Source organism: Lycium barbarum, chromosome 9, assembly GCF_019175385.1.
Source record: "Lycium barbarum isolate Lr01 chromosome 9, ASM1917538v2, whole genome shotgun sequence".
NCBI lineage: Eukaryota > Viridiplantae > Streptophyta > Magnoliopsida > Solanales > Solanaceae > Lycium > Lycium barbarum.
Window position 1 is genome coordinate 32,430,305 of NC_083345.1, and position 72,089 is coordinate 32,502,393.

Genomic DNA, 72,089 nt, shown 5'->3' on the forward strand with positions numbered 1-72,089 from the left:
AAAATTTTCCAACCAGATCTAAAGAAATTACAACAAGTTAGCTAAACATAAGTTATAAGATATAGGATCTGGGTCTCCATCCCTTTTTCCTTTCATTTTTATGATAATTAGATAGCTAAACAATGTTACACCAGATTGGTGCATCTTTTTCCCTCTCTTCATCTTCTTCACGTTCTTCCATTTCGTCATCAACGGAATCAAAAACCCCGACAAATCTTAAGAAACCTAGTCAAATCTAATCAGTTCTAACTACTTTTAGTCAGCCATTACCATTTTCTGTTGGGCACAGTAGCGAATTGGGGGGGAAGAGGGTGAGAACAGAGGTGGGAGATGAGAGAAAGGGGCAATGGCTGGTCAAAAGATGGAGTTCACCGGAGCTCGGACATGGTAGCTCGTCGGTAGTGACAACGAAGAAGGGAGAAGCTGGAGATTTTAGAGAAAGCCAAATGAGATAGAAAATGTAAAAATTTTATAAAAACCTGATCTTGCCCTCTTTGTGTAATGAAAAATCAAGTGGCTTGCGGCTGAAATGACATTGTGGTGGCAGGAGGTGGTGCTCTGTCAAGAATAGAGTAGAAAAAAAGATGTGTTATGAAGAAGGAAACATGAGAAAGAGAAAGGAAAGAAAAAGAATTAAAAAAAAATAGATTAATAAATCATAAAAAGGGAAGGAATAAGAAAAAAATTGAAAAAAAAAGTTTTAATTGAAATTTACACATGTCAAACTCATGTGCTTCACCAGCCAACACATATGTGGGTGTGACTTTTTAAGAGTGTATGTATTCCACTTTAAAATAGTTCAGGGGGTACTAGGAGCCCCGTGTAGAATAGGTGTAGTGGGTAATCTGGGTATATGTTGGGGAGCTTTTAGCCATTTTCCCTATAAAGAATCAATGTTTCTAAGTTGTGGAGCTTTTGAACCTTAGAAAAAGAAAAATAGATACTTGCAAAAGATGAATACATACCTTTTAGTAATACGTATTATCTTTCCAAAAGAAAAGAGGTTGTTTGGCGATTCAAAAAGTCAGGAAGCATATTCTCGTCATCTTAATTCTTTCTTTGAGAGAATTCATTCGGGTGCACTTTGCTTTATTTTGCAGTTTAAAAAGGTAAGAAGTGTGGGTTATGTTAATGGTTGTCGTTACTTTATTTTGTCATTTTTAATTCTTTTGATAAATATATGATCTGAAGTGGATCTTGTTATCCCTGTATTCAAAATAATACTAACGCATATTTTGTTTCAGTATATCATTTGAATACAAGGATTTTTGGGCTTTAAAGACCTTGAATTGTTGGGCTTTAAAGATCGGGTATAGTGTGAATTAGAAAATGGTGGGAAATAAAATGAGGAAAATGAAATTTGATAAAAGTTCCTTTTTTTAAAGGACGGTTACCGGCCGGAAGAAGATCAGTTGTGTCGACGATCATGAATCTTTTCGTCCAACCATTGTCGTGGTCATCGTCGAGGCTGGTGAAGATAGCCTTGCTACTCCTTTTGGCCAGATTAATCACACATCCCTGGAAGAGCTTCGGGAGTAGATCCGGATTAAATAGTCGATGGTAAAACTCACATCGGCCAAAGTGGTTAAATAGCGGAGGCAATCCACCGCCCTCCATACCGATAGGCCAAATAGAACTTATAATGTCGGCAGCCGTCAAGAATGACCAGATCCACGATCTCACCAATTTTCATCGAAATGGTGTATGTATGAACATACGAGTACCCTAGCCGGTAGGAAGTGATCCTTCCGTCCTCCCTGGGAGCGATCACTTCTACTTGTTCCCATCTGCAGTTATCTTTTACAGTGGGTAGGAGATCGGCCCGAATTTTAGACCGGTAGTCGCCAGCGGGAGAATCCTGACCACCAGTTTGGCCAATAGTGATAGATTGTTTCCTGAAGGTCGTTATAAAAATTCCAATTCCTTGGCATTATGGATTATGCCGGCCGGTTTTGCTTGGTTGTAACTTCGTCGCCCCGATTATGCTCATCACCGGTAACCAGCGGCGCTATGTTGGAAGAAGCACCGGCGGCACCAGAAGCAGAAAAAGTTGTGGCTTCAATAGAAGGAGTTTGTAAAGTAGACATGGTGTAACTTGAAAGGAAGGTTTCGTAAAGGTTTTTAAAACGGTGATGCACTCGGAAAAAACTTTTTCGGTGATCAGGATATAAAAGGAGAAGAAAGTATTGTTGTAGAAAACTTGTGGAGAAGTTTGAGGAGTGAGCAAAGTAACAATATGAAGGTGGTGAATCATTTATATAAAGGGAAAAAGACACCGAGGTCATCATTACCTCAGTAACCGATGAGAAGGCATACGAATCATTTGACAGTCATGAAGTGACACGCATCCCGAGCATTCAAAGCAAAAAGACGTGCGTCTTATCAAGTGTCAGAGATCGTTCGTCTGATTTCCCGCCAAAAATTGTGAAATCTTTTCCACTTCCCGACCACATCTGAACGAGTCCCCGAAAAGTGAGGGGACTGTCTATATTGAACAAAATCCATAGACACCAAGTGGGCGTATTGAGTGACGACATATGGAAAAAGTGACATGTCTTCGAGTCAGCAAGTAAGAGGCTCCGGGGACTCTTGCGCGGCCCCGAAGAAGTAACATGATATCTTACCCGGATACAGAGATAGTAGAGGATCCGAGGAATCATTCTAATAGCCACACAAAATGAAAGTTCAATGTACAACTGTTACAAGAAGACTCTGAGTATTCATCGGGTCTTGAATGGGCATTATTGCTGTCACACCCCCAACGAGGAGTATGACCGGCTCCGACCCGTAGGCTGAAAGTCACCTGACTTAACAGTTACTTGGACATCACATACCATAACTCAAAGAACATCTAAACGCAGAAAAGGCCCAACATAGAAATATTCGATAATTCAACACATATGTACATATGCGGACCGACAAGGTCGCCACAAAATAAAGTATATCATAAAGCCGACAAGGCTATCAGAAAAATATCAAGAACCCAAAACAAGGCCGACAAGGCCATACATAATATTTACATATCCCACTAAGTCCATGAGCCTCTAAGAGTATACATATGAACATATATTATACTTAACAGAAAAGTACCAAAAGATAGCAAGCTCGGAGTAGTGGTACTTGCTAACACCGCTGAAGCTGGAAAATCCTACTGCGGTTGCTCCTCGATAACTCTGTCACAGCCTGCAGCATGAAATACAGTGTCCCGTGCAATGGGACGTCAGTACGGATAAAAGTACTGAGTATGTAAGGCAGGAGGGTAACAACATAATTAAGATAAAATGTAGCATTAATAAAGGCAAAAGAAAACCGAACATCTGGAAGTAGCACAAAATACAATGCATGATAAAATCATTGGAATGCTTATATATATATATATATATATATATATATATATATATATATATATATATATATACACGTAACAGATAGTATCCATGCCCCGCCGTAAGGCTCGGTTTTATATGTGTAAAATCATGCCCGGCCATTAAGGCTCGGTGTTATCATCATTAGCCCGCGTCCGGGCCTCCCGCGTCCGGGGCAATATCATAACATGCCCACTGCAGTGGTGTGCGCATTTACGCGCCATGCCCAGCCGACTATAGCGCGGCACGGTGTAGTAAAATAGTGCAATACATTTATTTATATGTATATACCATGTATGAGAAGTCAATGATCGAACCTTGGCCTTTCGGAGTGACATAAGGTCGGTAGCCTCCGAATAGCTTATGGAATTCGTATCAAGTCCAAAGGAGTAATCGATGATGAGAAGTAAAATAATATTTTAAGAATCAATAAAATAACAAGACATTAAGATTTGAAATACAAAGAATGGGAATAGAGTGGATTTGTTATGGAACGCTTATGTTTATATTCTAGTTGGATTCGTGCCAAAGAAAGAGGGAAACGAACACCTTACATACCTTATCCGTCAAGCCACCACTTAAAGAATTCCTTACACCGATGCTTGCCCTTCACCCGAGCCTATATATCGAGAAATATATCTTTAATCATACTTTCATCATATTTTCATCAACTTATAAGCACTAATTATGGAAGACTAATTTGGGTTACGAAAATTTGGGCAGCATGTCCCCTATATCATCGACTTCCTCCAAATACCAAAATAATACCAACAACAACATCCTCAATATTCTACAAGATAAATATGTATATTTTCATCCAAAACTCTCTTCAAACCTCAATCCATAAGCCAACAACATCAACACAACAAACTATAACTTTTATTCCCGTAAATATTCCTAAATCAACGTTAATAAAGAGAGAGAGATTCAATGATTCATACCTTATCTTCACTAGAGTAGCAAGATCTTCAATAATTACTTTTTTTCCAAGCCAACTCCAACACAGAATGAAATTATAATCGAGACTACATGTTGTCCGGACCTCGATTAATATTCCGTAGCTTGAAATTTACTCAAAATCCTCACTTTTATGTGATATAAGAGCTCTCTTGCCTTGCTGAATTTTCTGGTAACTTTTGGAAGTTTATGATGGAGAAAAATAGGGTTTTTAACCCTTTTATAGTGGCTAAAAGTCGGCAGTACTGTAGCAGTACTGTAGTAGATCTGTTTCTGCTTTGTCAGCTGAATTTGTAACGTCCACAATTCTCTACTCTGATGTCCTATCGATAAGCGGTTTGTTGCATTGGAAACTAGACTAGACGAACTTCATTTTAGGATTTTGAAACACCTTAAAACTCCTAATATACATGGATATATACCCCTCCAAAGTTGACTCAAAATTCTATTTCAAATTTTCGGCAAACTTATTTTCCTTGATTTGCTTGGTCCCAAAGTCTTCCATATCTTATTATATGAACTTAAACCCTCGTAACCATGAGATATATGCATACAATCTCCCATATCCTAGGAAATGCTCCACGTCTACACTTAATTAACTAATGCCTAATAGATTTCACGTACAAGACTACGAGGTGTAACATTCTCCCTTTTATTGCTCTTCATTATCTTAGCATTAATATTTGTAATAAAAGGGGGCAAGATTCATGAAATGTATACCTAAAGCTCAAGTATAAATAGGACTTTTTATTCCATTGTAGATGCATCTAAAATTTAATAGAAAACAAGCACTCTTAAGCAACTTTCTTTATACTTGTTCTTGATTTGTCTTAACGAATCTTTGGCAATCAGTCCATTCGGAGACTCTAGCTCACTGATTCGCTGGTGCTAAGGTTATTTACTTTGAATATCACTAGGTTTCTTTAAAGTTATCTTACTTATTTTTGTCGATTATTTCATTATTTTGGTCATATTGATCCGCGTGCCATAATCGTGTATAGAGAGTCAACTGTACCATTTTACGGATAAACAATGTCGGCGAAGGTTTCTTTTTGTTGAATCCGAGATGAAGAAGAAGGTTTCTTTTTGTGGAATCCGAGATGAAGATGATTATAATTATGATTACGTCATGAGAAAGCATGCTAGCTTTGATGAAAATTTAAAGAAGTGAATCTTGAAGAAGTGGACGCTTATAAAATACTATCTATTGTCGTAGAACCAAAAAGGTTTTTATAGTAAATATGGCAATTGAGAAAATGATGAATAAGAACTACTCTTGCTGTTCAGAAATCTTCAAAAGTGGAGAGCAATGGTGAAGAGGAAAATTATGATGAAACTGATGATATGAGTTCTGAGCACAATTAGTAAAAAAGGCAACCTCAATCTCAAGAAGGAAACATCCTCTAAGAAGACGAGGATCTTCTAAAGAAGAGATGAAAATCATCCGAACTCTCAAGAAGAATGTTAATGCGTAATCTTGGAGAGTTGAGAAAGAAAGATTTGAGAAAATGAAGAATACTTTGTGTATTCCAACCACAAGGTTCAAGGGGGAGTGTTGAAATGTGAACCTTGCCTTGAAAGAAAACGACTATTTTGATTTGTATGATACATGAATTTCTAAGTTCATGTATTTTTCTAAATATTAGCATGCATTGTTTTATTCATGAACTAGGAATAGGAAAAGTTTAGAATTCAATTATGATACATGTACAAGAATAGGTACATGTTAGAAGAGTTTCTACAAATACCTTGGACTACAATATTTTATGTACTAGTGTCATTTGGCCCGGGCTTAACTACATTAAAATTTATATTTACAACTTTTTTATGTGTGTTTTTTTGTTACTCTTGCTTCTTGTTTTGTTTTTGTATCGATATATTAGTTGTCAAGGTAGTTTGAAAATTTCTCGATGTATCTAAAATATTAAATAATATAAAAAATTGTAAGTTGGAAAATAACATTTTTCTTAGAGTATATTTAGAATTCCTTTTTTATCTTCAAACAAATGCATGCATCAAAGTTCTTCTCCTTAATACTGAAATTTTTGGGATTGAAGTCTTTAATGATTCAAATTGAGTTTTACCTTGTTGGAATAACTTAATAATTTTTTTCTCAATTAAACTTGTATAGCTAATCCATTTATGGGGGAAAATAAATTATTAACGGTATTCAAGTAATATAAAAGATATTTGATGCTACATATTATTGTATCATGACGTCATACAAAAGGAATTGAAAAGTTAATGATATTATTTATTTTTCTTACTTTAATCTTTCCTTTTCCTTAAAAAAGCATTTATGGAATGATGTATTTTTTATTTTTTAAAGAAATTTATATTGAATTTCTTAAACTTGTGTGTAGTTTTAGTATTTCATGTTTAACTAAACATTTCCCCTAAGTTATATAAAGCGTTGATTATCTCCTCTTTTGTAAAATATTCCAATATACGAAAAATCACTCTGGTTTGCAATTATTTAGTATTATTATTAGTTTGGAGAGCAAAATTTTTTAATTACTTTTTTCAAATATTTTTACTATATATAGAAAAATAATTTTTAATTTTATACTAAGCATGTATTAAGGTAGAAAGAGAATGTCACAATATTTTTATACTTGTTCAAATAAAGTTCATAGGAAAAAAATTTGAAACAAGTCTAATAATCATTTTCAAATAAAGGAAGACAACAAACTTTTGGATCAATATTAAATTTGATTGAATAACCAGATTTTTTTTTAATGTCACTATCACCTTTTGCACATCATCACTCCTTATAGCATTTAAAAAGCTCATATAGTTACTGAAATTTACCAAATTTACCAAAATATGTGAGAACTTGAAAGTAATTAAAGCTTCAATTGAAAAAAAAAAAAAAAATCATGTGAGGACTACAAAGTTGGGTATTCTCCCTTACGGGAGCGGATCCAGTAAGTTTCGGTCCAGTATTCTCCAATGCAGTACTTGACGTGTATTAGAAAAAATGAAGGGATCGGATTCATCTTTTAAAGGTTTCCTTCAATTTTTTTAAATTTAATCTGCAAATTAAAAAGAAAGAAAAACGTAAAAGTCACTAATAAGGATAACAAAGAAAATCGCGGTGGAGGCCACCGCAAAATAGTGGGCGCAGATTGATTCAGATTAGGATAGTTACTAAACTTCCCAAAAGCTTTGATTTTGTGAGCTGGGTTTCTTACCAAATTGCCATTGGTAAAGGTAAGAAGAGTTCCTTTTGGAAAATCATTTTTAATAGAGTTTTTGGATCACTGGTGGTGAAGGAACTATTTTTTCCCATAATAATTATGTCGGGTTGATGGCTTGTGCTTCTTTACCAAGTAAAATCAAGATGGTTAACTCTCTTAAACTTAAGCCCTTTGTGAAATTGTAACTGCTAGAAGAAGAAAGAAGACAGACTTTGGAGAGAGTAAAATAAGAATGAAGAAAAACCAGAGAATGAACAGGTATCGTTGGGTCTATTTTTTTAATTATAAACTTAAATAAAAATAGGGAAAAGTGTCAAATATACCCCTGAACTTTGCAAAAATGTCTAAATATACCCCTCGTTAAAACTTTGGCTCACCTATACCCTTACCGTCCCAGTTTTGACACAAATATACCCTCATGGACATTAAATGTGTGACTGGATTTTATAAAATTATTTTCTTTTTTTTTTCTTAATTGCCACATGGCAATTAAAACCCGACCTCTCCCTACCCGACCCATCTGGTAAACCCAACCCACTCCTTCCCCTTTTAACCCATTGACTAAGCCCTAATGGTATAACTCCACCATTCCAAAAAACAATTATCTTTCCAGTGCCAAGCTTCTCTTCTTTCTCCACCAAACTAAAATTACCCCCGTTGATTTCCTTTTCAAGTGCTTGTCAGGGACCACAATTCAGTTTTCAAAAAAAATGAGCCAAAATTCGAGTGCGTCTAATGGATCGAGGATGAATTGTAACTGTGATATTGCAGCGAGGATTTTCACGGCTTTCACTCATGTGAATGCTGGGAGACACTTTTACAAGTGTGCTAGACCTAATGTATGTTACATTACACAATTCCATCAATTTCTAATTTTTTGCCATTGCTGATTTCATGTTGATTTTTTATGCAGGGTTTTAAATGTGGTTTTTGGAAATGGATTGATGAGCTGCTCCACCCTAGAGTTGGTGATCTTATCCACAATTTGAAGAAGGAAAATGATAGTCTTAAACGTGAAAAGAAAGCTTTGGAGATTGATCTAGAAAAGTTTTTGGCATCTGATATTGAAGAAAAATGTGGTGAAGAAGATGAAATTAGTGTCTCCAATGGTGAGGAGTTCGGTGTCAATAATGAAGAGATTGTTGTCGACAATGAAGTTGTTAATAAGCCTTTGGCGGATGTTCATGATGGGAAGAAAAAATCAACGGAAAAAAGTACTGAAATTGTGGATTGTGATAGCTATGTCGTGGTGCTGTTTTGCTGGGTTCATCACATCTTGGGTGATGAAATAGATATCGTTTTCCTTTTCAATTTCAATGTGGCAGTTGTAATATCGTTAAGGATATGTTTGTGTTAGTAGTAGTTTTGAATGCAATTGTAAAAACTATGTCAAATTGTAGTTGTTTGTGTTAGTAGTTGTGTCAATTTGAATGCAGTTGTAACTCTAGTTGTTCAATTTGCTTCCATCATTTCATTTCGATATACAAACTAGAAACAAAGTAGTTTGTGTCAAAGTGCAGTTGTAAGACCAGTTCCGGTTAAAAGAAAACTACTTACAAATCGACTTGAGTTGTCATTTCTTAAAGTTTTAGCACTACCAAAGGCTTCTACAATCAGATGGGATTGTTTTCAGAATCTCATCCTCTATTCCACTACCACCTCCAAGTGCAGCCAAGTATTGCATTGCTATTTTTGTTGTTTCAGTCAAGATATACACACACATACACAGAAAAAGACTCCATTTTTTCAACTAATGATCAACTACGCAAACTGTGTACATTCAAGAAAACACAAAAGAACATACACTGTTGATACAAGTAACACTTTAGTCCAACACAACAAGATGGAAATTTGACAAACACCCAGAAAAGAGTTAACCAAGAATTCACTGCCATTTTAAAGGGCCTAAAGTTAACATCAACATACACTATTATTTAGGTGGATTTCACTAGAATTCCAAAAAATACAAAAACCCATTAAGTATAACAAATAACCCATTTAAGTGTAACAAACATTCAACACAATACATAACCATTTCAGCTCAAAATTTTGTCAAAACACAAGAGACCATTCAGTTGTTCCTGTAACACAAAAGCTTAGACATTACAACTGAATGGATTCTAATAGACCATTAAAAAAGCAATCTTTTCAACTAAAACAGCATTGTCATTCAACAGTAGCACAACCATAATACATCTTAACATAAACACGACCAAAAGAAGGTGTCATTAATGCCATTAAACCAAGGCATATGAAAGTTTCACCATACTTAATCATCTGGTGCTTAACCAACCAAAAAAAGGTTAAAACCATATTGTTTGTCAACCAAATGTAATTAACCACCAGAGGATTAAGATAAAAACTAACATAGAAAATACTGAACAATCACAGAAAGTCATCATCAGGTGCAGGGGTTCCTCTGCCCTTAACTCCCATCATTTTGAGCCTTTTTTTTGTTTTTTGCAACCATCTGCAATTGTCCAGAAGAGCATGTTTCTTTTCCATTCCAAGTTGTCTTGACTGGAGAGTAAGGAAGATTAGTATGAACTGAAACACCAGTGTGATCTCCTGTAAACTTGATTTGTCTTGTACCAGATGGAACACTTCTCATCTTCAACTTCTCACTCTTTAACTGTGATTCATAAATAACTATTGGCCTTAGGGCTGGGTCTTCTTCAATGCCAACATCAGGACTATATGGTTCAAACTCTTGTGTTGCGGCTTGGACGACAGACTGTTGTGTAGCAGTTTCATTCTCATCTGCATCCCTAACTGATGTTGACTGTGAATTGTTGCCATTCATTGGCCTTTTTCCTTTCCTTGAGTTTGACCCCTTCCCAGTAGACTTGTCCTACAAAAAAAATGTTGTCAATAATTATAGTAATAAACAAACTGAAAACTAAAATTGAAAGTAAAGAATTTAGTGTTTACCCTGTAATAACCCCTTGCATTATGGTTTGGTTCACCACAGTTACCATATGTCATTTGAGTGCCCTTTCTAGATTAGGACCACTCACCTTTCCTCTTTCTTGCCTCATCTAGTTCCCTATTCCTCCTCTTTAAGTCTACCAACTTGTTTCACCAAATCAGGAGGCAACATTGCATGTGAAGCTTCAACTTTCCAGAAGCTTTGACCTCTTACAGGTTGCATCTTGTGTTTGTAAGTTAGCATGTAAGACTCCTTACTATACCACCAATGGATTTCAGTCACAGGATCCAACTTCTTGTGCATCAATGCTTTGATAGTGAGGGCAAGGAATACCTGATAAATCCCAAAGTTTGCAGGTGCATTTTTTTTGCTCCAGATTGACAGTGTGTCTATCTTCACCTTCAGACACTTCATACCCCCAATCTCCATTGAATTCCACCCTACAACTAGGGGTGTACAAAGTAAACCGACAAACCGCACCAAACCGATAAACCGAGTCAAACCGAAAAAAAAAACCCGACTAGTGGTTTGGTTTGACTTGGTTTGGTGTTGGAAAAAAAAACCCGACCATAATTGATTTGGTTTGGTTTTAACTAAAAGAAGTCAAACCGAACCAAACCAACCCGACATTACATGTATTCAATTTTTAAAATATTTTATACATAAAAATATTTATTTGTAAAGTAATTTATAAATATTTCTTAAATTTTTTCGTAATTTTTTATCTATTATCATATCATTCAAGCTTGAACTTAGAATTTTGAATGTCAATAAGTTTTATATCCTATGGATGTTAGTAACTCAAATAAAGTCCAAACCAAAACCAACTCAGCACTAATCCTAACAAAAGAAATTCAATTTATCACTAGAAATGATAATAATGTTGGATATCTATTCTTTAGTTTTGCATAATTGATTTATAGAGTAAAAATAAATAACTTAAGTTTTTTTTCTTTGTCATATAATTAATACTTATTTTAGCATGACTTAGTATTTTTAGATTATGGTCATTTTCTTTTATGACTTGTTAATTATCAATATTTATTTTAACCGATTATATTAGCTTTTGTTGAATATTTTAATACAATGTCATCACTCTTCTCATATTTTGTGTTATTTTCTTAAGAAACACCTTAATTATATAATTGTATCTTACTAGGACTAAAGAAATCTTTAAAGTAAAAGTTATATGTTTTGTATCAAGACTATTCCGAAAAACAAAACCGAAAAATCCGAGAAAATTGAACAACCCGAGAAAACCCGAGGTTGAAAAACCCGAATTTTATTGGTTTGGTTTGGTGTATAAATTTTAAAACCCGACGCAATTGGTTTGGTTTGGTGTTTAAAAAATCCGAACCAACCCGGTCCATGTACACCCCTACCTACAACTATATGATATAGCCCTGAAGTCACTGTATAGCTTCATGCAAGCTGGACTAACATCAGTAGTCCAAGTCCTTAAGTTGTTTCCCTTAACCCATAGCATCTCCATCACTTTAACTCTTAAGTCCTCTAACATCTTGATTATTGGCTTTTGTCTAGCCTCAAGGATCCAGGAATTGAATGACTCAGTGAAGTTGTTATCAACCATCATGTTCTTACATTGAGTGTCCAAATAAGCCCTGCACTATGCCCTTGGTGGATATTTCACCAAGTCCCTTGTAGCCTTTTCTAATAAATTTCCCAACTTCTTCAACTGGTCCTTGAACTCTTCATCATATGTACTCCATGCACACCACCACATAAGTTTCCTCATTTGACCATTCCTCCATTTTTTGCACCAATTACTCTCAATATGCCTTACACAGAACCTGTGATTAGCTTCAGGGAGAATCTTGTCAACAGCATCTACCAATCCCTGTAACAGTGAAAGAACAAACAAAATCACAATTTGAAAATAAAATCAAAATCTGAAAATAAAATCAGAATAAGAACTGTGAATAAAATCAAAAACTACTGAAAAAAAATCAGAATTTGAATCTGAAAATAAAATCAGAATCTAAACTGTGAATAAAATAAAATAAAAAACTACTGAAAAAAATCAGAATTTGAATCTGAAAATAAAATCAGAATCTGAACTGCTAATCAAAATCTAAATCTAAAAATAATATTAGAATCTGAAAATAAAATCTGAATCTGAAAATAAAATCTGAATTTGAAAATAAAATCAGAATCTAAAAATAAAATCTGAATCTGAATCTAAAAATAAAATCTAAATCTGAACTACTGATCAAAATCTGAAAATAAAATCAGAATCTGAAAATAAAACTAGAATTTGAAATTCAAAAACAAAGAAGCATACCTTTTGCATAGCTGAAATGAATGTGATCCCAATACCTTCTTTAAGGTCCAAAGACCTCTTCAGTAGCTCACAAAACCAGCTCCATGTCCTGCTGGTTTCTTTGTCCACTATTGCCCAAGCTAATGGAAAGAAACGATTCATAGAATCTTGTCCAAGTGCAACCAACAAGATGCCCTTAACTCTACCTTTCAAGAATGTACCATCAAGGCCAATTAGTGGCCTCAATCCAGATTTCCAGCGTTTCTTCAAAGCATTAAAGCACAAGTACATCCTTAAGAATTTCCTTTTTTCTTCTTCTAGAGCATCTTTGGAGATATTTATCACTACATCACTTTCGGGATTAGACTGTCTAAGCTCTTGCCCATAGGCCTCAAGCTTGTTGTAGTCATCTATAAAACTACCCTCCAACTTCTCAAGAATCATATACTTAGCCCTTTTCAATTTGGATTAGGACACATTCAATTTTAAACCAGTTTCAAGCTCTCCTCTCATGTCTTTGACCTTGTACTTGGGGTTATTTTGACCCTTACCCTTTCCTTGTTAATAGCCTCTAGTGCCTCAAAATCATACTCCTCATCCTCAGAGAGATCCCATTCATCAACAGAACCAAGACTATGTTCACAGTCTGTACCAACCCCCACATCTACAAGGTAAGTTTTAGTATGGTGGGTGACATGTTGAGCAAAGACTGTCTCTTCACCCTCTAACACAGCAAAGAAGTTGATGACTTTATATTCCTCACACACTAGGCTGAGGATGGACCTAATACCATCATCCCCATCAACTATATAATACTTTCCAGAGGGCCCAATCACTAGCAATTGTTTAACTTAAGAAACACCCTAGCCTGGAAGTAAACTCATCACATACATCCTTATGACTCAGCAAATCAGGGTCAAAAGAAAGCCACAAGTGCACCAGTTTTTTAATGTATACCAACTCAAATGAAAAGACCCAACTACCCCCATAATTGAACACAATATCAACATCATCAATCATCCTTCAAATTAACATAAAGGAAAAAGTAAATACACAAAAAATAGAGGGACCACATCAGAACAAACGCATTGAAAGCTACACAAATGGAATAAACAACACCCTAAAATGCTAACATCATATCAGGACCACCCAAAAACAAGGGAAAGAACAGACCCTACAAAGGTATAAAGAGCATAATCTTTAACATTAAATAATGGACTTCATTCATTTATGGCAGACACAACCAAACCCTGAAAGACTACCAACATCACGGGACCACACATATACAACCCATAAAAACCATACAAAGGCATAAAAAAGCTAAATATTTAACATTAAACAACATATTTCATTCGATTTTGGCATACATAACAAAATCCCCACATAATCCTAACGTATCTAAAAAGCGTAAATAAATGAAGATATAGACTTACCTTGACTGATAAATCGGTATGTAGCATAGAAAATGATAAAACTTGTACTTGAAATTGAAGATCTCCACCGACGAAACCCTAGCGGCGCTAGAAAGTTAATTTTTTGGAATGGTGGAGTTATACGATTAGGGCTTAGTTGATGGGTTAAAAGGGGAAGGGGTGGGTCAGGTAGGGAGGGGTCTGGTACAATGAGTAGATGTGGAGATTTTAAAAAAATGATTTTATAAAATCCAGTCACACACTTAACGTTCATGAGGGTATATTTGTGTCAAAACTTGGACGGTAGCAGTATAGGTGAGCCAAACTTTTAATGAGGGGTATATCTAGATATTTTTGCAAAGTTCAAGGGTGTATTTGTCCCTTTTCCCTTAATAATAATCATTACAAACTGAATCGTAACCATTAAAACTTTTCTGTACCTGTGTCCCACATCAAGTACTGCATTGGAGAATACTGGACCAGATCCACCTCCCTCCCTTATATATAGTAGTAATTAATTTCACGTGCTAAGCCCAGATTCAAAATATAAAAATAGATATTTTAATTAAAGAAATATAATTTATGTTACACTTTTTTACTGTATAATAATTAAATTTCAAACAATGATATTCTCAATATATAAAGCAAAATTTTCATTTCACCCTTTATATCTTAACTTTCATTTTGATGAAATTATTTACTTCGAATCAGATGCGGAGTCAGAATTTTAAGTTTATGAGTTCTGAATCCTAATTTTTTTTAACCTAAATTAATAATATATGCATACTCAATGAACATTTAAGACAAATACCGAATTTGAATCAAAGCGCTACCGAATCCGACCAAACACGTAACTGACACGCTAACTCCGTCATTCTTCAAACTCATTTTGTGTTCATCTTAAATTCACTTAAAAAATTTAATAATGTATTCTATTTTCAACTGTATAAGACAAGCTCATGTTTTCATCTTCTAGAATCATCTAAGGTAGCAAATTTTATAACTCCAAATTTTATAGTACAATAGTTTTAACCTTAGTTTCGAGTTTTTACACAAATAAACCTAATGATCTTACAAGAATATTAATAAATAATAATTAAAATACATTGATAAAGTAAAAGATTTTAAAACTATACATGAAACTAATTTTAGCGCAGATATTTACAAGCACATTTGAGCTCACTAAAGAAGTAAAATATTGGAGGTTTAATAAACAATATAGTAAGACCTAATAAATGCTCTGGTTATAAAACAAAACTTGGCTCCTAAGTTGTATAAATTTTACGAGAACGTATACGGAAATAATAGACACCATCCGTGCTAAAATATTTGTCACGTTTCATTTTCTCGAAAGACAATTTAATTAGTCTTCGGAGCTAAATTGAATTAGATTAATTTAATATTTTAATATTTATATATTTAAAAATTAGATAAAAAAATATTTTTGAGATGGAGTATAAAATTATTTAATAAGGAGAAAAAAAGACCAATTACAAATGCCACGTATGCAAAAGGAAGAATTTGCTAAAGTAAAAATCTGCAAAGGAATAAAGCAAGGCAACAGCCACGTATGCAACTTATTACCGCTATGGGTCCTGTGGAATGTGGGGACGACAAAATTTTCGTATAAGCGCTTATATATACAGTAGTAAAGTTAAGTTGGTGGGAGTTTATTTTCCCACTTATGTTCAAAGAGAATGATTAATTGAGTAAGCCAAGTTTAGTAAAATAAAAAAGAAACATTGCCTTGCTTGTCTTCAAGAGAGAATTTGAGTGATTGAGAGCATCATCTCTTCCCCGAATTTCCAACACTAATAACAGTGATAGAATACTATTGAGAACTCGAACTCGTTCATAATACAATTCACAACTATTCTTTTGATCGTTTGAATCGCCTTCACAATTCTTGAAACCCAAATAAATTAATCAAGAATTTATATGGGATAACTTCTTTAAGGACCGGTACTGAGCCTTTAACCCTATTAAGAAAAATTGCTAGAATTTCTACTCTACTTTGTCCTGGTTTTCCCTTCTTCTTCTCATTTTTTCTCCTTTCATTGCTTATTTGTTATTGAATTTGAGTGTTTAATGTTTTATTAAGCCTATGTTGTATATCATTAATAGTTTGGATTGGTTTGATCGGAGAAAATTGAGAACGTTACTTTTAGAAGAACACAAAGCGGGTCATAATTTTTAAGGTTTTGGTTGAAACTAATAACTATTGAAAATTGTTGATATAGCTATTTGAAATTTGTATATCAAATCTGAAGTCATTTGGAGCTAGTTTGGATCAATTCTGAAACAAAAACATGTTGATGAATTTTTGCACACTATGTTATGGTGCTCCCGAGATTTTGGACACAAATCTTGACAAAGATTTCAGCCACAAATGCAGAAAAACTATAGCAGTCCGCTAGGATTTGACCAAAAATCCTGATGAATCATTATAATTTATTGTTAAGGCAAGTCCGGGCTAATATCAACAAAAAAATATTCTGGCAACCGCCAGAATTTTAAAAATCACCATAGTCATCTTGATAATCGTTGAGTGTGCTTTCAATTTTTGGTATGGAGACCATTCTTCTAACTAAATATTTAACAGGATAAAATTTTAAACTATATCACTAAAAAGTATTATTTATGCAAATCTCCCCATAATCAAGGGAAAAGGACACAAATGGCCATCCGAGTGAAACTATTGACACCCGATGGCCCAAGAATCCTTTTCAAAATAATTCCATTTTCAAGCCATTTTTCAACTAATTCCAGCATTGTTCAAAAACTGTATCATTGTTGTATATGTATCACTATTGTATATGTACAGAAAATGTATCATATGTATAGAAACTATATCATTATTGTATAAAATATGTATCACTACTTATATGTATTGAAAAAAATATCATACGTATATAAACTGTAATAGAAAATATATCATTGTTGTATAATTTGTGTATAATAAATGTATAATCAACATATAATTAGAAAATGTATCATTGGTGTATAATTTCTGTTTAATAAATATATAATTAATCTATATTTACTAATTATACACATATTATACATATTTTGGGATATTTCTTAAAGACTCAATTAACGTATACTTATTAATTATACACATATTATACATGTTTTGCGATATTTATTTCAAGAACAATATGAATTTTTTTCGTCGATCTTTAGTGGCGACTTTCCAATCTTTTGTGGTGACTAATAGTCCTGTTCTTTTTGTAGTGAACCTTTTAGTGATGACTTTTCGATAAAAGTCGCCACAAAAAGTCTGATTATTTTGTAGTGAATGGGTTGCTGGGCTAGCGCCTGGCAATACTTTGGACCGAATAGCCAACTCGAGATTTTAAGCCCAAACGTGAGCCAAACAAATTTTTGATGGTCACTGTGAGTCCTTTTCCCAATAGAGAAGGGTCATCTGCACGATTACCCTCCAAAGGCACTGGTCTTTAATTTCTGTCCCTCAAATTGGCGGTCTTTAAATTTTTGTCCTTCACCTAATACCATGAGGTTTGGGATTCGAACCCTGGCTCAATCAAAAAAAAATCGCAAGGCAGAATTTCGTAGCAACGTTAGGACTATTCGGGCCAAAGTTAGGCCTCAAGCAGAGTTTTGCAACTCTGCAAAGCGAATCAAAGCCTCGAAATTCCTTCTTTTTTATTTTTTCCTGAGCTGGAATACGAACTCAGAATCTCGGGGTATTATCAAAGGCCAAAAATTAAAGACCATCAATTTGAGCAACAAATATTAAATACCAATGCCTTTGAAGGTCAATCCGCACAAAAAAAAAATGAATCCAAATATTACAGTGGGCTTCCAGCCATCGGCCCAAAAAACATACTAACAAGCCTTACACCTTCTTAAGTCATGAAATTTCACCAATATCCGGCATTGATGATAAAATCAAATCTTACAATTAATTAAATCAAGAAATTTCACCAATATCCGGCATTGATGATAAAATCAAATCTTACAATTAATTAAATCAAGAAATTTCACCAATATCCTTTTTAAAGGTTGGCGTTTAAATTTTTTTCATTAAAATAATTGCAGAAAATATAAATATTCGTCAGAATTTGTGTTCCTCCTCCTGCTTCTTCCTCCTTTTCAAACTTTTTTATATATGTTGTAGACAAATGAAGACCTATTATTTATTTGTGATTAATTAGGATTGATTTGGTTGAAGCTACTTAAAAAAAAACTATTGCCTATTTTGATTGAACTTAATTGATTATTTTTCTTAAAAAAAGGTACATCTATTATTTATGAAGGTTTGAACTGAATCTAGCCATTAAAAGTTGTTGGGAGATTGATATTTGAATATTTGATATCATAACTGGAGTTAATTTTGACAAAAATATGAATCAATTACGAAGCAAAAGCATTTTGGTAAAAAATCTCAAAATGTTTTGGTGATTCGCCAAAATTTGTGAATAATTTATTTTAAAATTACAATATAATTTTCACTACAATCTTGACCATCCATTCTTATTGGTCCGCCCAAATTTATGAATAATTTATTTTAATATTATATATACTAAAATTCTGGTGATTTGCTTGGAGCCTAGAATTAATGGTAAGCTCATCCATTAGAATTTCTGGTGATTCACCAAAATTTTCATATTAGATGTTGATGATCCGCCGTGATTATGGCGAGGAAAGACTTTTAGTAATCCACCAGGAATTGAACTTCATTTTATACCATGAAAAAGTGTTTCCGCATAACTTTTATAGATATGATCAAAAAGGTAATAGCGGCGCAAAATGATTGTATTGAAGCATGAATTTGAGTTGTTTAAGTTTTAAAGACCTAAATACCTAGGTAGCCCCTTCAATTTGACATGTTAGGTAAGATAGACACTCAAACTTAGTTAGTAACCAGATAGACACTTAAACTTGACAAAAGCGTCTTTTCAACACCTTATATATAAGATCAAGTGTGTGAAACATGCTTGCTACGTATAATAGACTAATTATAAAATGACACGCTTAATTTAATTTTTCTATTAGTATAACTAAAAAATAAAATAGGTACAATAAGAAAAAAGAATTACAACCCCACCCCCACCTACCTCAAGATCATCCCCTCCATTTTCCCATCCCCTAGACCATTAATCCATTTCTCAAATTAAGAAGCCTTCTTCACTTCATAATTATGGTGTCTTTTTCTTGTCTTAATTTTTAGCTCTATTCTTGATTAATTTTACTTTTCTAAATTTGAATTTTTGCATTAAACAAGTCATTCACCTGCGAAGTAACTTTTCCGATGCAAACCCAATTGCAAAAAATCGGATAAAAATTTGGTCTTCACCTTTGCGAGAAAATTGATCCATGAAAAAGAGAACCATTATTGTGTTGGATTGTCTCTGTATTGGGAGAGAAAAAGGAATCAAGAAGAAGCTATGTGTATCTTACAAAATATGCCTAAGTAAGCATTTGGACATGCGATTTGGAGTTTTAAATCATGATTTCAAAAAAAAATTAAATATAAAATTTGACTCATAAATTTATATTTTGTAAAAAGAAACTCATAAGTTGATAGATATTTTTAACAATTACTCTCACCAATCATTTACCAACCTCATTAGCTTTCGCTAATCTTTATTTATGTCTAACAATTTTTATTTATGCCTACCAACCTCATTAATATTCATGTTAAATTTTCGTTTTTATTGAATTAAAATTTAACCAATTGATGTTGTATTTTTTTTTTTAAATCTTCTAGTAACGTATTAATTTTGTTATGAACTATGACTTGCTCGTTTAGTAAGATTGTATAAGAATTGAAAATATTTTGATAGTTTTCACAACTTGTGAAGTTTTTATCTACAAGAGAAGATACAACTTAAGATATCCAAATTACATGTCCAAATATGATTTCAAACCATGTCCAAACGGCTCGTAAGTTTAAAGGGCTACCTAGATATTACTAGCAATACATGCCCGGGCGATGCACGGGCTAAACATGTCTATTTACTTTAATTATCCAGTCTTTAAGATTTGTATTTTGAAAATAACTTTTAAAAACATTCTAATTGTTATATAGCAACATATACAAAATGTATTTTATGTACCATCACTTTAGTTATAATTAAAAAATGGAGTTGATGCAATTAAGTCTTTGAGATGGAAAGAGTCGGACTTTTTTTCTCATTATCATGACAATAAAAGTTGTTCATCGATGTAAAAGAAAATTAGTAAAAATATGAGGAAAAAATAATATTTTGATTCTAAATTTTTTCTTTTAAATTCTTTAATATTTTATATGTATACCGACAAGTTGATATCCATTTCAATTAAGTAACTATTCAAATCCAAACATAAGAACCATTGTTGTATATATTGAATTTTTTAAAAGCAAAACTAATAAAATATTTTTATTAAATTAATTAAAAAAATATATTATAATTTTTTATATTAACAATTATAGATAAAACAAATTGTTACAAAGAAATCAAAATTAGGAAGATATATGTTATATCATTAATCACCAAATTTTAATTATGAAATGAAAATATAAAGTAATACATTTTATAAATGTAAAGAAACAACAATGAGAGACTGCAAATGAGAGTAAACAAGTAAAGTATTGACAATGAAGGAAAACAGATATAAAAGTCACTCTCTCCCTTCACTTTTAATTGTCGACGTTAACATATCAAGAAAAAAAATCTTGTTCTTATTTTACCCTTCACATTAATTATTCATTTTCAAATCATTTTCTGAGGCTATCAAGACTATACACCAATAAATATGGATATTATGATAAAATATATACTTTATTTATTAATTTTCAAAGAACATGAAAAGTCAAAAGTGAACAAGTTATGTGTAGAAGAATTAAAATAACTTTTGGTACAAATTTTCATTGCTATTGTTCGTCCTCTCTTCACATTTGAACTATTGACAAAGAAGAAAAACGAGGATAAAAATCACTCCCGTTGTTTACTTTTACTTATCCACGTTAACAGATCAAGAGAAAGAAACTAATGGTAATTATTAATTAGTATGAAACTTCAATTATATTGATTGTGTATAAAGATAACGACTACGCATATATTATAGGCGTACATATTTATATACATATTATCTTTTTTCTTGTATTCCTTTATTTATCATGGGGATCATTAAGCTAAGCAGCACAAGAAGAGCGCGGAGAATCATGCAGAAGGGACTGGCCATTAATTTCCATGGAATTAATGAGTGAATATTTGTGTGTTGAGTGAATATTTGTGTGTTCTTATTATTAATTTTACCCTTTAATTACTCATTTTTAAATTATTTTCGAAGGCTATTGAGAGTTACACAAATAAATATGAATATTACAGTAAAATATATACTTTCTCTGTCTCATATTACTTGTCACTTTCCCTTTTGCACGCTCCTTAAGAAATCAGAAGTAAAAGATATATTTTACTATCTTACCCCTTTCTCTCTCCAATAAATACATTCTAATCAAAATTGACTATTTTCAAGAACATTTATTACTAAGGGTAAGATGGGAAAGGTTTAATTAATTTTATTTTGATTTTGTAAATGAACAAGTAATTTGGACATATATTTTTAGTAATGTGGCCTAGTAATATGGGACGGAGAGGATAAGAAATGAAATATTTAATTAATTTTATCTTGGTTCTGTAAATGAACAAATAATTTGGACATATATTTTTAGTAATGTTGAGTACTTCATTTATGAACAAGTAAAAGTGCACGGACGAAATAAATATGTGTCGAACAATTAAAATTGAAGTGCATACTTGTATACATGAGCAGATAATAACTATTCAGTAAAAAAGTAGTTTAGTAATGTGACCAAGTAATATGGAATGGAGGGAGTACTACATTTATTAATTCTTAAAAGTCAAAAGTCAACAAGTATAAGTGCACGAAAAAAATAAATGTGTCGGAGAATTAAATTTGAAGTGCATACATGTATACATGAGAAGAGATAAATATTCAGTATTATGACATATGACCACGCGGAATAAAAAAGTAGTTGGTTAAAATGTACAATTTATACAGCTTGTGGTATAAATTTATGTTGTTGTGTTAGTCCTCTCTTCACACTTAGATAAATTACAAATAGAAAAGAAGAAAAATATAGAATTGAAAAATAGACATATATTTTTAGTAATGTGGTCAAATAATATAGACGAATGGAGTACTTCATTTTATTAATTCTTAAGAAACGTGAAAAGTCAAGTATAATAATGTGGCCAAATAATATGGGACGAAAAGAATACTTCATTTATTAATTCTTAAAGAATGTGAAAAATAAAGTAATATGACCAAAAAAATATGGAACGAAAAGAGTACTTCATTTATTAATTCTTAAATAACGTGAAAAGTCAAAAGTGAACAAGTAAAAGTGCACGAAAAAAATAAATATGTGTCGGATAATTAAAATTAAAGTGCATACATATATACATGAGAAAAAAATAAATATTCAGCAAAAACGTGAAAAGTCAAAAGTGAACAAGTAAAAGTGCACGGAAGAAATAAATGTGTCGGAGAATTAAAATTGAAGTGCACAAGTGTATACATGAGACGAGAATAAATATTCAGTACTATGGCATATATTCACATGGAATTTATTAATTCTTAAAGAATGTGAAAAGTCAAAAGTGAACAAATTAAAGTGCACGAAGAAAATAAATGTGTAGGAGAATAAAAATTGAACTGCATATGTCTATACATGAGAAGAGAATAAATATTCAGCTAGAACACGAAAAGTCAAAAGTAAACAAGTAAAAGTACACGGAGGAAATTAATATGCCGGAGAACTAAATTTGAAGTGCATGAGTCTATACATGAGAAAGGAATAAATATTAAGTACTATGACATATATGTCTACGTGAGATATACAAAAATTTATTAATACTTTTTAAAACAGAAGACTTGTTTAAAAGGAAAATATTTTTCTCTCTTTGAGATAAAACAATAGTAATATTTAAGCATCAGTTGATACTTTGAATTTTAATTCGATTAATTTAAAGGTGTAAAATATTTGATTATTAATGTATGTAAATTAGACCTAAACAATAATTATTATTTTTTTTATCAAATTTTGATAATTCTAATTCAAATTATTAAATTAATTTTACATGTTTAAAATAAAATAAAGTAGAAATTTAATTTTCTATTTAAACGAAAAACTCTTATCTTTTACTTTTTGGTAAATATTCTTAGTTTAGCTCATTTTACTTGTCATGTTATCTTTTGAACAAGTTTTTAAGGAAACGTCAGTTAGAATTTAACTAATTTACCTTATTTATTATTTGATCTTCATTTAACATTTTTTTACGGCATTAATCTATTTTTACATTTATTAGAATAAGAATAAAAATGAAAAAGTAATTAAATTCTATCTTATTTTAAAATATAAATATTTAAAATATATTTATTTTAATAAATATAAAAAATAAATGACATTGCGAAATAGCAAATGCAACAGTTAAATATCTAATTAGATCTGAGGCTAATATAAGAAAAGAAAGGAAAATTGTATGGCTTAACTACTTAACGTTTTGAAGAAAAACAATAATATGAAGTCCATATTTTTTATTGTATAATAATTTCATTGGTCTCGCTAATGATTTGAGACATATGTGACAATGAACCCACCATTATTGACTTAATGAGGGTATGATTCTTTAATATGGAATGCACATTTTTTTAAACATTGCTTTCTTTTTAATTATACGATCCACTTTTTTTATATTACTTGATTTTTTTAATATGAGGTCTATCATTTTTATTTTTTTTACATGAATTTGGAGATGGATCCACTTTTTTTTTTATTGCTTGGTGATTTTAGTATGAAACCCACCTTATAATTTTTTTTTAAAGTAACTGATGACGAAGCATGGGTAAAACCCATGCTTCTATACAGTAGTAATATAGAAACATGAATTTTACCCATGTTTCGTCATCAATACCTTAAAAAATAAATAAAGTGAACCCCATACTAAAAACATCAAGCAATATAAAAAAAAAGACAAAAAATTAAGCCCGACCATCTCCAAACTCGTGTAAAAAAAAAAAGACAAGACTTCATATTAAAAAAACAAGCAATATCAAAAAAAATGTGTATCAACCCATTAGTGAAAGCAAATTAAATTATTGTACAGCGAAAAACATGAACCCTATATTATTATTTTTCTTTAAAACATAGTAACCAAACCATACAATTTTTTTTTGTTACATTAACCTGAAATCTAATCTAAATATTAACTGTTGTATTTATTATTCCGCCATGTCATTTATTTTTTATATTTACTAAAATAAATATACTTAAAATATTTATGTTGTAAAATAAGATAAAATTTAATTACTTTTTCATATTTATTCTTACTTTAATAAATATGAAAAAAAATTAATGTCATAAAAAAATATTAAATGTGTCAGGACCCAGCCCCGTGGGCTGCGACTGGCACCCTACCTGGGTACCCAGACCAAATCGCACATTCATTTACCGCATCCAAACTTATTTCAAAATTTCATAAAAGTCATATCAAACATAATTTATATCAAAATATGTCTTAAGCGGTCGCACATATCAAAATATCATATCGAATCCGAAGGGAGCGGCGGAATAGACATCGCCGGTCACAAGTGCAAATATAAGCATAAGGGCCATCATAACAAACGGACCGCTTTAAGACCAGAAAACAAAATCGAACAAACATATATAGGACCCTCGCCCCACATATATGACTACAGGTCTCTACGAATACAAAACAAAGACATATGGCGAGACAGGGCCCCGCCGTACCCAAATAGTCAAATGTACAGGATATATACATAGCAAAAGAAGTCTATACCAAAAGTGGACTCCGAGTCAAGAAGGAGTACTCGGAAATAGCAGAGAGTGAAGCCTACAGTGGAGGATCACCAATATTTGTACCTGCGGGCATGAAACGCAGCCCCCGAAGAAAGGAGGTCAGTACGAAATATGTACTGAGTATGTAAAGCACGGAGTACAGAAATATGGGCCAAAACTGAAAGCAAACCGGATATCAAAGGGAGTACAAATCAGTATGTCAAAATCCGTATCAAAATCATATACATAATGCAATCGAAATCATGCAAAGCTCAAGAACGTGGTCGCCACTCCGACGCTGGCGCCAAACACAGCATAACAGCAGAAGGTTTCGAATCTCCGTACATCCCTGAACAGAAACATAAGTGAGCGTATCGCATCACTAGCCATATCACAGCATAACTCCAAACGGAACCCGGCCCTATGGCGAGGCCTCGGGAACCGTAACACAGCATACGACCGAATTATCATAGGGCGCACGAATCATAACCGGCCCGGGAACCGGTGAACGAAATCATAGTTAGGCACGAGCGGAGTCGTGAGCAAACAAATGCAAATCATATTTCAAAATAGCCTTTCATAACATAATGATTTCATAAGTCATTTTATAATCCAAAATGAACGAATACTTAGCTAATACGAAGGTTTACTTCACAAAAAGTTTCCAAAGTAGTGCGTATGGCACAAAACGTAATTTAACATATCATAATAATCAAAACATATTTCATAGGAGGAAGTTCCAAAACCGAAGATTTCAAATCAAACTTTGTCCAATAGGAGAGCCCAATAGGACAAATAGGGCGTCTCGGGGTTAGCGGGCCCACCTCGAGTCAAATTGAGGTGGCGAACATAATTTACGAACAGTTAGAGGCCAAAAGGTTATACATAATCATTTCCAAGTGACCCGATCACATTTCGATAGGTTTCGGACATTTGGTTGCATTCTAGCCAAAATAGAGTCTTTAGGCTTCAATTGAATTGAATGAATAGTAACCTTTTTGTGAATCGGGTTTCGAGGAGCAGAATTGCTCCGGAGGTTCCAATATTCACCTAACATACTAAGACATGCCAAACGAAGACGTCTTATGCTCTCCTTAGGCGTCTTATGCTCTCCTTAAAATCAAATCTCGTTTCGTCCGAAATCTGCAAATGGTCAAAGTTACCAATTTGAGATTCTTAGGCTTAAAATTCCCATTAACTTGATTTTTGTCTACCGAAGGCTTGGGGATTTTTTTTTTCTTCTCAAAGGGTTCGGCTGAGAGTATTATTATTGCTCTAAGTGAGTTGTGATTTTTTTCTAATTCTTTAGAGCTACATTGATATATATCCAAAATTAAGGTCACATGCATAGCACATATTAACAAGTAAACCCCATATTAACAAAATCAAACAATGTTAAAAAAAAGTGAATCAAGCAATGTTAAAAAAAAAGTGAATCTCATATTTTTGGGCCCCATATTAAACAGGCCCTAAAAAAAATTATAAAATAAAAATAAAAAAATTATGGGCTCATATTCAATAACATCCAGTATTAAAAAATTGTAAAAAAAAAATTATAAGCCTCATATTAAACAATCAAAAAAAAGTGCAGACTTTGTTTTCTTAGCAAACACTAATATAATAAAATTTTAGATACGGAACACAAATTATAATGTTATATCAATTATGTTTTGAACATAGTATATATATATATATATATATATATATATATATATATATATATATATATATATATAAAATGAGCCTCATATTAAATAAGCCCATAAAAAATTGTAAAAAAATAAAATATAGGTCCCATATATATTGACCCCATACTAAAACATACTAAAACAAAGAGTCCATCAATTTCTACTGTGAGCCCCCGTACTAAATTGTGGGCTCAATCAATTTCTACTTTGTTTCATTTTAAACATGTAAAATTAATTTGATAAAAAAATAATAAGTAGTTTACACCATTAAATTAATCAAATTAAAATTGAAAGTATCAACTGATGCTTAAATATTGCTATTATTTTATCTCAAAGAGAAAAAAATAATTTCTTTTTAAACAAGTCTCTCTTTTAAAGAGTATTAATAAATTTTCGTAGCAAACACGAATAAAATAAAATTTATAAATACGGAACACAAAATATAATGTTATATTAATCATATTTTAAACATAATATATATATATATATATATATATACTATAATCCGAAATGTTCAACCGTAATGCCATCTAGTCTATAATAGAAAAGTAAGAAAAGGTGAGACCACAAAATGACCCGTTTTTTGACGAAATTTTCGTCGATAGACTTCGTTTAGTAATGATTCACTTTTTTATTTTTCTTGTATACTTTGTTAGATCCTGACATTTAAGTACTTTTTATGACAACACGTTAGACAACTGTATAGAAATTTATAAGACTGCAAACGCTGCGATGTCTAATTTTAAATGTAATATTTTAGTCAAATTTTAAACTATAAAACGTTCATGCATAATTAAAGAGTCTGAATTTGACTAAACTATAAAAATAAATTAAATTAAATTAACTCGATATTTTAACATTAAAATTTATATATTTAGAAACTATATAAAAAAAACACATCTTGAAATAATGATAAAAGGAAGTGAAAAGCGCCACATTTGGTGCAGAGAGTATAAGAAACCATTTTGTCATATTCTCATTCTCAAGTTAAATAAGTGAAAAATGATCCAGCAATGATAAATTGTTTTAATGGTTCAATCAATCCTGCTAGCAACTTCCTCAACAATATCAGAAGAGGGAGCTTAGTTGTCCACAGTGTAATACCAATTACAAAGAAACAATTTAGAACACATTCTTTGTAAAAAAATATATGTTGAAAGTTTTTCAAAGAAGAGTTACTCAGATCAGCGGGTAATCGACACGCAAGGAAAACTCTAAAAATAGAGAAGCCTGCAATCCGGTCTGTTGAGCTTGAATATTATGTAGTCATCATCGTAACTCTTCTTTCACAAATAAATTGGGGCAAAATATATAATCGGAAAAATATAAAATCCAAAGAAAAATGTTCAAAAATTGCAATGGAGCTTAGAAATTCTCATAGCAAATTAACACCCCTCAATGTGTATATTTTTGGATGATCCGAACACAAACGTTTTACTATTAGAAATAATTATTAATCACATACTCATTAATTTAGTTATATAGAGTAGTACTTTTCATAAGAGCTGTTATGCACCACAGCTGTTTCTGTACTAAACCACCACTGCAGCTTCATATTTTTCATGAACAAAGTGCAGTAAATTCATGAAAAATTTGCAGAATGAAACTAAAAATCCTACACACAATTTTTATCATAGATAGATTTCTGGTATTATATGACAGAAGTTGCAACCAGCATATGACAAAACAATTACTTGGTCACAGCGAAATACCATATCAAAGAAAGAAAACACATTTGTCATATGAAGCAATTGAATTTCCAAAGGAATTATAAAAGTCCCCATCATCAGAACAAAAATCAATTTCATTCACAACCATAATTGGTTGTGTCCAAAGGTGTCCTAAGATTGATATGTATCATCATTTGATTTCTGGTGACCTTAAACGAAGTAAAAAATTTGAAAAAAAAAAGCAACAGAACTTAAATTAGTATGCAGTATGTGATTCAGTTGCAATATACATATCATCACTTGTATAAATCAGTCCAAGTGTTGGAATAAAAAGTATTGCTCATCATCATCATAAACAACAATTTATATTAAAGACAAACATAAATATCATTTTCTTTTAAAAAAACACACGTTAAAAGATGATTGTAGACATTATATTATAGATAAATCAAGAGTGAAAGATCATTCAGTAATGGCAAATTAATTTATTGGTTCGATTCTGCCAGCAACTTCCTCACAAATATCAGAAGAGGGAGCTTAGATATCCTCATTATGATCCCAATTTCAAATTAGAATAAATTAATTGTCATCAACAAAAAAATTATGTTGGAAAAAAAATTCTTTTTTTTGGCAAATAAAATTAAAAGAAGAAGAATCACTCAGTTCAGCGGGTTAATCGACACGCAAACTAACTCTATTAATAGAGAAGCCTGCAATCCGGTCTGTTGAGCTTGAATATTATGTAGTCGTCACCGTGACCCTTCTTCTTTTTAATAAAGAGAATGTAACGTGTTGAGATGGCCGAGTTGGTCTAAGGCACCAGATTAAGGTTCTGGTCACTTGGATTCAAATTCCACTCTCAACATTTAAAAAATTCAAGATTATTTTACAAAAAAAAAAAAAAATAGAAATAGAGAAAAATGAGATCTAGGGGAGGAAGAAATAGCTCAGTGGTGGCTAGTTTATATTGGTTCGATTCTGCCAGCAAGTTTCCTCAACAATACTCAGAAGAGGGAGCTTGGAATCCTCATAGCAAAATCAACCTCCCCATAAAATTGTTTAACATAAAACAAGATTTAAAATAGAAAAAGCATATTATGAAAGATGTAAAGAAGATATAGCTCAGTGAAGAAGGAGATCGACATGCAAAGGCTAGAAGAAGCCACTGACAATCCGGTCTGTTGAGCTTGATCTTTTATTGAGTCCTCATAGCCACTCTTCCTTCTACATCAAAGTGTGTTAAAAAAAATAAGAGAAAAGCAAAAGTATAACAAAAAGAAAGGAGTTTGATGCTGCTCAATGTGTGTATTCTGGGGTGGGCGGTGACTATCAATTTATAGATGTTCTGCTAGGGTTTTCGTGGTTTATGATTGTGAAGCTCTGTGCGGCTACGCTTGTGCTGGGCCAAAATGTCCTGTTTACCATTTGGGCTGAACTTGTGAGTCCAATAAGTTTTTAGGGAAAAAAACATAAGTAGACAACAATATAAAAATATGGCAACTTACATAAATGATCAACTAAATTGTATTCAAGTCAAATGTATTCAACTCAACTGTGTTCATTTGTAGGGGTGGGCATTCGGACCATCGGATTGGATATGAAATTTTCGGTTTGAATATTTGGTTTTCGGATTGAAGAAATTACAATTCAAATTCAATCCAAATAAGTTCGGATTGGATTGAATATTTTAAGTTCGGTTTCGGATTATTCGGTTTGGATATTTCGGAGTTTCGGATTTGATTCTTGAGACTTAAGGCAAACTTATTAGGAACGAAATTCATGTGTTAGTTCCACAGAGGTAAATCTAAATCATAATTGCTCAACAAAAAAAGCCTTCTGGTTCAAATTAGGATTAACAAATCTAAGTCATGTCCAACATAGTAAATCCATACCAAACAAAAGCATTCTGGAAAAGTGAAAATGAACAAAATAAAATCTAAGTAGTCATCTAGAAAAATAACAAAGAACTCTGTTATGGGTGACACTAACGTGAGACTTTTGAAACTTAATAAGTAAGAAACCCTATATTATATTTGATTCAGTAGAGAATTATATATTGGACTTAATATTTTAATGGGCAGGGTCTTATGTACTAAACTATTAGACCTTTAGAAATTAGACTTATTAGTATTGGACACATATGATATACGTTGGGCTAGATATAAGGTATAAAAATTTCGGATTTTTGAATATCCAAAAATTCGTAGTACTAAATCCATATCCAATCCGAAATCCATAAATTTTAAAAATAAAATCTGAAATCCAATCCATAATCCAAATATCCAAACCAAATATTTAAAAAGTTCGGATTTCGGTTTGGATTTCGGGCTGACCCAAACTGTGCCCACCCCTATTCATTTGTAGTTACTTTTACGCTATATTCACTTTATTATATTTAAAATCGGTTGTATACAAAAAATATCCTTCAAAATACACCCCAAAACACTGAATTTTGCACTAAAAAAATTGACGAATACATTCAAAAACTGAATACAAGAAATAAAATTCACTGTATTCATTTGTATACACTTCAAATTCACTGTATCCATTTGTATACAAAAAAGATCTTCTTCAAAATACAAGTGAAAAACACTGTATACACTGTATGTATACAACAAATCAATGTATTTTGTATTTTCCAGTTAGATTCCGGCTAAATCTGACTATTTTTGTCCAAATCTGACATCGATGACACCAAATCTATGAAGACACCGCCGTCATCGTCACCAACACACCAAAACCATTCAAACCCATTAGAAAAATTGACCAAGGTTAATTCACATTCCAAAATTTCAAATCCCATCAGATTCACAATTGAGATAAACCCAATTGTCAGAATTTCTCCCTCATTCTTTACCTGTCTGCTCGGCTTATTCCTTGATTCCTTTCCTTATAATTCGTATATATTCTTTCAGCTGTAGAATGTTTGGGCAGAATTTTTCCATCTAAAGGACTATTTAATGAGGTATGGTGTTTTCCAGCAACTTTGTAGCAAAAGTGGCCAGGACAGTGTACAAATATATATAAAATACGACAAAGTTAAAATAGAAAAAAAAATCAATTTTTTTTATAAATAAGAATAATGGAGCAGTGGTGACAATGAAGAAGCAGTGGTCGGAGCTCATTCGCCAGAGCTCCGGCGACGGTCAATCGCTGACACCAGAAGCAGTCAATTTTTTTTATAAATAATAATAATAATAAGGTATTCTACTTTAAATATATATGTAACTATTAATTGTATTTAACATATTACTCTTAGCTATAGGATGTAATTTATCTAAACTATAGTTACTAAATATAAATATGTACAAATGTTAGTTATGCCATGTAGATTTTCCTATAAAATATTTATTTTATATATTGTAAACAAGTAAATGCAATAAACATTTCGTAGCAGTTTAATTAAGAGTTCAAAAGTAAAGCAACTTCCTATGTATCACGAAACCTTCATACGTTCCTATTTTTTTGCTAAAGCAACTTCTTATGTATAAGGAAATCTATATTCCTACTTTTTTCCAAATACCTTCCGATTAAATTTAATTTCAATGCCATAACTTCTTCATCCTTATTAAATGCATAAAATATAAAAAGTATACAAAGCATTAATATATATATATATATATATATATATATATATATATATATATATATATATATATATAAGGCAAAATTTGATCTTATTCATATTGCATAAATGTATGATAAGTAATATTTTAATCATATGCACTGTTGTATTTAAAAAATAGGAATTTTTACCTAGCATAACTACCTCTAAGACTTATTTATAAATGATAACTACTATTTAATTAATCAACTATTAGTAGCTAACATATAAAAAGTATACAAAGCATTATATATATATATATATATATATATATTTGATCTTATTCATAATGCATAAATGTATGATAAGTAATATTTTAAGCATATGCACTGTTGTATTTAAAAAATAGGAATTTTTACCTAGCATAACTACTTCTAAGACTTATTTATAAATGATAACTACTATTTAATTAATTAACTATTAGTAGCTAAATGAGTTTTTTATTTACATATCATAGCTACAGCAATATACACACGGTTATTTCCTCCAACCAAGCGTAATTTACGACCTCTCTCCCACTTCATACGGTTTCTTCCCTTTTCCACTCCTATTTCTCTTTCATTTCTCATACGTTTCTCTTTCCACGTTCAATATTCACTGTTTTTCTCTCCCTTTTCAGAATCTAATTCATTTTTGGTTCCCCACGATCTCTGTCAAGGTGGTTGTCGTGATTGTTGTTATTGATGGAGGAAGTGGCAACAAGGAAAGCAGTGGAGGATCTCCAGCCAATGCCCAAAGCTCATCCATAACAATTCGTCTGCTAAATCTCCATGGATGGGCTGAAAGAAGAGGAAAATCTTTCTTATGTTTGCTGATCATGTGGTGTTGTTTATCTTATGAATGATGAAGAATAGTATTAATATAGCAATATGATATTGTAGCATCATCTAGGAGCAAGAGAATAGGTTGTTGGTGTAGAAACACCATTGATGAGAGTTGTGGAGCTTCATGCCCACCAAGTGTTTGATAAAATGTTTCAGTATATTTCTGTGTATTAACAAACAATATATCTAATTTTCAGTATATTTCAGTGTATTTTAGTGTATTATTTTTGCCATTGATTATGTGTATTTCAATATATTCAGTGTATTTCTGTTTATATTTAATTATTTTTTCTATTGATTATGTGTATTTCACTATGTTTAATCTAATTTCAGTATATTTCAATGTATTTCAGTGTATTATTTTTGTCATTGATTATGCGTATTTCAATATATTTCAGCGTATTTATGTTTGGAATGGAGTAATAGGGGGAGAGAAAGACGTGAACTATTATTGAATATCAGCTGTTATGCATGAAATATAGTTGATTTAATTTTACTTATCATTTCAAAAGAAAAAAAGAAGAATCTGTTAAAAAAATATAGCCTATTTTTACTCAATCCGATTTTGTATTTCCGTGTATTTCACTGTATTTCTAAAAAATGAAATACATGCATTTTAACATAAAAACTAGCTACTCTTCATAATTAACAATTTTATAGTTATATCTTGTTAGAAGCTATTAAAAGGTAGCTATTTATGTAAGTTTCACTAAAAAATATACAAAATATTGAAAATACACATGGCTGTAATTCTTTTTTATTATATAAATATCATATAAGTAATATTTTGAAATTTAGTTTATATCAGAAATAAACTTATACAAAATATATATCATGAATATGTGAATTCTTTTGGAACTGTTTTTTATGTCGTATATATATTTTATTATACCTTGTATAATAAATTTTATATGCCTCATATAATTTTGTCATACATTGTATACATTTTATTAAACCTTGCATACATTTCATATGCCACGTATAATTTTATTATACCTTGTATGATAAATTTGTATACCTCATATAATTTTGTGTGCTTCAAATAATATTTATATATGCATTTATACCTCATATGTCTTTCGAATATGTTGTTTTGAAATGCATTTGCTAAATCTTTTTTTAATAAATATATTTTTAAAATTTTTTAATACATATTTTAATGCAAGTCAATCGATTTTTTCCTAACCTTAGCCTTGCCCAAATCCTTGAAAACTCTCAACAATCAATACCGAAAAATGAAAATGAATAAGAAGGTTTAGTAGCAGTTGAGGAGTGTATAAGAAAGAGAAGTGAGAAAAATAGATGTTTATCTCTTGAAGAAGAGAGATAAATGATATAATAGAGATTGGTTTATCCCGTAAAGTAGGGAGATAATTGATAATAAATAATGAGTAAATATTATTGAATCCCTAATTTAGAGGGATTCTTTTTCGTATAATATTTTTCTTAAAGGTATAATATCTTTTATTTTTGAAGAACTTTAAAAGTTGTGCTATTTATGTGCCTAACTCTAAAAGCTTAACTTATGATGTAATTTTCTCAAATTTTTATGGACCACAAATTTGAACTCCTTCCTACGTGAGTTGCCAAAGTTTTAAGGGCCGAAGTGCACAAATACTCAATTTCGGAACATTACTTAAGTCATATTTTCAATACGTAAAACTTTGTAAGTTTATACTTTGGAATGAAGTTAGATTAGATGAGGTGTCAGAAGTTTCATATGGCTGAAATTCAGATACATACTGCTGATGTTCAATCATTTTCGTCTGAAATCATTCATTTGTGGTTGAATTCAATCACTTTGCCTCAACTTCAGTTTTTTTTTTCTCGGAAGTTCATGCACACATAATTTAAGTTTAGTCATTTTTGCCGGAACATAAGTCATATATAACTTCAGACCGCACGACTGGAGTTTTTCTAAAGTGGATAGACATGAGAAAATATTTAAAAATTCAATGCCCCAATAAAATATCTCATAAAATACTTACAATTTTAAGGACCAATTAAATTTACCCTTTAACCTTCACACAAAAATTAGATGCACACTTAGGGTCTGTTTGGAAAGCCACCTTGTAATTGGAATTTGTGTAATTACACAGTAGACTAATTACGAAGACATGTTTGTTTGTCATAACGTTATTACAGTGTAATTACAAGCGTACTGTTTAGTTGCATAAGTGTAATTACACAGTTTGATTAAATTTTAAAAATAAAAATTAATTATAAAATATTTAAAAATTTAACATTTGACAAATATGTACTTTTATAAATGATATCAAATTAACTATATAAGATACATAGTGTTTATTAAAAATATATTAATAATTATATATTTGTAAATAATATTATAAAAATAATTGATATATATATTTCTCAAATTAACAATATTTTAATTTAATTAATAATAAAAACTAAAAGCCTACATTTTGTAAGAATCTCATGGACGACATGTTTAAGAAAAAGATTAATATTTATAAATATAATGTCAAACATTATTCAAATATTTGATAAAAATATAATTTATCAATTCTAATTGAAAAAAGAACAACATGCAATGTGAAATAACAAGTCAATACTACTAAAGCAAATAAATTGAAGCCGAAAATATCACATAAATTCAAAATTCAATTAATAACATAACGCTTTTATGTCAAATTCCTACATAACATAAAATAAGTTTCAACATAACTTAATTAAAATTATACATATTCAATATTTAGAATTGTTTAATAAAAGATTCAAGCTGGTTATTTCTTCACAGTTAAGTTAAATCTAATCTCGAGTATAACTAGCAATTAACGAAGGTTATTACATACGAAAAGGTACTGAGAGACCCGGATATGGGGAAATATTTAACTTTATTCTTTTAGGAAAGACATATTTTTAGGATCATCGTATTGATTTAAACAAAACACATACTATTTAATCATAATAAACAAATAAATTACATGTATGTAAAAGACAAACTTTTCTAGATATATTAATTAGAACGTTTTTTCGTTGAACGATAGAACCACGTCAAATTGAAAGTACACTAAAATTCTTTTTCATTGATATTTTCTAATCGAATTAATTTTGAGGTAATATCCCACTTGTAAGATTACAATGGGCATGTTGTTTTTGAATTTATTTTAAAGTCATAAATATTAAAAAATAATTAAATAACAGTTTTTTGAACATAAAATCTATCTTAAAAGGGTAAAAGAGTTCAATATTTTAAATAAAAAGTTTGTAATAAGAGGAAGATATATTTATGTAATTGATCGTGTGTAAATAAAGAGTTTCCAGAGCTAGAAATTAAAGATAGACTAAGATGATGGTCAAGCTAAATATTTATAAGAACGGCTAATAATTGTCGTGTTCGGGTGTTGTGTGATTACTAAGGTGTTAATAGAATAAGGATACAAGTTTCAGAACTCATAAAACGAGTAAAATATTAATAAACAAGTTTTAATTGTTGGTGAATTCTCAAGCACAAATTTTCTTATAATAACTGACATGAATATAACAATATAATGCATGTTCTCAAGAACTCATGTAAAGTTGAACAACTTTTTTTACCTCTTAATCAAACGTTACTCTTCTATACTTTTGTACAAAGAAGCAAGTATTAGAACGAACAGAAGAAAGAACTTATGGAGTAGATCAAACCCTAAACATGATTAATATTTATCATTTTGAAACTTGCAAGTTTTTGTTAATTTTTATATTATAGCGCCAACACATTTTTTAAATATTACTATATGTTATTTTTAAAAGTTTATTCCCATGGATACAAGGGATACGCGCAAATACGCGTACACTAAACTAGTAGAAATAAATAAAGCCTTAGTATTAGATTTCAACCCAAACTCAAACTAGCCTTATTCCCTTTTATTTCTTCTCCAAGGGTAAACAACAACAACAACAACAAGCCCAATATAATCCCACCATGTGGGGTCTGGAGAGGGTAGAGTGTACGCAGACCTAACCCCACCTTGAAAGGTAGAGCAGCTGTTTCCGAAAGACCCTCGGCTCAAGAGAGGAGAACAAGAGAGGAAAAACAAGACAAAAGGTCAGATAAGGCCAAGCATATCAAAAACAATATGAAAGCAAGAAATAACAAAAACAAGAAAGTCATGGTAGAACCGTCCGGAAAGAAAGGAGCATTAACTACTATAGATAAATAAGATAACCAAAGTACAACGGCCCAACAAATATAAGCAGCAATCAAATGACAATAAACAAATGAGCAAAACTACAACTACTATGGTGAAAGGATTAGCCACCTAGCCTTCTATCCTAATCTGAGTCTTCCACAACCTCCTATCTAAGGTCATGTCCTCGGTGAGCTGAAACTGTGTCATATCCTGTCTAATCACCTCTCCCCAATACTTCTTCGGCCTCCCTTTGCCTCTCCTGAAACCGTCCATAGCCAATTTCTCACACCTCCACACTAGGGTAAACAACAAAATTGAAATGGATTAGAGGGGCTCCATATATATATATATATATATATATATATATATATATATATATATATAATAAGAAGAAGAAGGAAAAGAAATTAGAGAAGTAAATTTACAAAACGTGGTTATATACTTTTCTGTAAATGACTGTCATTGAAACTTTGGAATTTAGCATAAAATAAAAGATTATAACGTTCCTATAAAGGAGAAATTGAAACTACGAGGGCCCAGAAATAGAAAGCTACTTTCAAAGTCATTGATGGCTTGGCTTTGCAGTACGGACATTAGCCACATCTATCGGGAGGTAAACCCAGTAGTTGATGCACCGGTCAAGTTTGGCAAGCGCCTAGCTTCTTCAGAACATTGCCAACCATGGATACCATTGTAGTATCACTCCCCTCCGGACTATGTTTTTACTGCTTTCACTAAGGACCGTTCTGGAACCACTACGGCCAGAAGGGTCCCCACTTGTACTAGTTTTTTACTTTCGCAACTTTAGTACATAAATAAAATAATATTTTTCTCAGCAAAAAAAAGAAAAAAAAAACTCTCATTGATTAAAAACAGAGAAGGCGAAATGAAGGATAAGAGCGAAAAAAACAACAAATCTCAAATAGTAATCTATATACAATATAAAGTTAGGCATAGACTTCTTTTTTTTTTAATGAAGGATATGACACCTCTTTATGACCTCCTTTTCTATTTATTTATTTTTTTAATTTTTTTCCCTTTATTTATGTTTTAAAAATCTTCAGAAATTAGGTACTTTTATTTTTCCTCTTTCCTCATTATTATTATTATTATTATTCAACAGACCTCCTTTATACCTGGTTTTACGTTTTACTAATTCAACTCTTATTACCGGTTTGCTTTCCCTAATAAACCCTCAATTATCATATCTAACGTCCCACTACATCTCTATCAATTAAAGACATTAAGGTCTATCCTGATGACCTGATCGTGTGCTTTGCAATAAAACCTGAGTAGCCATTTGGTTATCCCTACAAATGCCTATGACTCTTCATATCCTTAAGTGTATTTTTATGCACTATATAGACATAGCAAAAGTGACTTGAGTATGTTGTAGCTTGCTTTTAGGTGGCTTCTAAAAATGAAATACTTTCTTTCCATTGGTTCAACGGTGATCATGATTCACTTACCATAAACACCCGGTAGAAATTAGAATTCAAGAAAAGCAATTGATGTGCTTAAGACATCAATTAAAATTTTATTGATCTATGATCTTGACACCTGCTATCCCAATGGTCGTGGTTAGGGGTGTACAAAGTAAACCGACAAACTGCACAAACCGATAAACCGAGTCAAATCGGAAAAAAAAATCTGACTAGTAGTTTGGTTTGACTTGGTTTGATGTTGAAAAAAAAACCCGACCATAATTGGTTTGGTTTGGTTTTAACTAAAAAAAATCAATCCGAACCAAACCACCCCGACATTACATGTATTCAATTTTAAAAATATTTTATACATGAAAATATTTATTTGTAATGTAATTTATAAATATTTCTTAAATTTTTTCATAGATTTTTTATCTATTATCATATTATTCAAGCTTAAACTTAGAATTTTGAATGTCAATAAGTTTTATACCCTATGGATGTTAGTAACTCAAATAAAGTCCAAACCAAAACCAACTCAGCACTTAGGTTAACAAAAGAAATTCAATTTACCACTAGGAATGACAATAATGTTGGATATCTATTCTTTAGTTTTACATAATTGATTTATAGAGTGGAAATACATAACTTAAATTTTTTTCTTTGTCATGTAATTAATAGTTATTAGCCGTATTTATTTTAGCATGACTTAACTTTTTTAGATTATGATCATTTTATTTATGGCTTGTTAATTAGCAATATTTATTTTAACCGATTTTATTAGCTTTTGTTGAATATTTTAATACAGTGTCATCACTCTTCTCACATTTTGTGTTATTTTCTTAAGAAACACCTTAATTATATAGTTGTATCTTACTAGGACTAAAGAAATATTTGAAGTAAAAGTTATATCTTTTGTATCAAGACTATTCCGAAAAAAATGCCAAAAACCCTAGAAAGCCGAATAACCCGAAAAAACCCGAGGTTGAAAAACCCGAATTTTATTGGTTTGATTTGGTTTATAAATTTAAATACCCGACGCAATTGGTTTGGTTTGGTGTTTAAAAAATCCGAACCAACCTGGTCCATGTACACCCCTAGCCGTGGTGCTTGGTTCTTTATCAGCTGCTACTCGTATTGTCAGTCCCCTTCTTTTATTCTTGGTGCTAGCGGTACTTAATATAAGACAACGATGAAGTTTTGTTGCTGAATTTGTAGTGTAACGACTTATTCAAATACTAGTTGTAGAAGACCCGTGCTAAGCCCAGGCCCAAACTCATTATCTAAGAGTAGTACCTTTAATTAAAAAAGTATATTTTTTGTCAGATGAGTCCTTACAACTTTAAAAAAAAATTTACTCACAATTTCTTATCATTAGAGGTTGTGAAGGGACAAGTATTTTTTCATTCTTAATCAGAGGTCTAGGATTCCATTCCCTTTTATTTCAGTTTTAAGCAGTTTTTATTTGCTTGGAAAATAATTGATTTTTCCAAGGATCGAGAAGGTGTTAAGTTTTTCTTTCTAAAGTTACCCATGCTAATAGATGATTTAAACAACTTCAAAGTATTTACCACTTCCTATGAGTAAAGTTGAGAAAAGCTAAAGGTTAATATTGTCATAAAATTCTCAATTAATATTCCAAAGTAACATTCTTAATATGTGTGCAAATAACTTAAAAATCAAATAATACGGAACGGAGGGAGTAATTTTTCATTCAAAATTTCATGTGGCAAAGGGTTTATGTTAATTAAATATGATGATCTAAACTTACAATTTTAGATGAATTAAAAAAAATATCTGAATTCATTAATCATTAAAATGAAACTCAAGAAACAATTTAGTTCATTGTATATACTTCCTCCGTTCACTTTAACTTGTCACGTTTCGCTTATCGAAAGTCAATTGACTAATCTTCGGCGCTAAGTTGAATTAGATTAATTTAATATTTTAAAATTAAAATTTAGATGTTCAAAATATATACAAAAAAATACTATAAGTTGCAATTCTTCTTATAATAATATAATGAAAAAAATACATCTTAAAAATATTAATCAAAGTCCATTATGACTCTCGAGAAGCAAAACATGACAAGTATAAGTGAGTGGAGAGAGTACTTTATGATTAAAATAATTACATCTCGGTTAATCAAACAAGATATTTTAAAGATAATTTAATTAATGCCGACTTATAACGGCTTCATTTTTAATTTTATAAGAAATCGCCCGTTAATGATTTTTACTTTTATGTTTATGTTAATAAAATAATGCATTATAGGTTTTTCAAAAGAGATTTGTGAAATTATCCGTACAAATTTCTAGATGAAAAAACTTATTCGCCGTACTAAATGTACACACAAACAGCGTAAAAAAATAACATAGAGCCTGTTTGGATGGGCTTATGCCTATAAGCTGTTTGCAGCTTATAAGCTAAAAAAAATAAGTTGGGGTAGTCTAACTTATTTTTTTGGGCTTATAAGCTGTTTTCAGCTTATAAGCTGCTTTAGATAAGCTAAGTCAAATGAGCCCAATTATTTTTTTGAGCTTATTTTAAGCACAAAATGACTTTAAGCTGATTAGCCAAACACTCAAAAAAACTGAAAACAACTTATAAGCAACTTATAAGCCAATCCAAACGGGCTCATAATAAGGGGCAAAAAGGTAGATCTATCAAAGTTGAACTATACACCAATAAAAAAGGCCCAAGTGTTAGTGTCCCAACAAATTGACAAAGGGTAAAGAAAGGAAATATGCAGGGAACATCAGCTTTAGCAGCCACGTGTAACAGTTTTATTGCATCAAAGAATTAAAATTACTATATAGTACCTGTGAGCCCGTCTTAAGGTCGGGCCCAAACTAATATTAAAAATTAAATTTGCAATTGTTTTTAAAAAGTATTCAATATTTATCTTATTATTTTTGTTGCGTCATTTATTGAAAAGTACTATAATATTTTCTAAAGACTTCTAATATGTTATATCAATCAAAAGTACTTGAAAGTTAAAAAGAACAATTTTCTTGTTATGGATTTATATAAGAATATCAAGAAATTCATATTTGAATTAACACTAAAATTATAATATAAAAAGTACATCAACTGAAAATTCAGACTTTGTTTAAACTTTTAAGGGTTTTAAAAGGTAGCTTTAGTTCGTCACACCATTAAGAAAAATAGAAAATAGAAAATATAATTTACTAAGTTATCCTTATTTATTATTTTTTCTGAAATTGAGCAATATCAAAAAAATTATTTTTTAAATTTTAATAATATGATTGACAATAATTGTTAATTTTAGTCCTAAATTTCTAAATTACAATTATTTTGAGACAATTCGAAGGCAATAATTGATATCACAACTCTTATACCTCTTTGGGTATTTAAAAACTAAAATTCCTCAAATTGGCAATTATTACCAAAGAAAGGAAAAAGGCTGGAGCAAAGAGCCTCGAAAAAAAATAACAATCAACATCATCCACATACCACAAGGGGACCCACATTTTATCTCTTTGTCAATAACATAACTCATAAAGTACAGGAAGGAGCCTTTCGGTTGAAAAATCTGGTTGGCATTCAACAGAGGACGACAAAATATTTAGATTGCCTCTTATTACATAGTACTAGTTATGTGAGGCCCGTGCTGAGCTCGGGCCCAAACTCAAGATATAAAAGTAGATATTTTAACTAAAGAAATATAATTTGTGTTAGTACAAGTGTACAACAACAACAACAACAACCATATACCCATTGTAGTCCCGCAAGTGGGTAGTTATATGAAAGCAAAATTTTCATTCCACTCCTTTAATACTTTAACTTCCATTTTGATGAAATTATTTACTTCAAATCAAATGTGGAGCCAGAATTTGACATTTATAACTTATGTATCCTAATTTTCTGAAGTTATTTAGTTCCAAATAAATAATCTATACATAGTTAATGAACTTTGAAGACAAATACATACTTTAACTTTTGCAGCGGATGGAGCTGCTTCTCTCTTAATTAGGAATTAGGGGTTCGAACATGGATATGGAAAAAATCTTTGGAGGAAGGCTCCTCCCGAATAAGCGCGATACAATGCGAATTATTTGGATTAATTGGGCTCAAATGCGGATATCAAGCACCAACCAGAAAATCAAAGAACATGAAAAATGAGGTAGGAGGTTCGATAGCTTTTGAAAAGTAGACCTTAAAAACAAAAAACAAAAAAATTGACTTACATAAATAAGATTAGGACCTAAAAGTAATTAATTAAAAAGTTTTAAAAATTTTGAAAATTATTGTGAGGACTACAAAAGTCTCCAGGTTCGATAGCTTTTGAAAAGTAGACCTTAAAAATAAAAAGCAAAAAAATTGACTTAAATAAATAAGATTAGGACCTAAAAGTAGTTAATTAAAAAGTTTTTAAAAAATTTAAAAATTATTGTGAGGACTACAAAAATCCCCACATTTGCTCTTATATATAATAGTAACAAAAAGTTAATTTGAGGGATCATGTATTACCAAAATAAGTTTGGAAGTGTCTAGATTTATTGAAAATATACTTTAATATATATGCAATAAATATCAAATACAAGGGTAAAATTGAAATTGCAAACCATTTGGTTAGAAAACTCTCCAACAAGAAAGTTGAGAACTAACTAAGGCCTACAAAATTCATTACATTGCCACTTATTATATATAGTAATGAGCTGCTTATACATCTATTAAGATTACCATTACTCTCGCTCCGTAGTTATCTACATTTTGCTTCCACTTGTATCTTATCATTTTGTAGGACAATATTGTTTGGTTGACAGGGGAAAATGTGGCCAAAATTTCGTGAACGTTACTTTTTTCTCCTTTTTCTGTTTGGATTGTACGTAGAGCTGTTCAAAACCGAGCCGTAACCGAAAACCCAACCGCAAAATAAGTTTATCGGCTTATTGGTATGGGATTATCGGGTTAATGGTTGGAGAACAGATTGAAATTTTATAATTAACGGCTTAACGGTGCGGGGGTACAGATTACTCGATTTTCTTATTGGGTAAACCGTTAACCCGTTAAGAATGATCAACACTTTTAAAATCTCTAGCTCTAGGTGAGGGACTCATGGTGCAATAAAAAGGTTTGCGGTTCTTTCTGCTGAGTTTGAAAGACTTGCACTTGATTACATATTTCTATGTCCCATTAATTTCCATAATATTTGAATCACATCCTGAGATGGTTTCTTTCTTATGTGAATTTCCTTTTTTAAGGTAAATTATAACTTTGTTGTTAGTTGTCTCACAATGACAATCCTTTCTGGCTCATTTTTTCCCCTTGCAATTGTTCTTTCCCATCCTTAATCTGTTGAAATTTCTTCCATTAAGCTAGGTTTAAATCACCGCTTGCCTTTTTTGTTTTTAATTGACTTTGTTGATTAACCGATAAACCAATCGATAACTGTCCGATAACCGTTAAATCCAAACCGAACCAACTGCTATCTTATACGTTGGTTAACGGATTGGTATATTTAAAAACCGATAACCGATAAGTCGAACCGTTAAGCGCTAATATCCAACCGAACCACCCGATAAGCACCCCTAATTGTACGCACAAATGTAAGTTTGAAATAAAAAGGACAGAGAAGAGTGACATGTTTTAATCTTTGATTTAGGTAAGAAAAGGTTAAAATAAAATCTCTTTGAGGTTGTTCCTCCCTTAATCAGAGCTCTCAGGTTCAAGCTTTGGATATGGAAAAATTCTTGATGGGAAGCGCTTCCTCCGGATGGGGCCTTATGCCATGCGAATCTGAATATTGTCGAGCTCCAATGTGGGTACCGGACACTAGGTGGGAATCTAAAAAAAAAGATTTCCAAATTTGAGAAGGTTATTTTGAAATTATTTTCGCCGGGAATTGATTGTGAATCTGATTATATTTCATAAACATGATTGCCAAAAATATGGTTTTGGAGGTAATTGTCAAAATCATGATTTGTATTCTTTCAGTTTGTTTTTTTCGTTACCTGTACATATACAAGTTATTTGAATAGAAGAAAGTTTAGAAAAGGAAAGTTCTACTATCAAATGAAATAAATGTATTAATATACCCAAAAACGAATTTGATAACAAATAGAAATCTATATATATAATATAAAGTTAGACATAGATAAGGTGATGTGACACCTCTCCATGACCACCATTTCTATTTATCCTTTTTCTCGACTTTTTTTTTTTTCCGTTCTTTAATATTTATTATAATAAAGAAAGACAATGAATTTTTTTTGAAGGCAATGAAGTTGTAAAGGAAAATGAACAGTCACAATTGTTTATAAACGAGTAGTCACAACTCACAGTGTGGATGTCACGACTCTATTTAGGATTGCGCGGGCACCTATCTTTCCCTCCTCAGTAGGGGAACCCTCAATCAAATAACACATCAACCAAGTAAAGACAATCCACTCAATCCAGTGAAACTATATAATTAACAGCGGAAATCAATTTATTTAATAACTCAAGATTGAAAATGATTACAGCAGTTAAATAGTTACAGACTCATCTCGACTTCCCACGACCTGGTTTGGACTAGTACAATAGCGACTAATATAAATTTCAGAATGGAATAAAACTATAAGACTAATTCCCCCTCCCGGAATGAAGTGGGAAGAGATCTTCAAGATAGGTACCATGCGTCTCCCAACGTATCGAAATCAATCACTTGAAAAACTCTACACCTCAAAAAGGGATGTAGCAAGAGTAGTATCAATATAATCACACGTACTGAATAAGCATCATAGGCCGACAATGGTTAGAATCACATATCAGTAAAAGAATTCACAAATAAGCAAGATAAACAACTAGATCAATACCATACATATATTACCACTCGTTATAGCATCAAGACTCTTAAATTCATGCCAACTCTCCTCTAATGGCCACCAATCAATTACACAACAGTTTATGCTACTCATATACCACTATGCCATTCGTTTTTAGTACAAGAGTCCACTTATCATTAAGGTATTCCTTATCCTACATCCTTTTGTAAGCTAAACATATAATTGATCCTGCAACGATCTAAGAGATAAACTAACAAGTATAAGGCAACCATAATCGTAACCAAGTATACGTCATTGCCAAAGTAGAACATCTAAACCCAAATATGCCAAGTTCCAAAGTGTCCAATCCGAACCAACATCACAGGTAAAGCACCAAATCATCTCAATACAAGTCATGATGCAATGCAATGCGGATAATGTATGAATGCAAATGCAATGCCATGCAATGTTGTGTACACATGTATTCTGGACGGAAATATCGACGTCTCGGTAGCACAACCCAAGGTGACTCGCGAAGTCTAAGTGTCATTCATCCCGAATCTTTCCCCAACAGACAGATGAGACCCCGAATCTTTGCGCACGGGGGTTTCTCACCGGCACCACCTTGGGGGACCCGCAGAGTCCATGCACTCACTCAATCCACGATTCCGGGCACTCACTCAATCCACGATTCCGGAACTAACATCGGATATCAGACTCTCATGCCACTCTCATTTAAAAATCGAGCCCAGCTCATCACATTGTTTCATCAAGAACCAACAATGTATCAACAGTATATCATGAGAATGAGTGCAATGCATTTATCAACATCAATAATCAGATCAATATCACAAGTACCAACAAGAGTACGCCAATAATATATAAGTGTCACAAGTACCAACAAAGGTACGCCAACAATATAGAAGTGTCACAAGTACCAACATGGGTACGCCAACAATATCATGAAGGACTACACAAGTCATATAGAACTTTATCCTCGTATCAATGTCAGCCCGTGAGATACTACAATATCACAATCAAGAAGGAACAACAAATCCCACTATCTACTAACAACACGCAGCATCAAGCCAACAACAATAGAATAATCAATCACAACATAATATTATCACTTTCCCTTTTTCTACCTATCAATCCTTACTACGTGATAGTATCACCTTTTACCTACATGGCATCACTACTACCAATCTAGAATTAATTCACAATTGTTGGTACATTTTATCGCCCAATATCGATTAGGTTCACTATAATAGTATAGCACAATCTAGGTGCATCTTACAAAAATTTCTCACTCAAACCATAGAAAAGTATGAATCAACCACTCCTTCCAAGTCACATAGAAACCACCGATACTCAAGGAAACCAATTCAAGCATCCTAAGGAATCTTGATGTTCGGCCAAAAATGCATATATTTAGTCACCGTTGCCTCACATTTTAGTATTTTTAATTGTCTTTTGAATATTAATTATAATAAGTTGTGCTTAATATTATATTTTACTATGTAGGAATAAAGCTATGCAAAGATGAAGAAATTTGGAACAAAATTGAATAAAAAAACCAAAGAAAAAAAAAAGAGAAAAAGAAGGGGAGACAAAGTAGGAGACACTCCATAACTTTGTCTCCTAAGTTGAAGACGAAAGAAAAGAAGCAAAAGAGAGAGTGATATACCTGGCAGCAAATTGATGAAAGTCGAAGCTCTCGCGTCGCACGCCTGACGCGAAGAAAACAACCTCTAAATCTTTGTTTTTCTGATCTTCCACGTTGCATCCGCGACGCGGGTGTGACGCGAGCTCGCTATTTTTTCCTAGTCCGAGTTAGATTTGATTTTTAAAAAGCCCAGGCCTTTTGGTACCTTATAAATACATATCCTATAGGTTTTTCACATAACTTTAGATAGCTTGAAACCCTTAGTTCAGAACTTTGGACCTAGAGAGTGCTTGGAGCCGCCGTAGAGGCCGAGATTACAGGGTTTTACCTTCTCTTCTCTGTAATACTTATTTTGACATTTTTATTCAGATGATTTATTGTTTTTCCTCCATGTCTATGTGAAGCTAAGCTCTTTAGTTCTAGGGTTTTGACACAACCATGAAAGTTGACGTTTGATTATCGTTTATATCTATTAAATTTTCATATTTTTGGTTGCTTATTTATTCTTGTGCTTAATTGTTTAATTACTTGATCACTAATTAGACACTATCTGTGGCGTGTGAATTGAACTAGGGATAGAGAATTTGCATGCGTAATAAGAATAAATAGAGCTTGTTCGATATAATCGTTTCGCTAATGAGGATATGAATATACCCTTAAGCCTTGCCTAGTTGAATACGGAGAATTAAATGCGTTCTTGTTACCTCTGACGAGCATAGGAATATAGGTGTTATAGTAGCATCTACACGCTTGTGAGCAACTCGGAAGCTACTCATAAAGTTACAATTAACCTGTCAACTAGTAACCCATAGGTAGAACGATTTGAAGGCTCAACTCGATTGTTAGTGGTTATAGCCCTAGATTTATCTTTTCTCGGATAAAAATTCGCTCTTTCTTGGTTGAAGTTCATTATTTATTTTCTTTTATTTTTATTTAGTCTATAAATATAAATTTGGATTTTATTTCTTGTTTAGATAATTAGTCTTAGTTTAATTTAGTTGACGGTTAATCATAAGTCCTTGTGGGTACGATATCTGGACTTGGAAATCCTATATTACTTGTACGACCGCATATACTTGCGTGTGCGTTTGGGAGCAACAAGTTTTTGGCGACGTTGCCGGGGACTTAGAAATTAACTATTTTTCTAGATTTTGATTTTTCTCTTTGTCTATTTAAGTTTTTATTTTTATTTTATTTTATTTTATTTTTAATTTAATATTTTGGTTAGCTTTCTTGAAATGACATATTTTGGTTAGCTTTCTTGACATGGAATCTTGGCGATCCTTGTCTGATTTGTGGAGGACTCCACTTGTGGCAACACTGTCAAAATATTTTCGGGAATTGGTTGTGTGCACCTTCCCAATCTTTTGAGTGGAATGTTTGTAATTTATGTGATGGTCAAGACGGTCATAGCAATGGTTGTCCTAACTCTTATTCCCCATCCCGGAGCCCCCATTATGATTCTCCTGTTGTTTGTGATGCTGACAGGAGTAACGAAGTGGAGGATGCGGAAAGTCCTTGTTACACCTCGGAAAATTTTTCGTTGGTACGCAAGTGAATGAACTAGTGAGGAGTACGAGTATACGATATTTCCATGAGTATGAAATGACATTGATGACCCTAAGTAAGATTCCAAAGGCGATTGCAATAAGAGATAGGTTATGCTCCATGATGACTAACTATAGATTCTGAAAATGTGGAAAGCTGCAGATTTGCACTTTGGCCAGTTGGACGTAAAATGAAATATGGACCGTAAAGTGGTATATGGCCCGTAAACTGCCATGTCGTATTTCAACTTCCAAAAACTTCAACTTTCTGTCAAATATCCAAATGGTTAAAAACGACTTGGAATACGGACCGTAAATTGAAATGCGGCCCGTAAACTGCGATCGTAAATCACCATGATCCCCAACATACTTTCTGGTTCTGTAATTTTTAAATACGCCCATAGAATACAGACCGTAAACTGAAATACGGCCCGTAAACTGGGTTTACGACCACTGTGCACTTTCGACGACTGTTCACTTCAGATCAGATTTTTGGGTTATTAAAAAGGGGACCAAGTTTATTATTTCATTTCTACATTTCACCCCTTCTCTCTAAAACATCTCTCTACATTTATTTCACACAAATTCAAGGATTATTAGTGATCAACAACATAAACCAAGTGAATCAAGTGTAAGGAAACCCATTGGAGATTATTCAAGTCAAGAAATCCCAATGGAGATAAACTAGGGTTTTGCTCAAGTGGAGTATTATCAACCAAGGCTTGTCCCTACAACGTCTAAGGTAAGATTCATTATATTTATATGTTGTTTAAGGTATTTAAGAGTTGAAATACTTGGATTGTAGAAAGGTATGGAAAAATGGGTCATGAATGTAGAATAGTGTCATTTTGAGAAATAGTTTGAATTGAGTTATGAGTCTTGATGTATTGTGATGTAAATGTGTTATAAATGATGTTAAGAACACGATATGAGCAATGTACGTGAATCGACATAGTCGTGTGTTATAGCCATGGATATGGGTGATTTAAGGTAAACTAAGAAATGTGGATAATGTGCATGAATAATGACTAATGTTATGGTATTGTGAATGTATTACTGACGTTTAGGAGTTGATATACGTTATGGAGGAATGTCGTATAAATAAAGGAGATACTGTCCGATTTTCTCTAGCTTTAGTCATATATGCTAGCTATCGATTCTAATGATAGTATGACTTTAATGAAGGTAGAAACGCTAGCATTGGAGGAGAAAGCGCAAGTGTAGAATAGTTGAACGGAAAAGGTATGTAAGGCTAACCCTTCTTTCATAAGGCATGGTTCTTTGGCCAAATATTTAAATCTTCTATGAGACTATGATATCCTTCAAATGATTTGATCTTCCGAGCTAGTAAGCTCACGATTCTTGATACGCCACGATTGTACTAAATCCCTCGTATGACGAGTAAGCCTATAAAGTTAACGTGATGAATGATGATAATAGTAATGATGATGTTGATGACGATTATGGTAATGACGTAAATAGTAAAGATGCTTACGAGCTATTATGTATATGTATCTATGTATGATTATCATGGAACCCCGAGCTTATGAGGCCGGGTAAGATATGTAAATAAGTATGTATATGATTACGTAACGCGCGCATACCTCTGCAGATGGTACGGATAAACCTGACGCCTTGGTAGGGCCAGGTAGATGTAACCCTAAAGCCTTGGTAGGGCCAGGTATGAGTAACCTTGAGCCTTGGTTGGCCAAGTATGTATGAAACACCGATCCTGCATGGTCGGGTATGCTATGTAAATGCTATGTATATGATATGATTATGCATATGATGTGATTATGTATATGATATGGATACGAGTATGAATACGAATATGATACGATATGCATGTGAATGAGGGTATGTATATGAATACGAGTACTAATATGGAACGGATACGATTTGGACGTAAGCACACAAATACGCATTAGAAATGGAAAGTCCTATGAAAGGCAAGTAAGTGACTATGACGATGATATCACCATCTCCTATCTTGTGCTATTTCTCATGTTACTTATTATGCTTCTATATCGATATTGATCATGCTTTACATACTCAGTACATTCTTCGTACTGACGTCCTTTTGTTTGTGGATGCTGCGTCATGCCCGCAGGTGCACAGGGAGACAGACTTGATCTATAGCTACATTCTCAGAGACTACACAGCTGAGCTCCATTTCATTCGGAGCCATAGCTTTTGGGTACTTATTCTTTTGTGTATATAATTATGGGCATAGCGGGGTCCTGTCCCGCTTATGTGATATGACATACTCTCCTTAGAGGCTCGTAGACATGTGTATATGGTTAGATATGTCTGGCCCTGTCGGCCTATATTTTGTATATCATTTTGATAGCCTTGTCGGCTCATGTACATTGATGTGGCATAGATGCCAATGATGATATAAAGGCAATGTTGTCCAATAGGACTAGCATGATGAATGAATAGGATTATGTGTTTAATTATGTGGCTCACCTAGATGTATGTAAAGTGTAAGCCAAGGGGTGCCCGGGTAGGCTAGCACCGGGCGCTCGTCGCGACCCTCTAGACGGGTTGTGACAAAAGTGGTATCAGAGCAGTTCAGTCCTAGGGTGTGTCTACGAGCCGTGTCTAGTAGAGTCTTGGTTATGGGTGTGTTGCGCGCCACGCTTATAAACAAGAAGCTGCGGATATTTTAGGAATGAATGACCTTCTTCCTTCATAAGAATCGTGCGATAGAGCTATGATATAAGAAATTCTTGTCCCTTAATCGTGTGTTGTGTATTTCAGAAATGCCTGTAAAGAGAAAGGCTACAGTAGCCCAAAAGGGCAAAACGGTGGCACAAAAGCGGGCTGAAAGAGCACCGCCACCGGTAGTAGTGGAAAGTGAGTCCCAGAGTGCGGCTCAATCTCAGTCCTCCCGTTCAGTACCTATATTAGAGGAGCGTGAGAGAGCCTCAGCCCCAGCTCCAGCACCTCCAGCTCCTTCACCGGATGCTTCGGGCCAAGATGTAAAAGAGGCCATACACTTGCTTACTCAGTTGGTTGCTGCCCAGACTCAGCGGCAAAGTACAGGGCAAGGTGACAGGGTTGTTAGTGCAAGAGCCCGTGACTTCATTACTTTGAACCCTCCGGATTTCTTTGGGTCAAAGCCAGAGGAAGACCCTCAGGACTTCATTGATGGTATGTTGAGGACGCTTCGATTGATACATGCTTCGGACACCGAATCGGTGGAGTTAGCATCGTATATATTGAGAGATGTCTCGATCCAATGGTACACAGTTTGGATGGCTTCACGGGGAGCCAATGCACCTCTCTTGGTATGGCAAGAGTTTGTTGATGCTTTCCTCCGACACTATATGCCTCCACAAGTTCGGCGAGCTAGAGCCGATAAATTCTTGAATTTGAGGCAAGGTAGCATGAGTGCTCTAGAGTATAGTCTCCGCTTCAATTCTTTGGCTAGGTATGCTTCAGCCATGGTAGCGGATATGGGTGACCGAGTGCACCGATTTGTTAAAGGCCTAGGGCCGCATTTGATGGATAGGTGCTTGACTGTGTCCCTTCAGGACAATATGGATATGGCACGCATTCAGGCTCATGATCAGAACTTAGAAGAAAGTTTACAACAGCAGAGAAGTGAACGCGAGCAGGACAGGGGCCATGGCAAGAGGGCCAGATCTTCGGGTTCGATGAGCGAGTTCAGAGGTGGGCACAGGTAGCAGTTTTCCAGGCATTCAGGCTATTCTATGACCGACGCACCTCCACGATTTTCAGGCCAGAGATTCGATAGATCTACTGGTTCCGGGCCGAGTCAGAGTTTTTCAGGGTCTCAGTTCAGAGGCGATTCAGGTCAGGCAAGGCCACCTGTACCACGATGTTCCCAGTGTGGGAAGTTGCATTGGGGTCAATGCCGATTGGGTTCAGAGGGTTGCTATTCATGTGGCCTACCAGGCCATGTTACGCGTGATTGCCCTTCGATTCATGGCAGAGGTAGGGCCAAACTTTCAGGGTCAGTAGCCGGATATTCATCTTCTATGCGCCCTATGGGGCCAGGTTCACATGTGCCAGTTGGCCATGGTAGAGGCAGAGGGAGAGTCCCCAGTTCTAGCGGTCCTCAACATCGTGTTTATGCTTTGGCCGGGCGCCAAGATCTTGAGTCCTCTCCTGACGTGGTTACAGGTATATTATCGGTATTCTCTCATGATGTTTATGCTTTGATTGATCCGGGCTCCACATTGTCATATGTTACTCCGTATGTTGCGGGTCGATTTAGAGTCAAGCCGAAGTCGATTAAACCTTTTGAGGTGTCTACACCCGTGGGTGAATCAGTAATAGCTAGCCGAGTATATAGAAATTGTGTAATTGTGATTTGTGATCATCGTACCATGATCGACTTGCATGTGTTAAAAATAGTGGATTTTGATGTTATTATGGGCATGGATTGGTTGGCTTCTTGCTACGCCAATGTCGATTATAGGATGAAAATGGTTCGTTTCCAATTTTCGGGAGAACCGGTCTTAGAATGGAAAGGGAATACGGCGTCACCAAAAGGTAGGTTTATTTCCTATCTAAAGGCAAGGAAAATGATCACGAAAGGGTGTATCTACCATCTTGTCCGGGTTCAAGATATAGAAGCTGAATCGCCGACTCTTCAGTCAGTTCCCGTAGTAAATGAATTTTCGGATGTGTTCCCGGAAGAGCTTCCAGGCCTTCCTCCCGAACGGGAGATTGATTTTTCCATTGATGTGCTGCCAGGCACTAAGCCTATATCTATTCCTTCTTATAGAATAGCTCCCGCAGAATTGAAAGAGTTGAAGGAGCAATTGAAGGACTTGCTTGAAAAAGGCTTTGTTAGGCCTAGTTCATCCTCGTTTGGAGCACCCGTATTGTTCGTCCGAAAGAAAGATGGCTCCTTGAGAATGTGCATTGATTATCGGTAATTAAATAAGGTGACGATTAAGAATAAATATCCTCTCCCGAGGATTGATGACTTATTTGATCAGTTGCAAGGCGCCAAGTGATTTTCGAAGATAGATTTGAGATCCGGATATCACCAAGTGAGATTTAGGGAGAAAGATATCCCTAAGACAGCTTTCAGAACAAGATATGGTCATTTTGAGTTTCGGGTAATGTCATTTGGGCTAACTAATGGAACGACAGTGTTTATGGATTTGATGAACAATGTGTTCAGGTCCTTTCTGGATTCATTCGTGATTGTATTCATCGATGACATTCGTGATTGTATTCGTAGCTTTCCGGGCTTAGCAGATTATTACAGGAGATTTGTAGAGGGATTTTCTTCTATTTCTGCACCACTCACAAAGTTGACCCAGAAATCGGTAAAGTTTCAATGGACAGATGCTTGTGAACGTAGCTTCCAAGAGTTAAAAGGTAGATTGACTTCCGCCCCAGTCTTGACACTTCCAGAGGGATTAGAAGGATATGTTGTTTATTGCGATGCTTCAAGTGTTGGGATAGGCTGTGTATTGATGCAACACGGTAAAGTGATTGCGTATGCTTCAAGGCAATTGCGGAAACATGAGCAGAATTATCCAACCCATTATGTAGAATTGGCCGCAGTGGTTCATGCGTTAAAGATATGGAGACATTATTTATATGGTGTCCATGTGGATATTTATACAGATCATAGGAGTCTTCAGTATATCTTCAAACAGAAAGAGTTGAATTTGCGGCAGCGACGGTGGTTGGAATTGCTAAAAGATTATGATGTTGATATCTTATATCACCCCGGAAAGGCGAATGTTGTGGCTGATGCTCTTAGCCGCAGATCCATGGGAAGTTTGTGTGGTGTACGACCAGAGAGGAGAGAAATGGTTCGTGAGCTCCAGCAACTAGCTAGTCTAGGAGTTCGAGTAGTGGACTCGGGTAGCAAGGGAACTACTATTCAGAATTCAACAGTCTCGTCGCTCGTAGCGGAAGTGAAGGAGCGACAATACGAAGATTCCATGCTAATGCATTATAGAGATACACTCACTCAGAAAGAGGAGTTATCATTTGAGCTTTCAGGAGACGGAATTCTCCGATGTCGAGGCAAATTATGTGTTCCCAATGTGGCAGGTCTACGCCACCAGATATTGAGAGAAGCTCATTGTTCCCGTTACTCTGTTCACCCTGGTGCGATGAAGATGTATCATGATCTTAAGTCTGTATATTGGTGGAATGGTATGAAGAAAGATATAGCGGAATTTGTAGCTCAATGTCCCAACTGTCAACAGGTGAAAATCGAGCACTAAAAGCCGGGTGGATTGTTGCAAGCTATAGAAATCCCAACTTGGAAGTGGGAAATGATTAACATGGACTTCATTACAGGCTTACCCCGTTCTCGACGTAAGTCAGCTCATTTCTTACCAGTTAGAACGACCTAAGTGGCAGAAGATTATACAAGGCTCTATGTTAAGGAGGTAGTGAGACCCCATGGTGTTCCAGTATCTATTATCTCAGATAGAGGGACTCAGTTTATAGCCAATTTTTGGAAGTCTTTCCAAGAGGGTCTAGGGACCCAAGTGAGCCTTAGTACGGCATTTCACCCGCAGACCGATGGACAAGCCGAGCGTACCATTCAGACTCTTGAAGATATGTTGCGGGCATATATGATAGATTTTGGGGGAAATTGGGATGACCATTTGCCACTCATTGAATTTGCTTACAATAACAGTTATCATTCTAGCATTCAAATGGCACCGTATGAAGCCTTATATGGGCGAAAGTGTAGATCCCCAATTAGGTGGTTTGAAGAAGGAGAGGCTAGACTGATAGGGCTAGACTTGGTCCAGCAAGCCATAGAGAAAGTCAAGCTCATACAAGATCGGTTATTAGCGGCCCAAAGTCATCAAAAGTCCTATGCGAATAATCGTCGAAGAGACTTAGAGTTCCAAGTGAAAGATTGGGTATTCTTGAAAGTGTCACCAATGAAGGGTGTAATGATATTTGGCAAAAAGGGGAAGCTTAGTCCCCGATACGTTGGGCCTTATGAGATTATGCGCAAAGTGGGCAAAGTGGCCTATGAATTAGATTTACCTCTGGATTTGGAGTCCGTCCATCCAGTTTTTCATGTTTCAATGCTTTGGAAATGTGTTGGAGATCCTACTAGGATCGTGCCAATAAGCGATGTGCAAGTGACAGAAAAGTTGACTTATGAAGAAGTGCCCATTGCCATTCTAGATAGGCAAGTATGGAGGCTTAGAAACAAATAGGTGGCCTCAGTTAAGGTTCTATGGAGAAGCAGTAAACGAGAGGAGATGACATGGGAAGCGGAAGAAAGTATGCGATCGAGATACCCGCATTTATTTCAGCCTTTGGAAGAGATCCAAGATGAGACGTCAAGATTATAAGGTATGTATGTTTTCTTCTATGCTTTTGGGTCGTGTGTGGCTAAATTCTATTGCTATTATGTTGTTGCCCTGTGAGGCATGGTTATTATGGGTTGTTGTGACAGGATGGTAGCGCCATGCTATAGGGGAGACTCTAGCAAAATTTCTATAGAATCCCCGAAGACTTTAACATTCGAGGACGAATGTTCTTAAGAGGGGAAGAATGTTACACCTCAAAATTTTTTCCGTTGGTACGTAAGTGAATGAACTAGTGAGGAGTACGAGTATACGATATTTCCATGAGTATGAAATGACATTGATGACCCTAAGTAAGATTCCAAAGGCGATTGCAATAAGAGATAGGTTATGCTCCATGATGACTAACTATAGATTCTAAAAATGTGGAAAGCTGCAGATTTGCACTTTGGCCAATTGGACGTAAAATGAAATACGGACCGCAAAGTGGTATACGGCCCCCGTAAATTGCCATGTCGTATTTCAACTTCCAAAAACTTCAACTTTCTGTCAAATGTCCAAATGGTTAAAAACGACTTGGAATACGGACTGTTGCCTCGGGAGATTTTGTCATCCTTGATTGTGCGGTTGACAAAGAAGTCCCAATTATCTTGGGAAGGCCATTTATTTCCATCGGGAGAGCTCTAATGGACTCGGAAAAAATGAAATAAAATGCCGGTTCAATGATGAAGAGGTAACTTTCCAAGCTAGCAAGGGGTTAAAATTGCCTAGTGCTTATGAGAGCATTTCTGTCATTGATTCTTTCGATGTGGTAGACGAAGCGGTGGATCATAATTTAGAGGAAGAGCACTTTGACGAAACACTTTCGGCTATTTTAGTGAACTTCGAGGCGGATGACATGAAGGGGTATATTGAAACAGTTAATTCTCTTATTGGCCGGGGTTCGTACTCTTATGAGCCAAAGAAATTATCTCTTGATCTTGATAAAAGAACCACTCCTCCAGCTAAGCCTTCGATTATTGAGCCTCCAAAACTTGAGCTCAAGCTGCTTCCCTCTCATTTGAAGTATGCTTTTCTTGGCCCAGATAATACTTTGCCGGTTATTCTCTCATTTTTGTTAAATGAGGAACAAACTCAAAAGTTGCTTGAAGTGTTGCGGGCTTATCGAAGATCTATTGAGTGGACTATTGCGGATATTAGGGGGATTCCCTCCAGTATTTGTGAACATAGAATCGAACTTGAGGAGGATAGTTCATCAAGTGTAGAGCATCAAAGAAGGCTAAACCCTCCTATGCAAGAAGTGGTCAAGAAAGAGATAATCAAATGGTTGGATGCGGGTGTTGTATACCCAATTGCAAATAGTCCATGGGTTAGTCCGATGCAATGTGTGCCAAAGAAGGGGGGCATCACTGTTGTCCCTAATTCCAGGAATGAGTTGATTCCTACAAGGACAGTTACCGAATGGAGAGTGTGTATGGACTATCGCAAGCTCAACACTGCGACTTGTAAAGACCACTTCCCTATGCCTTTTATTGATCAAATGCTTGATCGGCTAGCCGGAAGAGCTTATTATTGCTTTTTGGATGGCTACTCGGGGTACAACCAAATTAACATTGCATTAGAGGACCAGGAGAAAACCACTTTCACTTGTCCTTATGGCACTTTTGCTTTCAGCAGCATGCCGTTTGGCTTGTGCAATGCCCCGGCTACTTTCCAACGGTGTATGATGTCTATTTTCTCGGATATGGTGGAAGATTTCTTGGAAGTCTTCATGGATGACTTTTCGGTTGTTGGTGACTCTTTTGACGAATGTCTTGCCAATCTCGGTAACGTATTGAAGCGGTGTGAAGAAACCAACCTTGTACTTAATTGGGAGAAATGGCATTTCATGGTGAAGGAAGGAATTGTCCTTGGCCATAGGATTTCCGAGAAGGGTATTGAGGTAGACCGAGCAAAAGTTGATGTTATAGCCAAACTCCCTCCGCCAATCTCTGTCAAAGGGGTTCGTAGCTTCTTGGGACATGCCGGCTTCTCGGCGGTTCATCAAAGATTTCTCCAAGATCCCCAACCCGATGTGTAAGCTTCTTGAAAAAGAAGCTAAGTTTGCATTTGATGAGAAGTGCCTTAAGGCATTTAATGAGTTGAAGGAAATGCTCACCTCTACTCCAATTACTGTATCTCCGGATTGGTCAATGCCATTTGAGCTCATGTGTGATGCAAACGGATTTGCTATTGGTGCGGTACTTGGGCAAAGGCACAACAAAATCATGCACCCAATTTATTATGCTAGCAAGACCCTCAATAGAGCTCAAATGAATTATACCATCACCGAGCAAGAGCTTCTAGCCACTGTCTACGGGTTTGAGAAGTTCCGGGCCTATCTACTTGGATCCAAAGTGGTTGTTCATACGGATCATGCGGCCTTGAGATATTTGATGACAAGGAAATATGCGAAACCACAGTTGATTCGTTAGGTATTGTTGTTGCAAGAATTTGACTTTGAGGTCAAAGATCGAAAAGGTTGTGAAAACCAAGTTGCGGATCATCTATATAGACTTGAGAAAGCTGGGAGACCGAGTGGAAATCTTGAGTTAAATGATGTTTTACCCGATGAGAGGCTCTTGGCTGTATCTTGTGAGGTTGCCCCTTGGTATGCAGATATCGCCAACTTCTTGGTGATGGGTCTTATCCCCGACGACATCAAGGCTTATCAAAAGAAGAATTTTTTTAGAGATAGTCGTCAATACTATTGGGATGAGCCCTATTTATTCTGCACTTCTGCCGACAACATCATTCGGCGATGTGTGGCCGAATCCGAGGCCATGGAAATCTTGAAAGCTTTCCAAGACTCTCCCGTGAGGGGTCATCACAGTGGGAACCGCACATCAGCTAAAGTGATTAAATGTGGCTATTATTGGCCCACCCTTTATCATGATGTAAATTTGATGGTGAAATCTTGTGACCAATGTCAATGCCAACGGTCAATTGGGAGGAAGCACGAAATGCCAATGAATTTTGTCATGGAGGTTGAGCTATTTGATGTGTGGGGCATCAACTTTATGGGCCCATTTGTGAGTTCTCATAGTATGCGATACATCCTTGTTGCGGTTGACTATGTGTCCAAGTGGGTTGAAGCTGTAGCATTGCCCAACAATGATGGCAAGAGTGTCACCAAATTTCTCAAAAGAAACATATTCACAAGGTTTGGCACTCCAAGGGCAATCATTAGTGATGGTGGCACTCACTTTTGCAACAAGCAATTCGCTAATATCTTGGAGAAATATGGAGTGCAGCACAGGGTGGCAACTCCTTACCACCCCCAAACTAGTGGGCAAGTCGAAGTCTCCAATCGGGAGATAAAGAGCATCTTAGCTAAGACGGTTAATGCAAACAGAACTGATTGGTCATCTAAGCTTGATGATGCTCTTTGGGCTTATAGAAAAGCATTCAAGACACCCATTGGTACTTCTCCTTAACGGTTGTTGTTCGGTAAAGCTTGTCATCTACCTGTTGAACTTGAACACAAAGCTTTGTGGGCATTAAAAAAATTGAACATGAATTGGGACGAAGCAACCAAGCTGCGGTTGTTTCAAATCAATGAAATAGATGAGTTTCGGTATCATGCCTATGAGAGTGCGAGTTTGTATAAAGAAAGGATGAAGCACTATCATGATGTCAAGCTTCTGAAGAGAGATTTTCAACCGGGTGATTCGGTGTTGCTGTTCAATTCAAGGTTGAAGCTCTTTCCGGTCGAGTTGAAATCCAAGTGGTCTGGCCCTTTTACTTTGGTGAGTATGTCACCCAATGGGTCAATGGAGTTAAAGTCCGATGATGGGACGCGCACTTTCAGGGTGAATGGCCATCGGGTAAAGCACTACCATTGGATGGTTGATGGAGACTAGATTGTTGATGCTCACCGGTTGAAACATGGCACCGGACCTTAGCATCAAAAGTGGTATTACGTCGTGCCGCGACATTAAATTGTGCGCTTCTTGGGAGGCAACCCGTGGACATTTTCGAATTTTTTTTTTTTTCATTCCGTTGATTTTTGTTGTTGTGTTGTTTTAATATTTGTTGATGTGTTGAGGAACCTAAGTGTTGAACCCAGAAATTGCCAGGAAAGAAATTACACGACACATTCAACGGAACGTCGAGCTGATCGACGAGCCGTCGAATGCAACGTCGACTGGATCACCTGAAAGATTTGTCACTGGAAATAATGGAAATTCGACGACAGGTTTGACGCTCTGTCGAACTGATCGACGGTCAGTTCGACGGGCGTTTTTTTTTTTTTTTTCATATATATATATATATATATATATATATATATATATATATATATATATATATATATATATATATATTTAAAAAAAGGGGGGGGGGGGGAGGGGGGTTTTCACTCGACGGAGCGTCGAACTAATCGACGCTCCGTCCTTTTAACGCGACGGTTCAAGATCAGTGGTTTTATAACCCACGTTGTTTTCCCTGTTCTTCATTCTCTGTTACGTTTCTCTCTCTCTCTCTCTCTCCACCTCTCCCCCTACCATAACCGTTACCCATTTCCCCCTTTTCTTCACCACCCCACAACCACCACTCCCCTCCTACCCTACTACTCTGTCCCTCTGTGTGTGTGTCACCCTAATAGTGATTCTTAGGGTGTTTCTCCTTCCTTAAGGGATGAAATCATCTTCTTTCCATTTTAAGGTATGCCTCCAAAGAATCCAGTCAAGCGGGGTGATGGTCCTAGAAAAGGTCGAGGTCGGGGTTAAACAAACCTTACTTTTAGGGATGAACCCTCCGACTCTGAACGTCAAGCGGTGGTCCCAACGACTAGATTGAGGGCACAGACCACCATTTCCCAAGCAGAATCACCCACCTGACTCTCCTCTCAGTCTGCAGAGGGGACTTCATCTTCCACATCCGCTGATTCTAGCGATGCAGCAACAGTGTAACCAACCGCTCCTGAGCGAAATTCAGATAAGGAACAAGAGCGGTTGCGGCTGCAAAAGATGGAGATAGCTACAATCCGCTTCCCCTATGAGGGGTGCCGAAAGTACTATATAAAAGGGGCTACTACAGTCAGCGGGGGTAATCCGAGGAGAAATATTCAAGAAGAAGAACAAATCAGTATGAGCGGCTTAGACAGCTACCCTCGGATTACGGATCTCATCCAGCACTATCATCTTGAGGCATTCAAATAGCCTCCAGGAGATTATTGCCCTACTATGATTCGGTAATTCTATGCTACCTACAGAGTGATGCTCGAGCAGCGGCACAAGAACAATAGAGCTTTGAAAGCCGCCCCTCCATTACACACAGTATATGTTCGGGGTGTCCATGTTGACATCTCAGCCTGCACAATCAACAGGTTTTATTTTGGTGATGACTTCGTGGCACCGACCACAGTAGAATATGATGATAAGTTTGAAATAAGTGCTGAGCAATCTGTAAGGGAATGGTTTGCGACGGTGATGACTACAGGGCCGGCGGACCAGGCCCCATGGGTGAGACACTTGGCTGCCAAAATCCATAAGGCGGATATCAGCTTAGAAGCTAAATTTTGGTGGAATTTCGTCATATATCGGGTTCTGCCCACGGGAGCAGATAACATAGTCACGCCGGAAAGAGCAGTGGTTGTGGCTGCCATGCTATCCAGGTACCCAATAAACTTGGGTTATCTGATCAGTAGAGTCATTCGGGCACGCGTACCACAGGAGGCGACAACCTTGATATTCCCGTGCCTTATCACGGAGTTGTGTAGGTTGGCCCAGGTGAGGCACATTGATACATTTGCAGCTACTCTCCCTGTAACAAAGGTGTGTGACATCACACGGAGTAGGGATGAGACCCTCCGTACATCTCAGGCCACCAGCACTTTATTGCTAGATCTCACGGGTGAGCAGGCTGAGCATGTAGGGATTCAGTACCACAGGGCACAGTTGATATAGGCACGGAAGGACTGTCCACAACAGAGGCCTCCACACCATCTGTAGCTGATGCTACCCCTTCTTCAGAGGCACCACCTCGGCCTGCTGTCCTATCTGCATCTCCTATTCATCCGTCAGCCGCAGCATCAGCTTCCGAGGATCTCTTTGTCCTCAACAGAGCCAACTTCAGAGAGTTTGAAATCAGTAAAGCGTGCTGATCAGCAGGTGACCCGAATATTACAGCAGTTGGGTAGGTTTGTCTGGAAAGAGATTGCACCGGAGTTGGAGCCTCTTCAGGAGGCTATGGAGAGGCATCATGCTAGGGTAAATGCGCGACTTGACAGTTTAAAGATGCGGATACTCACTATTGAGAAGAAGAGTGAGTGTGGTACTTCGGGAGTTTTGAAGACCGAGCTCGACCAGCTCCGAGTTGAGATTACGGCCCTTCGAACAAGGGAGCAGGTTATTGTGGATGACCCGACACCACCTGCACCGGTCGCCAGCATTTCCGATTTGATCAGAGTAGTTGACTTGGTGACTGAGGATGAGCCTAGGGAAAGTCGCAAGAGAAAGAGGCCTGTCACATTGGCTAATGATGAGGATGAGGATAATGAGGATGAAGACCCCGAGCTTCAGGAGGGTATTCGGCGGTCGCGCCTTGACACGAGGTTCACCGGCGCATCTTCCAGAACTAGTGCTATCCCAGCACCAGTCAGGTCAATTACGATAGCTCCGCAGGACCTGCAGCCACAGAGCCAGTCAGCTCCACCTCTTCAGTCCACTGAGCCAACAATAGAGAGGGCTCCCACTCGCACTGCTGCGGAGGAGACACCTCTGCAGCAACAGCAGGATTAGAGCATCTCAGGTCGGCCCCTCCACCATGGGGTGATGGTATGATTTTTGATGCATTGGGGACAATGCATCCTCTTTTTGCTGGGGGTGGGGTAACTTGATGTACCTTGTAGCGTATATATGTGTTAAATCTTATTTAAAGTAATTGTGACTTTCATGGTTGTTGCATTTTGAACTTATGGCATGAATTTTGAATGAAAAAGGATATTTGTGAACTTGAAAATGGATTGATTTGAAATTGACCCCTCCGAAAGTTTATTGAGTATCTTAAGTTGTAATGAATTGACATGTATGGTTCTTTTTGTGACATCATAGATATTAGAGTGTGTATGAATTGAGTGTTCAAATCATTATGCCATTGTGAGTGTGAGAACTTCTTGTGTTCATTGTTAGCATACGTGGATCCAGAAATTGCCTGGTAGGTCGTGCTATATTGGTTGTGAAGTGATCATAGGCTTTCCTTCTAAATAGTCACGTCAACCTTAAAAAGCCCAAAACCCGTTCTATATGAATATCACTAGTTCCCACGTTGAGCCTTTGACTTTTTAGAATTGATTAGCCGTAACAAACCTTTTCCCCACTTCATGAATTCATTCCATCTTTTCTTCCCTCCTTGACACTACTAGAGAAAAGAGGCAAATCGCCTAAGCTGAGGGTGGTATATGTGTGAAGTAAAGGCCAAGAGCCTAAAGCTGGGGGTGTGTGAGTTGCATAGTCGAGAACTGGATGTGATAGCGGATCAAATTTGAAATATATATATATAGTTTTATAATAATAATAATAATATTGTTTCATAAAAAGATTGTAAATTCTAGTAAGAGTAAAATCACATCTTAGTCATGAGTTGAAGAATGAATAGATTGGGCATGAGAAGAAAGGTCAAAATCTGTAATGTCAAGGAGGATGAGTCACTAATTCCCAAATGAGTATCCTACCCGTCCCCGAGCCTACATTACAACCCAAGAACAAGTCCTATAGTGATCACAACTGAACCATCCGAAAGTGTTAGGCATTGAAATTAAAGGCAAGCATATGGTATCTGCACTTGTAAATCATGAACCTCTTTGTGAGCGCGAATGCATTCTATTCTCATCCATCCTTGTCCCGATTCTTATTGTAAAATTGTGAGCGGGACATTCTCTAATCTAAGTGAGGGCATAATGGTGAATACTCGCACGCATAAATGCTTCTAATAATGTGATGTCATCGATTGAAGCGTCATGGTCAATTCTAATAAGTTTTTTTTTTAAAGAACCCTGTTTGGGAATGAGGAAAGAGGGAGTTGATTTGAAAAATGCACATGCCGGTAGCGATGAGCAAGCACCATTGTAGTCACTTTTACTTTATTTTTAGCATAGTTGTAGTTTTATTTTGTGGTTGGTTTGTCTGACTTGCTTGAGGACAAGCAAAGATCCTAAGTTGGGGGTGTTGATGTGCCGCGGATTTGTGGCGCATTCATCGCCTTTTTACTATGAATTTTGGTTGGTTTCAAGTAAGTCTGGTTCCCGTTAATATGTTTTGTTGTGTTTTAGGAAAACAATGACCCAAAAGCAAAAAGCAAAGAACAAAGGAAAAATTGGCCAGAAATGAAGAATCGACATTCCGTCGATCAGCCGACGGACCGTCCTTCGAAGCGTCGATGAGCTCGATTTTCCAGTGATGACAAAGTTGAAGACGACAAAGGACGGAGACATCGACGAAGCGTCGAACTGTTCGACGCTTCGTTGTTTGTGTCGTCAATCAGGATCTGTCAACAAGAAGAGAGAAAGACGGAATACTCGACGGAGCGTCGAACTGGTCGACGGCACCGTCGAATGGAACACATTGGTAAAGGTACAAAGGACAGAGAAATCGACGGATCGTCGAACGATCGACGGTCCGTCGATCTTGCTATCGGGGGCAATTTTGTCTGTCGCTGCTGTGCGTTTTTTGGAGCCTATTTAAAGAACATTTTAGGTTTTTTTGGCAGCCAATTTTAATTTTAACCACGTGAACAAAGTTCCATTGGTGGGTGAGCATTGAATACTTCCCTTTTGGAGCTTAGTGAAGACAACAGGATTCCATTTTTCATCATCTTTATCACACTTTGCAAGCTTTATGTCTCATTTATTGCTTACTACTTTTGAGACCATAATGTGTGAGTAGTTTGTTTAATCAAAGTTGTGGACCCAAATGATAGGTGCTATGTAATGGGTGTCTAACATTGTATCTCTCTCTCTCTCTCTCTCTCTCTCTCTCTCTCTCTATATATATATATATATATATATATATATATATATATATATATAATGGGTTGTGATGTGTTTTATTATTTCTCGCATTCATTGTTCGTTAGTGGTTGCAAACAGTTGCTCATGCACAAACCCTAGTTTATTTGGAAAGATGAAGTAGGGTGTGATTTGAAATAATATAACAAGGACTCGGGGCGCTAACCCTCGTTTAATGAACTCGCTTAGGGATAAGATGAGTTCTACTTGGCATATTTAATCAATCTTATTTACAACTTTTCTGCATTTGGAAAAATCATGAAAAGAAATACTTTCTAACTATTGGAAAATATTAGAAAGTGCATTAGAGATTAAGTGCATACAAAACCCCGACCCATTAGAAATATATCATATTGACACCCATAGCATAACATCTAATCATCGCGGGGACACAACTTCAGTTCTCCCAGTCCAAACAAATTCCAAATACTTCAAAATAGCGAATACAAACCGAATCTCTTTTCAAACTATTCAGAATAGGATTAAAGCCTTTAAAGACTAGTATCACATACAATTAGTACCCTTTTCCCTCCATATTCCCTGTGAGATTCGACCCCAACCTTATTTGGGTTACTATATTTGACAACGTTCGCTTTACGCCATTAATAGGTGTAATTTGAGCGTATCAAAGTACATTTTTGATTTGACAAGTCCATGATGAAAAGCTAGAAATAAGACTTGGATTACTTCAATTTTTGTGTTTTATAGTTCGAAACATATGCAACGAAATATAAAAAAATTTACATTACAAAGTATTTTAACCGGCGAATGTTATCTTCGGGTGAGTGTTTACAAGCTAGAGCCAAATTTTTTAGTTTTGCATTTCGCAAATTATGCAATGAAATGTAAAAGCTTGGAAAAGATAAGTACAAGAAAGCTTCTGAAAAGATTCTTCAATTAAAATTGATTTGACTTGTCCCTGTAAAAACAAAGGGAATCCGTTTCTTCAATTTTTGAGTGTTACAGTTTGAAAAATATGGAAGTACATTTTTGATTTGACAAGTCCATGACGAAAAGCTAGAAATAAGACTTGGATTACTTGAATTTTTGTGTTTTATAGTTCGAAACATATGCAACGAAATATAAAAAAATTACATTATAAATTATTCTAACTGGCCATTGTTATCTTCTGGTAAGCGTTTACAATCTATTTACTATCCAAAAAATGTCGAAGCATAAAGAGAACACTCCTGGAAGCTCTTCCTCACCGTTTTCTTGGGCATTCCTGGAAAATAGGAATGATAGCACAAATTCAGAGTCACCCAACAGCGACTGTCACGACCCAACCCGAGGGCCATGACTGGCACCTGGAGCTAACACACCGAGCACCTCTAAACATACATCTCATAAATATTTCTGGGTGGACCATAAATATAGTTCATGGATATCATAATCTGTGAGGAGATATATCACAATATAACGACACATCTCTATATAATCTTCAACAATTATGCCCATTGTCACCAGTCGACAAGGCTACTAAAATATTATGCAACGATATAAACCGGTAGGGTTATGGAACGTCTAACTGTGCACACATGTCTACGAGCCTCTACATAGAATACAAGTGACCATAAAGACCGATACCAATAGACTACAGCTCCGAAGTAAGTGGAGTGCTCTTGAAAATCCACTGATAAAGCACCTACGGGTCGGATCCGTCTACCTGCGGGCATGAATGCAGCGTCTACAAGAAGGGACGTCAGTACGAATAGTGTACTAAGTATGTAAGGCATGAATAACAACATATACAAGAATAAAGAAGCGTGAGACAAAGAGATAACTTGTATATCTAACTGCTCTTACGGCGGATATCATGCATGCTAACTTTAATTTTTTAAGTCAACATTATAAATATATATGTAAGTAAACTACCCGACCATATAGGTAAGGGGTTATGCTGCTCGGCCATATAGGCACGGTGTTATCATCATTAGCTCGCGTCCGGGGCGTAAGCTGTCCACTATAGTGGTGTGTCTGCCCGGCCGCCTATAGGGCAGCACAATGTTATACTGCCCGGCCATGTAGCACTGTGTTATTAAAATATATACATATTTACAAAGCATGCATGAGAGCCCAATTAAAAGCTACAATTTTATCGAAATGACGTAAGGTCGGTAACTTCCGATTTATATTATGGAACAATCATCATCGCTATATCTCACCTTGAAGGAACAATTATTATAAGGTGAGATCAACAACAATGAATAAAATCAAGAAATTCATGAACAAACTCTGTAATCTCATAATAGCATCAAGACTGTAAACTTTGGAATCTCTAGAAATGGGATCACCATCATCATCATCATGGAACATACTTATCTCTAGCATCATAAGAAACTATAAGCATCATGAGCTTCTAGCTTTTGCGAGTAAGGATATTATGGAAAACATGTATGGGTTCATAAGAAAAGAATCATGCCTTTTGAAAGAAAGGGACTAGCCTTAGCATACCTTTTCGGTCGCCTTAACTTTAACTTTTAACGCTTATTCTCCCAAGCTCGTAAATCTACATTCAAGAGAATTTATATTATTGTTAGACTTATCGTCATATGCTTATCTTAGGTCTTCAAATTAAACCCCTTTAGAATCTGCCGAAAATCGGGCAGCATCTCCCCTATATCTTCTACTCCCTTCAATCTTCAAAACAACTCTCAAAACATAATAAAACATCAATAATTCCATAATCAAAAGATTACATTCAAACTATACTCAATTCAATCCCAAAACTATACAACCCCTTATATACTCGTATACGACAATTCCTTAACATCATTATTATCCCTCATAACAAGATTATGCTCAAAACATACTAATAATTATAACTCAAGTTAATTCACAACTCAAAATATCATCAATTGCATATTTGAACTTTTCCTCCAATTTTCTTCTCCACAAATCTTAACATAATTACCAAACAAACTCATAATCATGAAACTAATATGAAATCTTACCTCAAAATTCAAGAACACTTCAATTCCATAGTTTCTCCACCTTAAAAATGCTCACCCCAACATCTTCAAGAAGAGGAGACAAGTGTAGACCTCACTTGGAAACCCTTAACCATTTTAATCTTTACTTTGATCCTTGGTTTGGGCTTGGAAATGTGTTGGAATATGTTTGGAGAAGTTTCTAGGACTTCCTAGGACTTGAGGCTATGTTAAAAATGAAATAAGAATGACCCAAAATTGTCATATAGACTTGTAGGAATATATGTGCATGTTGTGGAAGTTGGAAGAATATTCTAGAGGATTTGGGATATGTTTAGGGGGGTTTGGAGAGGGGATGAATGTTGTGGGAGATTCTAGAGAGGTATGGAGGTGAGAAATGGTGAAAACTGAGATGAGTTAGATGACTTAAGGGGTATATATAGTAGTCCAATTCGATTTTGGGCTAATGGGCCGAAATTGTTGGGCCGTTTTAAGTGGCTACTAGAATTTTCGCGTAGGTTCGCGTGCTTCTAACCGTCCGTTTTAAAATGCCCATAACTCCCTACTCCGATGTCATATCGACGAACGGTTTGTTGCGTTGGAAACTAGACTCGAAGAACTTCATATTAGGCTCTTGAAACACCTGAAAACCCCTGATATACCTCTCTGAAGTTAACCCAAAATTCTGTCAAAGTTTTCCAAATTTTCGACTAACTTATTTTCTTCGATTTGATTGGTCCCGGAATCTTCTGAAACTCTCCTTACATGATATTTATCATTAATCATACTTGATAATGGTCATATCCTTTGGTTCCCAGGTTGTTCTTCCCGGTTACGACTCACGAGATCGTAACTCATCCTTTACTTCATTGTTACGTACTTCCCATGGCTTGTACCTTTCAAAACTTCATGGGACATCTCCGATAGTCCATTAATACTGTGAAATACGTGGCGTTCTCATGCTCTGAAAGTGCGAGGTGTAACATCCTTCCGCCCTTAGAAACATTCGTCCTCGAATGTTGTAGCTTGCGAGCTTACAATGCTTTCATTAGTTTCTTGAAATGGTTGTCCTCCTTCTGTTCCTGATCTTCATGCTCTTATACTATGGGCTCATTAGTATTCTTTCATATTATACCAATTCTTTTTCGAATTCATTCATTAGTTCCATATCCTCATGTTCTTATATATGTACCCAGTGGTCAACTGATATATAGCTAGCGTCCTAGGACCTGTTGCCATTAAGATGGTCTTAACTCATGATTGCTACGGCTCCCTGCCGGTCTGTGAGCACTCTTAATTGTTGTACTCTTTTTCCTTGCTCCTTATTTCTCTACTAGTAGACAAATTCTCTTGTTCAGATATGACACCTTTCTTTGCTTGCTACTTTGGTGCTATTTTAGATTATCCCTTTTTTGTATTAGTCGACCTTATATACATACCATATTATCTTCTTTTAATTCCATGGTCAGACTTTTTAATTCCTTACAATATCATCATAGTTCCACCTATGGTAACGCCCAGATGATTTGCAACAGTATTTCTTGGCTAGTGACTTATTATTCTCAGTGATTATTTTATGTCGGATTGTCCCTTATACTTATCCCTGGTCACATGCGGCCTTTCTTACTCCTTCTGTACCCCTTAGAGTACTTTATTGCATATCTAAATGTACCTAAAATTTCTTCGGCGCGAGTGATTCGAGTCATAGTCCGGAATACAGCGTGTCGCATTGGTGAAACTTATTCTCCTTGATTCGCTAAACCTTCATCATCTTGTCGTGCCTCATTTTTCACATTTGTCTCATAATATACTTGCATTTAGTCCATTCTCACTTTTCTTTAGCGCATTCTTGATATATTGGTTCATCTCGAAATTTGGCTCCTTCAAGCCAGTACATTTCCCTCTTTTGAGCTTGGGAATATTGTAGCTCATCTTAGAACCGAATTTGTTCTTCCCCCCTTTTAAAGGATGTTCTGATATACCCGTAACCTTTGAGTGTTAACCGTCTCTGATAGTCATCTGGCTGACCTTAGCGATCTTTCAACTTCTCTATTCCTTATAATGCCGGAGTTCTTTTCATCGCATGGTTTAACTTATTTTCCTTTTTTCTAGTTGAGTTCTTGTATCAAATCAAAATGCTTATACATATCGGATACAATTCAGATGCCTTCTTTATTATCTTTTCACTTCTACCTTTCATGACTAGTAATCCTCTAGGCTAATGAATTAATGGGGACATCAGAATTCATTAGGCCCCTTATGGAGTGTCCGACTATACCACGCTCCTTTAGCCCTAGTCTTTCTCCACGACTATCTTCTTAATATCCTTGAAATTCTCCCTGCTCTGGATAGCCAATTCCAATTTATGTCTATACTATACCATTAAAAGTTGATGTTCCACACCATCCATTCCTAAGACTCGTCCTTTTATTAGCTTAGCTCATTTTGTCCCGTAATTCTTCTTAACTACTTGTTTGCATCACAGCTATGCATCATAGCCCTTCTAGTGTTCTGTTGGTTCTTGTTCTTATCATGAAATCCTCACAAAGTACACCCTTTCCTTTCTTCTTTCGTTAAGTCTTCATCTTCTTTTATGATACTACAACTTGTGCACACATATATAGATATATATCTTGAATTTTCTCGATTTTCTTCATGATCCTATCTTTGTATATTTCACACAACCATTGTCTTATAATTTCAATTTGTTTTCCCTTAGGCAAGCCTATTGATTCACTACCCTTCTCCTTGCTGTCGGCGGCCACATAATTCCCTTTAACCATTTCATTGACACCTCCTCCTTCCTTTAGTCCTCATAGGTTCTTTTGTTTTCTTTTACTCATAAAACGCCTGCTTCCATTAGTCATCCTTTACTATTAGATTAGGAAACTTTGGGGTATTTCGTTACGTGTGTGAATCCCTTTTGACACTGAAAATCTCTTCTTGAGGTACTTTCTTCCCTTAAATAGGCGTACCAATCATGGGTTCACATCCATCCTCCTGGTTAAATCTCAGGAGTTTAAAATTTCCTGGTTGCTCTCATAAGACCAGTTTATTTCTTCTCAAGGATACACTTTACCCATTATTTACAACCTTCTTGGTTCTGGTTATGAAGACGCATAAGTTGGTTCCGGGGTCCTCACGTTCATCCTTTATCACGTACAACATTACTCTATCTCCCGTTGATTTATTTAAATTTGATCCTATCGTCTTCTTTCCTGCTTTCATCTTAACCTTTTCCTCAAATATATATACTACCTTATCCTCAATGGGTATATGTTTTCCCAGTCCAAGTTTCTCTCCCCTTCATGATATCATAATCTTCTTTTTTCTAATGCTCGTACTTACATATTTTGTCGTGTTACCGCTATCTGACTTTATTCCCGAGAAAACCCAATCTTGATTCTCTCTGTAGCGCTTGCTACATCAATTTTGGCATACAGCACAATCAATACTTTTAACATGTCGTAACATCAATCATAAGGGTGTACATAATATCGATGTAGCCATTCGTGACTCATCTTTTTATCGATTCAACACCTTTTCTTTCGAGATATCCTGTTGCCATTTGATTTTGTCCTGAATCTGTGGCTTTAATACATCTCCCCTCTCTTTTTGCTCAGCTAACCAGAGAATTCTAATTGTAAAGCTCATATGCTCCTAATTTCCCTCGGGCTATTCTGGTTTCTCATATTCTTCTTTCGTGTGTCTAAACCTGTAGGTCTTCCTAGCATATCTTTCTATTCCCTAACTATAAATCCCGGCCATATAACTTTAGTTAAAAATCTTTACTCGTACTTGTACCCTGTCTCTTTGCCTAAAATAATCAACCTCACATCCTTTACTTTCCTATAGTAACCGAATCGACCCTTGCAATATTTTATCTTCACTTGTACACCTACTCTCTTCTCTCCTTACACATAACCCAACATCGCACCTAATTTCTCTATCGTCAATAACCTTCAAAACTCGTCTGAAAAAAATTGAGGTAAAGCCTTCTTATAAGGATTAGCTAGAAATACACCACATATTCCTAAGGTTGATACAATCTCTATTTCCTTCGTCACCCAAGCAACATCACATTTAGAAGTTATATAAACAATCTAGAAGACAATAATAATTGCAATCCAACTTACCTAACCATTTCTCATTCTTGAGTTCAAGGTCGTCAATAATACCAGAAGTAACTTGGCCATAATGATTCTAAGAATAGTACCAACAATCAAATACTACTCAAAATCCCCTTGAAGTCGAATGACTGGTGACTTCTAAATCCCAATGTAAACTCACTTCATATAGAAAAGTTTGATAAAATGAGTCTGAGTGCCTATCATCAACTCGTCCTGATCTTATGAACTCCTAGAGTAAAACTTTCCCCTACTCGTTAACTTCCTTTCCCTTATCAATATCTTTTCGTTATCTCTTACTCACCAATCTATAAATTGTAATACTACATTTGAATTCTTAGTGTCAACTTTCCCTATATCTTCAATAAATCTCAATTCTCCGAAATCTGGAATACACTC

At 34.9% G+C, this 72,089-nt stretch overlaps 2 protein-coding genes and 4 non-coding genes across 9 annotated transcripts; 1 reads left to right on the forward strand and 5 right to left on the reverse strand.

Annotated features, from left to right (window-relative positions):
• Positions 1-7,897: 7,897 nt before the first annotated feature.
• Positions 7,898-9,086, forward strand: LOC132610091 (uncharacterized). Its single transcript, XM_060324350.1, has 2 exons — positions 7,898-8,361; positions 8,436-9,086. Exons 1-2 carry the CDS (start codon positions 8,233-8,235, stop codon positions 8,877-8,879), a joined length of 573 nt encoding a protein of 190 aa, XP_060180333.1. The 5' UTR covers positions 7,898-8,232; the 3' UTR covers positions 8,880-9,086.
• A 581-nt stretch (positions 9,087-9,667) lies between these two features.
• Positions 9,668-14,368, reverse strand: LOC132611107 (uncharacterized). 4 transcript variants are annotated; one of them, XM_060325516.1, is made up of 4 exons: positions 14,166-14,368; positions 12,754-13,753; positions 10,454-12,309; positions 9,668-10,373 (listed from the first exon to the last, which is right to left on the reverse strand). In XM_060325516.1, the coding sequence occupies exons 2-3, from the start codon at positions 13,174-13,176 to the stop codon at positions 12,079-12,081; spliced, it is 654 nt and encodes a 217-aa protein (XP_060181499.1). In that variant the 5' UTR covers positions 13,177-13,753; positions 14,166-14,368; the 3' UTR covers positions 9,668-10,373; positions 10,454-12,078. The 4 variants fall into 4 exon arrangements, with proteins under 4 accessions (XP_060181499.1, XP_060181500.1, XP_060181498.1 ...); XM_060325517.1 differs by having other exon boundaries at positions 10,454-10,891; positions 11,834-12,309; positions 12,754-14,368; XM_060325515.1 differs by having other exon boundaries at positions 12,754-14,368.
• Positions 14,369-27,836: 13,468 nt separating this feature from the next.
• Positions 27,837-27,943, reverse strand: LOC132612496 (small nucleolar RNA Z107/R87). Its single transcript, XR_009571851.1, has one exon. It is a non-coding gene; the product is annotated as a small nucleolar RNA Z107/R87 (small nucleolar RNA).
• An 852-nt stretch (positions 27,944-28,795) lies between these two features.
• On the reverse strand, positions 28,796-28,894 carry LOC132612385 (small nucleolar RNA R30/Z108). Its single transcript, XR_009571753.1, has one exon. It is a non-coding gene; the product is annotated as a small nucleolar RNA R30/Z108 (small nucleolar RNA).
• Positions 28,895-28,986: 92 nt separating this feature from the next.
• LOC132612495 (small nucleolar RNA Z107/R87) lies at positions 28,987-29,093 on the reverse strand. Its single transcript, XR_009571850.1, has one exon. It is a non-coding gene; the product is annotated as a small nucleolar RNA Z107/R87 (small nucleolar RNA).
• A 183-nt stretch (positions 29,094-29,276) lies between these two features.
• On the reverse strand, positions 29,277-29,374 carry LOC132612384 (small nucleolar RNA R30/Z108). Its single transcript, XR_009571752.1, has one exon. It is a non-coding gene; the product is annotated as a small nucleolar RNA R30/Z108 (small nucleolar RNA).
• Between the last annotated feature and the right edge of the window lie 42,715 nt (positions 29,375-72,089).

Excerpts from the sequence above, each read along its gene's own strand:
- LOC132611107 (XM_060325516.1), bottom strand. The coding sequence starts at position 13,176 with ATGATTCTTGAGAAGTTGGAGGGTAGTTTTATAGATGACTACAACAAG. Across the intron at positions 12,310-12,753 it reads TCATTTCAGCTATGCAAAAG|GGATTGGTAGATGCTGTTGA; the intron begins GTATGCTTCTTT and ends TCACTGTTACAG.
- LOC132610091 (XM_060324350.1), top strand. The coding sequence starts at position 8,233 with ATGAGCCAAAATTCGAGTGCGTCTAATGGATCGAGGATGAATTGTAAC. Across the intron at positions 8,362-8,435 it reads ACAAGTGTGCTAGACCTAAT|GGTTTTAAATGTGGTTTTTG; the intron begins GTATGTTACATT and ends TTTTTTATGCAG.